Here is a 72,089-nt window from a genome sequence, read left to right on the forward strand (position 1 = left end):
TCACGTGAAGTAGCGATTTATTGTATTTCTTTCAATGTAACATACTGTATTCGCTGCTCACAAGGTGGTCTCCTCTACATTGAGCAGACCAAACGCTGATTGGGTGACAGCTTTGCAGAACGCCTCTGCTCAGTCTGAAAACATGACCCCAAGCTTTGTGTCGCTTGTCATTTAAACACTCCCCCTGCTCCCATTCCCACTTACCCATCCTGGGATTGCTGCAGTTTTCCAGTGAATATCAACGTAAGCTCGAGGAACAGCACCTCATTTGACAATTAGGCACTGTACAGCCTGGCGGACTGAGCATTGAGTTCAATAATTTCAGAGCATGACGGCCCTCCTGACCCCCCTCCCCCTTTTTTATAATTTGACCATTTTTTTCTGTTTGGCTTTGTATTTTTAGTTTTTTTATTTCAGTTTATTTCAATGTGTTTCATCATTACACTCTGTCTTATCATGTGCCTGCCCATTTTTTCGTGCAAAGTCTTTCATTATTCTATCATTTAACACCCTCTCTGCACTAACGCTTTGTATTTCACCATACCATTTAACACACTCTTTGTTTTTGCCTTTGCCCCATGACTTCCTTGACAGTTATTCTCTGTGACCCTCTGTCCTATCAACACCTCCCCATTTGTTCTCTTTTGTCCCATTCCCATTTTATTTGCTTAAAACCTATTACATTTCTAACCTTTACCAGTTCTCATGAAAGATCGCAGATCTGAAATGTTAACTTTGCTTCTGTCTCCACGGATACTGCTACACCTGCTGAGTATTTCCAGCACTTTTTGGTTTTATTTCAGATTTCCATTATCTGCAGTATTTTGCTTTTATTTTATATTAGCACTCCCTTTCTGTCGTTTCACTGTTATTTAATAAATCTGGAATTAAAAGCAAGTCTAATGATGACCATGAAATCATTGTTGATTGTTGTCCTTTAGTGAAGAAAATCTGCCATACTAACCCGGTCTGGTCCACATGAGACTCCAAACTACAGCAATGTGGTTGGCTCAAACAATATCCTCTGAAATGGCCTAGTAAGCCACTCAGTTTTATCAATCCTCTATTTAGTCTAAGGAAAGGAACGAATCCAGACGAATCACCCAACGTTGACCTATGCACTGGAAACCCAGCCCTATCGAACATGCAAAGTCATCCTTACTAACATCTGGGAGCTTGTACCAAATTGGAAGAGCTATCCCACAGACGACTCAAGCAACAGCCTGACATAATTATACTTCCGGAGTCATACATTACAGGCAATGTCCCAGAGACACCACCATCAGCATTCCTGCGTATGTCCTGTCCCACTGGAAGGACCGACTCAGCAGAGGTGGTGACATACTGGTATACAGTCAGCGCGTGGTTAGCTTGGGAACCCTCAGCATTGACTCTGGACCCCATTATGTCTCGTGGCTTTAGATAAAACATGCACAAGGAAACACCCTGCCAATTACCACCGACCGCCGCCCGCAACCCGCCTCCCCCGTCGCCCACCATTAGCTGATTTATCAGTGCTTCCCGATGCTGAACACGAAATGGAGGAAGCACTGAGGGTGATAAGGGCACAGAATGTTCTCTGGGTGGGGGACATCAATGTCCATCACCAAGAGTGGCTCCGTAGCACCACTATTGACCGAGCTGGCTGAGTCCTAAAGGACATAACTACTAGACTGGGTCTGTGGCAGGTGGTGAAGGAACCAACAAGAGGAAAAAGCCTACTTGACCTCGTACTCACCAATCTACCTGTTGCAGATGAATCTGTTTGACAACATTGGTAGGAGTGACCACCGCACAGTCCTTGTGGAGAAGACGTTCTGTCTTTGAATTGAAGTATACCCAGTATTGTGTTATGTGGACACCGTGCTAAATGGGACAGATTTCTAACAAAGCTATCAACTCAAAACTGGACATCCATGAGGAAATATGGGCCATCAACAGCAGCAGCATTATATTCAACCACAATGTGTAAATTCATGGCCTGGCATATCCCCCACTATACAATTACCATCAATCTGGGGGATCAACCCTGGATCAATGAGAGTGCAGTAGGGCATCCCAGCAGCAGTACCAAGCATACCTACAAATGAGGTGTCAGCCTGGTGAAGCTAGAGCACAGGACTACTTGCATGACCAAAAATGGTAGCAGCATGTGACAGACAGAGCTAAACAATTCCACAGCCAACAGATCAGCTCACAAGCCGATGCCTCCCCACCCATCCTGCCAGCCCTCTTAACTTCCAGGCCATCTCCAAAAGACTTGAAACATTCAGCCTGTTGAATCAGGAAAGGCGTCCAGCCACATGACATACCAGATAAACTAACTTGTAGAGAGAACAGGTAAGTCTTCTGGTCGATTAACTCCATGTTCTACCACAGTTCATATAAAACTCCTCCACCTCCTCCCACTAGCTTTCTGTACTCGCTAAAACCTACAAGCTAACAGTTCAAGGTCATTCTTCATACTCTCACCACTCAATTGCCTGGATGAGTGCAGCTGCAATCACACAGAAGAAACTGTACAGTCCTTCTGCATCCAATCATGAATGGTGGTTGACAAATGACTAACTATCAGGAGGAGGAGGCACCACAAATAGCAACATCTCAATCATGGGGGAGCCCAGCATCTCAGTGCAAAAGACAAGGCTGAAACATTCACATCCATCTTCAGCCAGAAGTGGCGAGTGGATGATCCATCTCGGCCTGCTCCTGAGGTCCTCAGCATCACAGATGTCAGTCTTTAGCCTATCTAATTCAGTCGTGATGGCAAGAAATAGCTGAAGGCAGTGGACACTGAAAAGGTTATGGGCTCTGACAATATTCCAGCAATAGTACTGAAGATCTGTGTACCAGAAGTGACCAGTCCCCGAGCCAAGCTGTACCAGTCCAGCGACAATGCTGACATCCACCTGACAACGTGGAAAATTGACCAGATATGGCCCGTACACAAAAGGCAGGACAAATCCAGCCCGGCCAATTACCACTCTATCAGTCTATTTTCGATCATCAGAAAAGTGATGACAGGGGTCAATGTCAGTGCTATCAAGTGGCGCTTGCTCAGTAATAATCTGCCCACTGAAGTTCAGTTTGGGTTCCGCCAGAGCCACTCAGCTCCTGACCTCATTGTAGCCTTGGTTTAAACATTACCAAAAGAGCTCAACTGAAGAGGTGAAGTGAGAGTGACTGCCCTGGATATCAAGGCAGCATTTGACCGCGTATAGCATCAAGGGGCCCTCGCAAAACTGGAGCCAATTGGAATCAGAGGAAAAACGCTCCACTGGTTGGAGTCATACCTAGCACAGATGAAGATGGTTTTGTTTGTTGGAGGTCTATAATCTCAGCCCCAGGACATCACTGTAGGAGTTCGTGAGGGGAGTGCTCGATCCAACCATCTTCAGCTGCTTCATCAATGACCGTCCCTCACTATAATTCAGAAGTGGGGATATTCGCTGAAGATTGCAGAATGTTCTGCACAATTTGTGAGACCTCATATACTGAAGCAGCATGTGTTCAAATGCAACAAGGCCTGGGCAACGTGCAGCCTTGGGGTAGTAAGTGGCAAGTAACATTCACGCCACACAAATGCCAGGCAATAACAATCACAAACAAGAGAGAATCTATACATCGCCACTTGATGTTCAATGGCATTAGAATTGTTGAATCCAGCACAATCAACATCCTGGGGTTACCATTGACCAGAAACTGAACTGGATCAGTCACATAAAGACTGCAGCTGCAGGAGCATGTCAGACGCTCGGGATTCTGCCGCAGGTAACTCATCTTCTGTCGCCCTAATGTGTGCCCACCATCTACAAGATAGAATTCAAGAGAGTGATGGAATACTCTTCATTTACCTGGATGAGTGTAGCTCCAACAACACTCAATAAGTTCAACACCATCCAGGACAAACCAACCCGTTAAACGGCACCCCATCCACCACTTTCAACATTCACTCACTTCACCACGGATGGCAACACAGTGGCAGCAGTGTGTACCATCTACAAGATGCACAGTAGCAACTTACCATGACTCCGTGCACTGCACCTACAAACACCCTGAGCACTATCACCTATAAGGACAAGGGCAGTAGATGCACGTGAACACCACCACCTGCAAGTTCCCCTCCAAGCCCCACACCACCCTGACTTGGAACGATGCTGTCACTCCTGACACTCCCTTCTTTACAGCATTGTGGGTGTATCTACACCCCAAAGACTGCAGCGGTTAAAGAAGCCAGCTCACTGCCACCTTCTCAAGGGCCATTAATGATTTGAAATAAAAGCTGGCCTCGCCAGTGACGGCCACATCCCATGAACGAATAGTAAAAAAAATCTCTCCTGCCCTCCATCCTATCACACAACTTAATTTTCTTTCTTCTTTCCCCCTCCTTTTCACTTGCTGAAAACCTTTTTCTGTTCTGTTTAGTTTAGTTTAGAGATACAGCACTGAAACAGGCCCTTCGGCCCACCGAGTCTGTGCCAACCATCAACCACCCATTTATACTAATCCTACACTAATTCCATAGTCCTACCACATCCCCACCTGTCCCTATATTTCCCACCCACGTACCTATACTAGGGGCAATTGCTAATGGCCAATTTACCTATCAACCTGCAAGTCTTTGGCATGTGGGAGGAAACCGGAGCACCCGGAGGAAACCCACGCAAACGCAGGGAGAACTTGCAAACTCCACACAGACAGTACCCAGAATTGAACCCGGGTCCCTGGAGCTGTGAGGCTGCGGTGCTAACCACTGCAGCACTGTGAAAGGTCAGAGACCTGATACGCTGACGATGCCTCCACAGATGCTGTCAGGACTGCTGAGTATTTCCAGCACTTTCTGTTTTAACGTCAGTATTTATTGGGTCACCTGAACGTCACATTATCAACAGGAATCCCAGGAAATGACAGTGTTGGCAGAGAGAACCTCAGATCTCTACTTTTATATTGCATTCTTTTCGGTATCTGAGAAATTCTGAGGATATCTTGCATGTGTAACATATTTTATATAGCTTCTTTGCTGAGTATCAGTGATTGCTGGAAGTTTCTTGCTTAGTGTTACCATTTTCACTATGTTCATGTGTAAGTGTCATTGTTTTTAGGATTGATTAGCTCCTCACAGAAACAAGAGATTGACTCAAAGAGCTGAATGCTCCACCATTCTGGGTGTGCATTTACAGTTTCTCTTACAACCAGTTACTGTCAACGCCCATGGCTCATATTGAAATTGTCACACTGTGATATCTGCAAAACACAGCTCAGGGGGACCAGTCTATCAGATTGGGAAAGGACCGGATACACCTGCAGAAACCAAAGAGTGTGTGGCAGAGTTATGGGGGGCTTTGCCTTGTTTCAAATGATTTTCGTCTAGATTGACAATACAGTTCGTGGAATTGTTTAATTAACTGTCCATTTCTGGAGGGTTTTTATTTCATTCTATGTGACATCTGGGGAGTGAATTATTTTAAGGTGTTCTACCTGTGATAACTTTATAGTGGCACCTCAGCTGTGTTCATTTATTGACCTGTTTTAGTTCTTCAGACTCTTTCCATTGTCCAGATCTACATTCAATCCCAGAGAAATTAGGCTGACATTCAATGTTATTTATTGAGTTACAGTGGACAGTTTATTGAAGCAACGGTTTACCTTCAGATCCCCTCTTTGAATTGAATCATAACTGACATTGACACAGCCTGCATTTCCGATGAACGGATCACAGCGAATTAACGATTTACATTTAAACAGTTTCAATCCTCCTGAATGTATTTCATTCTTAACAGTATTCCTGCAGCATTAACCAAACAGGAAATAGCCTTAATATCCCATGCGTTCTTCTATTTTACTGTCAAATCACAGGGAGAATTGATGCTCCTGGTGAATCTGACTTTGCTGATTGATTTGGCCTTTTATTCCGATCTGCTGATATTTTGCATTGTACATCAAGGAAAGTGTACACAGATTACCGTAATTTTCTACTGTTATTCAGTCTTTGTGGTACGTGATAAGTTTATGTCAAATCTTTCCAATAATTATTGATATTGCACAGCCATGCTTCCCCCGAAACTGGATTTTATGCAGCAAAGTTAAAATTCTGAGGTGAAATATCCTGTTGCAGTATCTTGATATTGCAGAGCAGCAGGCAAGAAAAACAGAAGCACAGAAATAACAACAACATGCCAGGTGCTTCCTGTCAGTTTTACCGAACGTCAAAACACGCAATGACTGTTCTGAGGCTCTGCAGACTGTGAGCTGCTTTCCCCATATTTTGGTAATGGAAAGCTGTTCTTGACTCCAAATGGTCAACCATCAAGAAGCAGACTACTTTTTTTTAGAGGGAAAACTTCACATTCCTCCCCATGTAGCTCAATTCTAAAAAAATCGCAATTTGTGATTACCAGTAAAGAGCTAGTTCTCAAATAGAGTTGCTAAAATTTTAGCAATGTTTCACCATGTTTTATCTGATTAACCTCAAGCATCTGACACACACTTACTTCCAATGGCTTATTAATTTCATTGTTTTAAGTGTGGGCCTTATTATGGTGTTCTCTCTTTCACAGTATGTCAGTCACACATTGCAATCCGAGTAAAGCTAACCTCTGGATGGGAGAGCGAGGGAAGGAGTCAAATTAAATCTGCATAAAAACACCTGATTGGTTATTTTGTGTGGTAACCTGCTGATGGAAGCCGCACAGGCAAGTTATCCTGAGAGTCCTGAAAGTAACCGCCACTGTGATTTTACCAGATTAACTGTAATGGTAGTGCAGGCTCTGATGGAACGGTAAATAGTAAATGACTCGGTTTCAGTAAAGTTCTGTTAGATTCTGACAACTTGTCCAACCAATGAATGAATTGATTTGAAAATGTCTGTCAACATAAGTAAAAATACAATAGTAAGATAGTATGTTGCTGTTAGCAGACCTAATTTAATTAGACTCATTTTCTAAAGACTTAAGATTGTTTCTATTTTTTTTAAATAGAAACTTATGAAACTTGGATATTTTTTAAAATAGAAGCTTATGAAACTTGGATATTTTTGTAATTTTCTTTTTAAAAAAAAAATAATCTATTTATTTTAAATGTAGTTTAATTCCTGTTAGGATGATCTAATTTCCTCTTGTAAAATGGAACTGATCTTCTCTGGGTTCTGTTTTTTAATCTAACTATTCAAACTTTGCAACATTTATTTTTTAAGTTGCCTTAAAAAATAAATCTGCCATTGAGGATTAAGTGAGGAGGGAAGCTGTGTGTTATATCACTTGAATTAGAGATCTTGGGAGCTTTTTAAATTTCATGCCACGATCCTTCATAGGAGGAAGATGATTCAACAGTTAAGTGACAAATGGCTGCCTTAATGTAGCAATCAAGCTGTTGATTGTAGAATCAACATTGAACTCTTGCATGTAAGAGCATAAGAAAAGTGAAGGATGAGAAAAGGCCGCACGGCCCATTGAAGTTCATCCCTCCAGTGCCCTAACTCTCCCCTTATGGCATCCAGCAGCATGTTGAATCCCTCATTTTGTTGCCTTATCTGGACCAGCAACTTATCCAAACATTTATCACTGAATAAAGAATTGCTACCTAATAATTGTTTTAAATTTGCTTTTCACTAATTTAAATTCATGTCCACTAGTTCTACCTAATTGGCTTAATTTGAAGAAATGTTCTGTGTTTGCCTTATCTGTGGCATTTAACATATCAACATCACATAGGTCTCCTCTCCTTCCTTCACTGCTACTTTTCTGGAGTCACTTTTAAGATCAGACTAGGTTTCCATTTGTTGTATACTAAAAACTGAAGAAATTGCAGCAGCACCTGTAAAGAAATAAAACAGGTTGATGTTTTTAGTGTATATCTTTCAATTCTGACTGAGTATACCTAAAATGTTAACAGTCTCTTACCGCTTCAGCTGCTGACCAACTTGTGCATTTCTGCCATTTTCTGTTTTTATTTCAGAGTTCAAGCATTTAGTTTTAAAAAAATCTTTCCGCTCTGCTCCTACCCACCCTGACTGACCATAAGCTTAAACAATACATTGTATGGCGCAAAGTAGTAGGCCAGTTTAAAAAGAAAGATTATGGTTGGTGATTTTTTTTTTAAAAGGTTAAACTGATCTGTGTAATAAGTTAGATCAGATGGTGAGAATTGGGATTTGTCTGCTAATTAAGTATATGCATTGCAAATTTGGACTGTTTCATTATGTTGATTTTATACATATTCAACAATTGCCATGGCTAACAAAAGTGTTTTCCATATAATTAGAATTATTTGGGCGGCGCAGTGGTTAGCACCGCAGCCTCACAGCTCCAGCGACCCAGGTTCAATTCTGGGTACTGCCTGTGTGAAGTTTGCATGTTCTCCCTGTGTCTGCGTGGGTTTCCTCCGGGTGCTCCGGTTTCCTCCCACATGCCAAAGACTTGCAGGTTGATAGGTTAATTGGCCATTATAAATTGTCCCTAGTATAGGTAGGTGGTAGGGACAGGTGGGGATGTGGTAGGAATATGGAGTTAGTGTAGGATTAGTATAAATGGGTGGTTGATGGTCAGCACAGACTCGGTGGGCCGAAGGGCCTGTTTCAGTGCTGTATCACTAAACTAAACTAAACAGTCAGTCTGTCTGTGTGTTCTGCGTCTCTCGACAGACTCAATGAGTGATCACATTTCCTCACATATTTGGCAGGTTTCCCAGTAAAGCTACACAGTGCTTACATGGAGTGTAAATGTGCAGCATTTTTGAGAGTTATGGCTCAGACACCCTGCCACTCTACAGAGTGCAAATACAGCAAAACCGGGCAAGAAAAACAGCCATTGCTGTATTACTGGTAACGGTGGGAATGGTAATCGAGCTAACTGCCCTGAGCATCAAGGCAGCATTTGACCAAGTGTGAGCCTAAGGAGATCACTTTCCTCATCCCATCATATTCCCTTTTGCCAGCCTCTTCCAGAGTTATTTATCTATGTTGTGTATGTCACTTACAACCTCACCTCATTTATCAAAGACATCATCTTCTTTAAAAGGCAAATATGGTGAATGCTGGACATCTGAAATTTGAACTGGAAATGCTGGAACTGCTTGGTAGGTGAGACAGTATTTTTAGAGTAAAATACTTAAAAATCCTGGCTGAAGAATATACTTCCGAACATGAAAATGATGTGCTGTGACTGTGCTTAAATAAGCACAGAGGCTGGGAAAAAGGGGAAAGGAGGAAGGAGTGAAAGAGAGAAACTGTGCTCGGGTGGAAGGGAGAGTGGTTAAATGAAAAGCAGGATCATTCCCAATGCTGCTATCAAAAACAAATGGGGGCAATAGTTAGCAGCTTTCTTTTTGTTTTGAAGTTGACGCTGAGTCGGGAAGATTGAAACAGTGAAGGAGAACGAGAACCAAGAGATCAGTTGTGAGTGGGAGAGGGAATTGTAATGGCAAGTGACCAGAAGCTAAGAGAATTAATGGAAGTGCTCAGCAAAGCAATTGAAGAATGTGTGTTTGGTCTCCGCAGTGTAGAGGGCAGAGCACTATTAAGAATGAATACAACGGATTATATAAAAGGCACAAGTAACTCACTGTTTGCGAGCCTGATGGTTAAAAGAGAGGAGGTGAAAGGGCAGGTAATGCATCTCCAAGACTTGCATGAGAAGGTGACATTGGAAGAGTAGTGGGTGTTTTGAGTGAAGGAAGAGTGGGTCAAGCTGTACCTTCAGAACTCTGAAAATAGATCGGCAGATGTCTGGTGGTAGAATTGCGGTGAAGTTGGCAGAAGTGGCGGAGGATAGTTCATTAAATGTAGAGGCCAGTGGAGTGAATGTGAGGGTAAGGGCAACTTTATTATAGTGAAGGGAAGAATGGAAAGAGTGAGAGTGTAACTGTGAGTAATGGAATGGAGAGGTTCAAAGGCCCTTTCAGCCATGGTGGAACATAACTCACAGTTGAGATAAAGGAAGGCACATCAGAAGCACTGTAGTGAATGTCCAGCATTGTAAGGATAGAGGTGACAGAGATGGAGAAGCTGGGAGAATGGAATAGAGTCCTTACAGGAAGCAGGATGTGAGCAATTGTAATCAATGTAACTGTGACAGTCAGTGAATTATAGCACATTCCGGTAGGCAGATTGCTCCATAAATGAAGACATACTTCCCTCCCTTCCTTCATTTCTGTGTCCCCATTCTCCCAGTGTTCTCTGTCCCTGTCGCACCTGTTGTGGCGAAGCCACTACCAAACACATCTTCCCCTCCCCTTTACTTTCCTTCTGAAAGAACATTTCTCTCCGTGACACCTTGGCCAATTTTCCAACAACCCTAATTCTCACAAGCCTTTCCATAGCATCATCCCAGGCAATTGCATAACTGCTCTTTTGGAGCATGGGCTGTATCACTGTCCTCATCTTTCCCACACAATCTAACAGGAAGAACTATCTAGAGCAAATGGCATGAGCTGAATCACTTTCCTGAAATCTCCCTCACAATCCTAAAGAGCTAAATACACTTCATTCTAAATCTCACTTCTAACTGGAGAAGTACAATCCCCTTTGCTTTACAATGTCCATTACATTTCGAGTAAGATGTCCTTCTGATACAGGCTTGGGCTGATAAGTGGTAAATAACATTCACAACACACACATTCCAGTTAATTGCTTTCTCCAACAGGAAAGAGTCTAACCAACGCGTCTTTACATAAAAGGACGTTAACATCGCCGAATACGACAACATTAACATCCTGGAGTTTACCCTTGACCAGACTGTTTACTGGACCAGGCATTCAAATACTGTGGCTACAGGTGTAGGTCAAATATTCTGTCTACTGCGGACAGCAACTCATCTATTGGCTCCGCATTCATTTCACCATCAACATAGCACAAGTCAAGATCTGGTAGAATACTTACCACTTGTCTGCAGAGTGAAGCTTAAACAATTTACAACAGCCAGATGCATGACACCCATCCCGCGGCTCTGTGTAACTCCATCCATCTTGATGAAGGTTGCTGTGCCATCTTATGGCTAAGGGAAACCACTTGTGTTTTGAGAGGACAAGCGCCAGCAGTGGCAACACTCTTAGTGGTCTGTTCTGGAACCGAGCCCAGTCTGCTGGTTGAACTGCAGTGGGGCACTGAAGAAACACAGAGGACCCTAAACCTTGGTTCTGTCAAACTGTACCTAGCCTGTCTGCAGTCAGGTCAATACAATTTGTCTGCTAGTGAGAGTTTTGGAAAGCACATCAATACTTGTACTTCTTTTCATCTGAATTACTGGAAACATTGATCACTCATTTGTCACTTCCCCATTCTGATTTTTGCCACTGTCTCTCAGATACTGTAGTACCCAGCTATAAGTGAGACTGTTGGTTTCTTTAACGGTCGGAGTTCCTGCAAAAAGCTGAGACATACGAGTTTATGTATTATTTTCACTCGATATGTTCCATTCCTTTGTATGGAGTATTCCTAAGAATCACACTAATTTGAACGAGTCACTGGGTTTGAAGGCTCTGATTCCACTGTTGTGTATGTTTGGGAGATTGAGTGGAACTGCATTTCACTCGCCTGTGACTGTAAATGCTATTGCTCTGTTGCGGGTAGTTTACAGGGAGGCAACTGGGATGGGCAATAAATGTTGGCCTAGGCAGAGATGTTCACATCCGTGAAAGAATTAAAAGAAATGTATACCTAGTACCCGTAAGAACGATGACACCACGAGAGAATGCAGACAGAAACAATTCTAAGGCACTGTGCGGGGCTCGCCTGTCCAGGAGGGCAGAAGAATGGATTGCTATTGGGGATTCGACAGGCGGGGTGTAGAAAGGTGCTTCTACAACTGCAGACATGAGACTAGAGTGGTCGATTGTCTCCCTGGTGCCAGGGGAAAGAATATCACCGAATGGGTGAAGGACATTATGTGAAGGATTGGGGAACAATCAGAAGTCCTTGTCCATATGGGAAGCAATGACACTGGTAGGGAAAGGATTGAGGTCTTACTGGCAGAAAAAGATGAAAGAGCAGTACGTCAAAGGTAATAATCTTGATTACTGGCAGTGCCACATGCTAGTGAATACAGAACCAGACGATAGTGCAGGTGAATGTGTGTCTGCAGAAATGGTGGAAGGAGGAATCCCGGGGAACTACGACCATATTTGGACCAGGTGGGACCTGGACAAGGCACAAAAGTTGCAACAGCCCAGGACTAGGACCAATGTACAGGTGGGAATCTTAACCAATTCTACGAGGGAGAGTTTAAACTAATATGACAGGTTTCGGACACCAGACTCAACAACAGAGAAGGAACAAGGTACATGGATAATTAAAAGGGAGACAAAAGCAAAAACACAAAGAATGGTGCAATAAGAGCGGGAAGTAAAAGGCCAAAACTCAAAACTAGCATGGTATGAAATGCATGAGTGTTAATGAAAGAAGTGGCAGAAATAAGATTGGCGAGGTTTCATCCGCAAGTTGCCACATAGTGTTATGATAAAGTGGGTATGACGGAGATCTGTCTTAAACATCAGCAGCAACAGGAACTAAACATTGTGTTCAGCAGGGATGGAGAAGGGGAAAAGAAATAAGTGGGAGACAGCATTGATCTGGGATAATATTACAATTCTGGAGAAGAACAAAATACTAGGGGTTTCAACGATTCCCTAATCCATTCAGAAAACGATGCGTTAAATAGCTCAGTGTTTATTTTACACACACCTTAACAGTGAGCACTAGATTATGGAGTTATTCTGTCGCCGAAGTTCAGAGAAATATAGAAATGGTTTAACCTTCAATTGCGCTAATGCAGTCTGTGACAAACCATAGTAAAAGGGGAAAGAGCAAAAACAAGAGCAACAACTTATTATTTATGTGATTCCACGAGTGATTCCAGCATTTCTTGTTTTTATTTCAGATTTCCAGCATCCACAGTATTTTGCTTTTATTAACTTGTTATTTATGTAGTGTCCTTAATGTAGTTAAAATATTCAAGTAGTATTATCAAACAAAATTTGATAGCGAGCAGCGTAACAAGATATTACGGCAGATGATCAAATGCTTTGTCAAGGTGGTAAGTTTTAGCAGCATCTTAAAGAAGGAAAAAGATGTAGCTTGGCAGAGGTTTATGGAGGGAATTCCAGAATTTCGGATCTTGACAAATTAAAACAAGACCATCAGCGATGGAGCGATTAAATTTGGGAATGCTGAAGATTTCACAATTGAAAGAGCACAAATATCTGATAGGGTTGAAGGAGATTCCAGAGGCAGGGAGGGAAGCGGTCATTCAGAGATTAGAAAATACGCGTGGGAATTTCAATATTGTTAAGGTGCTTAACCAGAAACTAATGCGAGTGCAGCGGGGATGGATGAACGGGACCTGGTGTGAGTTTTAAATAGGCAGCAGAGCTTTGGATGTCCTCGAGTGAACTGGGGATGCAAAGAGGGCGACTGGCTAAGACTGCATTGGAATAGTCAGTCTAGAGGTAAATAGGAAGCATTACATGACAAACTCTCTGGATGAAAAAAAAAGTGTCGTCAGTTAAAGTAAAGCAGAAAGAAGAGATTCATTACAAATGCCATATAAAGAATATAATCTAAAACCAAACAGAATGCAGAGTGTGAAGGGAGAAATAGAAAAAGAATACAAGAAGGGCAAAGAAAGGGTATAAAAAAGATGAGCAATTAACAGAAAAGGGGATCACAAATCTTATCAAATATGTAACAGTAAAAGTGATAGTTAAAGGAATTATGGGGCAGATTATGGACAAACAACACAAACAACTCCCCTGGTGCAGGTGGGATGCATCCTAGGTTGCTGAAGGAAGCTAGGTTGGAGATAACAAAATCTCTGACCACAATATCACAATCCTGCTTGCATATTGCACTGGTGTCAGAGAACAGGAATTCTGCAAATGCTAGACTCCTGTTCAAAAAACGAAAGAGGGGAGGGTAAGCCTTGTAACTACTGGATAATCGGTCTGACGACAGTGAAGATTGAGAAAACAGCTCGAGGCACTCATCAAGGGCAACCGTGATTCTCACTTGCAGAAACATGGGTTAAGATGGGAAAGTCATCTCGGATTAGTTAAAGACCAATTGTGTGAAAATAACCTGATTGAGTTATGTAATGAAGTAAGAGACTACAGTAGGCCTTGTGCATGTGGGCATCCAATTTTGACCAAGTATCTCACAACAGACGTAATCAGAAAGTAGGAATACATATTATTAAAGGGGCGATGTCAGCTCCAGTAGTCGATTGGCTAAGAGATAGGAGGCTGAGAGCAGTAGTGAATGGATGTTCTCCTGACAAAAGAGAGTGGGGATAACCCGGGGGTTGGGTTTAAGACTACAGATTTTTCTTGTTTCCTGCAAATGACATAGACTTGGGAAGAGAATGTGTAATTTTGACATTTGCGGATGGCACAAACTTGGCTCTGTAGTAAATCATGAACATCATAATAGCAGACTTCAGGGGGACATACACAGTCTGTTGAAATGGGCAGATCCATGGTGGATGCAATTTATTGTGGTCAAGTCAGAAGTGATGCTCATTGGGAAACATCATGTCAGTATAATATAAATGGTACCATTTTCAGGGGATGCAAGAACAGTGGGACCCGGGGAATGCATGTCAATAAACCTTTGAGCCTTGCAGTGCAAGACGTGAAGCTGATTGAGAAATTGTATAGGATATTTATTTTGAAAATCGGGGTATTGAATGTATAAAGGAAATCAAGGTAAACCTTTACAAATCAATTGTTATGACTCAGCTGGTGTCTTGTGTGCAGTTCCGGCAATGAATACCTTGGAAGAATGTCAAGGCCTTGGAGAGGGTACAGAGGAGGGTTAGCAGGAAGACACCATGCGTGAGGGATTTCATTTGGGTGGACAGAATGGAGGAGCTTGAATTATTCTCATCAGAGCAGTGAAGTTTAAGCAGATGTAGCAGAGTTCAAAATGATGACGGGTTATGATAGAGTAAGAATGGGGAAATTATTTCCTCTCACAAATAAGTCGGTCACCAGAGATCATGGCCGGGATTTAATGGCCCCCAGAGGCGTGAGCGAAAGCCATGACGGGAGAGGGTAGTGGGCATGGAGAAATATGGCGGGTGGCAGAGGATGTGCCTGGATGAAGATCCCATTGCCTAGTTATGGGATCCTTCCACCGCCGCAGGGATCTTACCAGTGGCGGGGTCCTCTACCACATGGAGAGGAGACCTTCTGAAACGAAGCATTCCCCCTGCTGCCTTGTCGGTGGGGTGGGGCGCTGCCTCCTTCTTGGGAAATTACTGGCACACAGAGAACCCCCACCTGGAGCCACATCATTCCCCGGGACCTCACTCCTCCTGGACCACAATAACACCGCCCAGGCCCTCTCACCAGGGCCTTACGGGCTGGCTCCTGTGACCCCGACTCAGCTCGCACTTCTCTGGGGTTCCAGCACTGGGCCTGGGTCCGAGGCCTTCTGTAGAACCGGCAGAATAACTGAAGGGATAATGAAGAGACATTTTTTCACACAGAGGCTTGTTAAGATCCAGAAAGCACGACCTCAAAGTGTGATGAAATCAGATTCCAGAGGAATTTTAGAAAGATAATTGAACAAGTGCTTGAAATGGACTAACTTGCAGAGGTATGAGAAAAATCTACGTATGTGACAATAAATCAGACAGCTCTTTCAAAGGGACGACTCTGACTAAAGTAGCAGAATGGCCTTCCTTGTGCATTTATGATTCTATGATCTGGACGCCATTTCCTTTTCACAGTATCGCACATCATTGACCTCGCAGGATAGGCTGTTAGTTGGAACCTGTGTTCATTGTATCCATAAATAGTCACATTTCTTCTCATTGGTGCATTGCACCAGACTGTAATTCACAGTTCACACAAGTTAACACCTATTGGTTATTTGGAAGGAAACATTGGCTTCTGTAGAAAATTCTATCAAAGGATTAACTACCACAACAGCCGGAGTGTCAGAAGCTGCTAGTGGGAGCTCTCAGTGTCTAATAGCAGCGTTCGGTTAATGTTCTGTACTCATCGTTGTACCCTGTGCCAGAACGATGCTGTGGTCCTTCCTAACCCTGTTCCTACTGCAGCTTTTGAACTGTGAGTTCCGGATTATTGAATGTATTCTGCTATTTTTGGAAATAACTGTTTATTTCACTGAAAAAATGATTATATACTGATTATTATTGAAAGATGTGCATCATTAATATGATTAGCGTCTTTATTACAGAACATAGTCAGGTGATGTAGAAAGTAATTAATGCTTTATACATTTTAATGTCCTTGTGCAGAGTTTAATGAAATATCAGAACTTGGTTTTTGCCTTCTACTTGTCGCTCGAACAGACAGAGCAGAATGGAGTTGAAAATCTAATGGATTATTTAAACTGAGTCTGTTAGAAAATAGCCACTTCGCTGTTAGAATAGAATCTTTCAGTGTCTGGGATAAACTTACAGAAAACGGTTCTATTTTATTTACAGTTGTGATTCATTGCGAAGGTGTGAAATAGATATTGAAATGGTTTATATAATTTGTAGAAGTTTCATGTGATACATATTTTGGATTGGTTGTTTCCATTTTAAGTTCTATCAATTACAAATAGCAATAAACCTCCATTTATATAAAAATGCCTTACGTTTATATAGCGCATTTCACGACGGTCAAGACGTCCCAAAGAGCCTCCCTGCCAATTAAGTACTGTTTTGTAGTGTTGTCCACCCTGTAATGTAGGAAACGCGGCAGCCAAATTACACACAGCAAGCTCCGACAAACAACAATGTGATAATGACCAGAATAATATACATATATTTGTGTGATGTTGGTTGAGGGATCAACATCTGCCAGAGCACTAGGGATAGCTCCCCTGCCCTTCTTCCAAATAGTGCTCCTGAGAGTGCAGACGGGACATGGGTTTAACTTCTCCTCCGAAATACAACCCATTTGAACAGTGCAGCACACCTTGAGTACTGTGCTGGAGTGGCAGCCCAGATTTTGAGCTCAAGTCTCTGGAATTAGACTTGAACCCACCAGCTCTTGACACAGAGGCGAGAGTGCTGCCAATTGAGCTGCTGCTGACAGTAATATTGTTTTGGTGACAGTAAACCAGTTTGGAATATTTTACATTTCATTAACGGGTATTTTAAATTCCCAGTTGAGATGTGTGTCGATCACAAAGACGGCGGCAGTTTGCTTTATTTTTTTCTCCTGCGACACAGCCAGCTGGAATTGTAATTCTAATCTGATTATTTAAAGCGAGCCTGAGAGAAGTATAGTGCGGTTTTTGTTTGAATAGAGTACATCAGAGTCTGGGTGTAAGTTTACTTACTGAGTGTAGAACACCAGTCAAAACTACATCGACTGCCGACTGAACCCCCACACACTTTTCTGTCACAGAAATTTCTCAATACAAGTGTTGCCAAACCTCCGAATGATACAGTTGATGGAACTAAATATTTTAAAATAGTTTGTTCAGTGTTGAAGTGTTATACAAAATCTATAATAACATCTCATCTGGAAATAGAAACAATATTTTTCAATTGGTTTTAATTATTAGTATAATTATGATCAACTGCAAGCTGCAAAAATGGTGTTACTGAAAGTTTTTAAATCCTTGGGGATTTTGCTCCGCACTATTGATTAGTTAGTGATGATCTTCCAAATTAGCAACTTTTATGTTAAGTTCATCACCCTATTTCCACCATTTATATGTACAGTGTCTAAACTTGGTTAAGTTTTACCAATCCCATATTTTTACGCAGTGTCATGTAGCGTACAATGAGTTAGAGATATTGATCCTCAATATCATTCCAACCGCTCGATATATTTATAGTTTTATTCTGTCGATGGCTCCATTCTGTCTCGCACTATTTCCAGTGCGCGTTTGGTTCCATTTATTAATCTCTGTCTATAAAAATAAACATTATTGTTTTATTGACAGGGCAACTTTGCCCCAGTGTTACCAGATACGTTATGTATTTAACGAATTATATTTCCGTGAATTTTACCTAATTGGATATTAAAATCCTGTTCTGTGAATGATTTAAAGAACATTTTATTCAAGCCATAGAAAAGAGAAAAATGAAGCACACATGATTCCCTGTATCTTTTTCTCAAATCGCAAGTTGATCAGAATCACTATTTTAAGCAGGCATGCTTTTTTCAATTATTAATTGCTATAGTATGAAGTGAATATTGAAATAGTTTATCTGATTTATAGAATTCACATTTAATACGGATCTTAGGTTGTTGGTTTGATTTTACATTCTATCAGTATTAAACAGGGAACTATTATCCATTCTGTTGCTTTTCGAAAACATTGTTTTTGGAAAATGTTGCATCTTATTAAATTCCCAGGTCGTACATGTGAGAAATTATAATTTTAATTCCAAAACTGAACACAAATACTGCCGCAATTTGTTGTATTTCGTCCTCTGCGGTGCTTGTACAAACACAAAGGACTGCAGTTGACATTCTAAGGAGATTATTTAAACACAGTAGAACGTGATCACAGTGAGAATAGAAGGTCTCAGAGTCTGTGGTCGATGGTAACACAGGGATTTTAGAACAGCAGTCAAAGCTAAATCTACTGCCGACTGAACCCACACGGGCATTTCTGTCCCAGGTATTTCACAGTAGAAGTGCTGTCTGACCCGATGTTGTGTACAGAATGAAATAAAATATTTTAAATGACGTTTTCAGTGTTACAGTGTTGCACATGATCTATAAATATTGTATAATATATTAACTAGAGGCAGCATCAATATTATTTAATTGAGCATTAATTATTAATGTCATTGAGAAGAGCCTCTGCAAAAGATGATGTTGCTGAATATTCTAAAATCTCCGGAGGATTTTCTGCTTATTGTTGTTTACTTAATGATGAACCTGAAAATGTAGAACTTTGTTTTGTAAATTTATTTATAAAGAAATAAACCTTATTTCTCATATGTACAGTATCGAGTAATAATTAATGTGACACAGTCTCCTTCCACATGCTCCTTTTATGTAAAGCATAGTGAAGTGTTTAATGAGATATCCTGAATAGTCTCCTTCCACCTTTTCGATATTTTTGTGGAGTTTTTCGGTCAATGGCTCCATTCAGTTTCCAGTGCTGGTTTGGTTAAATTTATTATTGTCTATCGACAACAAATGCTGGTTGACGACAATGAAACGTTCCCTTAATGTTATTAGATATTTCCGTGATGAATTTTCTTTTGTTTTTGTAAAAAGCGATTCGATTCTAAAATCCTGACTTTGACGGTAATTTAAGAATATTTTCTGCAAGCCATAGAACGGACAGAAAGTATGAAATGCATATGACTCCCTGAATCGTTTATTTTACCAATCGGCTGCCGATCAAAATCAATTTGTAGGAAATGTGCATATTTATAAAGTGAATATTGAAACAGTGTCTTTAATTTATAAATGCATCATTTAATACATTTTGTCCTGTTTGACTTTAACTTAATCAAACTCACGTCGGGAACTGTCGATGACAGTACAAAATATCTAATATCAATCATCTGATTAACATTTAATTGCATTTTTGGAGGAGATTTGAGTTAAATTTAGGTTTATTACCATAATTGAACAGAAATACGGCAACAGTTGGTTTTATTTTCTTTCCTATGGCTCGGGTAGAGACGCAGCAGACAGCAGTTAAAATTCTAATCAAGCGTTTAAAATGGAGCGTCTTGGAAGTAGAAAGTGGTCAGTGTTACAGTTGAGTGTATGGGAGTCAGAAATGCAGAATACAGGTATCTGCATGTAGCCGACTCATCCCACATTAAGATTTCTGTCCCGGAATTTCTCAGTGAAGTGCTGTGTGATACAGAGAATTAGATTCAATAGTTTGTACAGCATTTAGAATGTTCAGAAAGGACTATAAATATTGTATAATATATTAACTGGAGGTGGAAGCAATGTTGCTTCATTTGTTCTGATTATTAATAGAATTATCAATTACACTCTCCAAAAATGATGCTCCTGATCTCAGAGCGATTCGCTGTATGAGCAGTTTTATTTAGTCGGTGATAATCTTCAAAACAAAGGTTTTTTACATTAAGTCATGCTTTCTATTTCATATATTTATATTCACGGTGTCGTGTAATAATTAGTGTTTCTCAGTCTCTTTCTACATGATTCATACATTTGATGCAGTATTTAATATCCAGAATTGTTTATGAATTTCTTTCCACATTCCCCATACTTTTGTATCGTGCGATACAATGTTTAAGGGGAGATCCGGAGTTGTTTCCCAATCTCTGGGAAAAGGCCGGGAAAGTGGATTTGGGGCAGTAGATCAGTCATGATCTTATTGAACGGCGGAGTAGTATGAGTAGGCAGCATGAACTACTCCTACTCCTATTAAGTCCATTTATGTTATTCCACATGTCCCATACTCTGGACATCTTGTGGAACAAATTATGAATTCGTTTGCAAATTGAAATTCAACAGACAGTGCCCAGAACAATTTGTTTCGGTTCTGTAAATGTTCGGTGTGTGTTTGGTTATTTCTAACGCTGGTAATGCTTCTTCAGGCACTAGCTGATGTGTTATGGAGATAGATTGTTAATATTTACTGATAATGCTATTGACGTACATAAACTGATTGTTTGATGTGAGTTCCTTCTGTCCGGTGCTTTGCCTGTGGTTTGAAGCTTAGCCTTTGGCCTCCTTGTCTCGAGAGACAATGGGTAAGCGCCTAGAGGTGGTCAGTGGTTTGTGGAGCAGCGCCTGGAGTCGCTACAAAGGCCAATTCTAGAGTGATAGACTCTTCCACAGGCGCTGCAGATAAAATTGGTTGTCGGGGCTGTTCCACAGTTGGCTCTCGCCTTGCACTTCTGTCTTTTCTGGCAATCACTGGCAACTGACTCCCACGACTTGTGGTCAATGTCACAGGATCTCATGTCGCGTTTGCAGACTTTATAGCAGAGACATGGACAGCTGGTGGGTCTGATACCAGGGACGAGTTCACTGCATAATGTGTCCTTGAGGATCCTGCCATCTTCCATGTGGCTCACATGGCCAAGTCATCTCAAACGCTGCTGGCTCAGTAGGGTGTATATGCTGGGGATGTTGGCCGCCTCGAGGACTTCTGCGTTGGAGTATGGTCCTGCCACCTGATGCCAAGGATTCTTCAGATGCAGCGAAGATGGAATGAATTGAGACGTCGTTCATGGCTGACGTAAGTTGTCCAGGCATCGCTGCCATCGGGCAAGGTACTGAGGACACAGGCTTGAAACATTCGGACTTTTGTGTTCTGTGTCATTGCGACATTTTCCCACACTCTCTTGGCCAGTCTGGACATAGCAGTGGAAGCCTTTCCCATGCGCTTGTTGATTTCTGCATCTAGAGACAGGTTACTGGTGATAGTTGAGCCGAGGTAGGTGAACTCCTGAAGCACTTCCAGAGCGTGTTCGCCAATATTGATGGATGGAGCATTTCTGACGTCCTGTCCCATGATGTTCGTTTTCTTGAGGCTGATGGTTCGGCCTAAATTCGTTGCAGGCAGCCACAAACCTGTCGATGAGTCTCTGCAGACACTCTACAGTGTGAGATGATAATGCAGCATCGTCAGCAAAGAGGAGTTCCCTGATGAGGACTTTACGTACTTTGCTCTTCGATCTAAGACGGGCAAAGTTGAACAACCTGCCACCTGAACTTATGTGGAGGAAAATTCCATCTTCTGAAGACTTGAACGCACGTGAGTGCCGCAATGAGAAGAAGATCCCAAACAGTGTAGGTGCGAGTACACAGCCCTGTTTCATGCCACTCAGGATAGGAAAGGGGTCTGATGAAGCACCACAATGCTGAATTGTGCCTTTCATATTGTTATGGAATGAGGTGATGATACTTAGTAGCTTTGGTGGACATCTGATCTTTGCTAGTAGCCTGAAGAGACCACGTCTGCATTCGAGGTCAAAAGTTTTGGTGAGATCAATGAAAGCAACGTCCAGGGGCATCTGTTGTTCACGTCATTTCTCCTGTAGCTGGCGAATGGTGGATCTCTCTACTCGAAAGCGGCACTGTACCTCAGGGTCCACATGCTCCGCCAGCTTCTGGAGTCTGTTTAAAACGACTCGAGCGAAGGCTTTCCCCACTATGCTGAGCAGGGAGATTCCATGGTAGTTGTTGCAGTCACCGCTGTCATCCTTGTTCTTATAGAGGGTAATGATAATGGCATCGTGCATGTCCTGTGATACTGCTCCCTCATCCCAGCACAGGCAAAGCAGTTCATAGAGTGCTGAGTGTATAGCAGGCTTGGCACTCTTGATTTATTTCAGGGTCAATGCCGTCACTTCGGGGGCTTTACCACTGCCTATACAATCAATGGCAGCACAGAGTTCTGATTTTGTTGGCTGTTCGTCCAGTTCATCCATGACTGACGGAGACTGGGCTGCATTGAGGGCGGTGTCAGTGACAAAATTTTCCCTGGAGTATAGTTCCAGGTAATGCGACAATAAATGTGATTCTATCAATTAATATGCTTCTGAATCCACAAGATCTCGCTTAATTGTGAAATTAATTCAAATTAGACCTAAAATAATTTTAGATAATATTATTAAATTAAGTAATATAATTAAATGCAATAATCTGCCATGAGAAGCATGTACTTATAAACTCTCCGGATTGACTACATTTTATAATCCCTAAACTACGCCTGTCATGGTTTTGTAAATCATTCAAGAGGCTAAATTCTGGGCTTTGAATGTTCCACATTTGTCCCGTTTCAGTTCACCTCCTTGGAGTGTATTGTGATTTATAATTAATATTTCCATATTACTGTTTGTGGTACTGCGGTACAATAGTAAGTTAAGTGGAGTATAAAATGAGAAATTAACTTGATAAATGTATTTATCTAAACATCAGGAAAGTAACTTTGTGATGGTACACTAAGAAATGCATTCAAAATGTTTCGTGAACAGCAATGAGAGCAGTTAGAATCTGTGAGGAAGGATACGAGGGAAAATCGAGGGATCAGCAGATATGAGGAGTCGGGTAGATAAATGGGAAAATAGTAATGATTGAGAAAGGGGAACGACTGAACATTTATCTGAAACAGTAAGAGATAAATTCGATGAACAGGCAAGTATTGGAGTCTCGGTTACAGATTGTTTCGATTCATTTTCGGGATATGAGCTCACTGGCCAGGCAGAATTTACTGAACAACCCTACTTAGCCAGAGAGAATGGCGGGATGTTTTCATGAACCACTGTCGTCATTTGGCGATATTGTTCTGCACCCATTTATTGTCCATCCCTAGTTTTCCTAAGAAGGTATTGGTGGGCTTTCTCCTTGAACCATTGGATTATATGGGGGCCGGGGGTGTGTGTGGGGAGGTGGTGGTGGAGGGGCGGGAAGGAAAGAGGCGTGACCTGGGTGGTTACAGGCTAAAATGATAAATGTATGAAGATTACAGGAAATGACTGAGTGGATTGATGAAGATTCACGGACTCTACTGAAGCACTGAGGTTGGAACCGTTTTTCAGTAAATACAGAAAGATTATTCCAACTCGTCTGTCATTTGGTCACTGGAAAAGGGGAATTTGCGGGAGTTGACTATTATCCAGGGATGTTGGTAGGAATTCTGAGGCTACAGGACTGGGCAGAAGTCACACACTATTTACATTGCGGAACTATCTGCATAAAGAGACCTGTGAGATTATAGTTGGGAAACTGTAAGCACAGCTGAGGACAGGAATCGATTTCCCGTTGTCTATAGTATATCAGCAGAGTATTCAAAGAGACAACGATGCATGGGACACATATTAACACCAGGGGGATTGGGAACAGGTCAACCTACTGACTGCATTCTTAAAAATGAAGAAACGCTTAACCAGTAAACCGGAGAACGATAGTTTGAACATCATTAGTGGGTAAAAGAATAGGGCAAGTCGGCGAGTATAGGTTACCAGATAATGACAACAGCAGGAACTTAGTAATACTCAGTCAGCACGGAGTTAGGACGCTGACAGACCGTTCATCTTGTTTTGTTTGCTGAAGTTATAAATTAACTAAATGGTGGAAAAACCAAAATACACCTTTACATAAATTTGAAAGTTCCACTGGGAAGAATTTTCAGTTAACTAAAAGGCATCGAGATCGATTTAATTTAATTTATGTTCCCATCCCGGCATGAACATTGGACCAGAAAGCTGAATTCACTGAGACTGCCATCACAAGCGGGTTTAAAAGCGGATCCATCGCTAGCCTCTTCTCAGGGCACCTACACACGGGTCATCAATGGTCAGAGCATCATCAGCACAAATTTACAGGGCGATGGGGAAAGGGAGTGGGACTAATTAGACAGGTCTTACAAAGAGACAGCATAGACAACATGGGCCAAATGGCGTCTTTCTATGCTGCTTCATTGGAAGATTCTATGAGGGAGAGGACCATCACCACCGCCTTCTCAGACTAGTAATACTTTCACACTGGTAATACATGGGGCCCACCCACCGTCAGACAAGGAGTGAGAGAGGGTGTGTGTTTATGTGAAAACAAATCTCGATTTTTTTTGGCCCATTACCAATATTAATTTGTTGCAGAAATTGTATTTTCGGTTTTCAGAAATTAAAACAGATCCCGGTATAACTTCTTCCGTAAAGTGACCCTGTCATTAGTTGCATTTGAGTGTTTTTTTCTGACAGTTTCATTCATTTTGTGCCCCAGTGAACATTAATTCTCAACTTCTCATTTCAGGCAGACCTGGGAACAGTCAGCCTGACCCGTCAGGTAATCGGTCTTTATTTTCACACTCTCTGCTATCTCTCTGCTTAAATAAAACCCATTAAATATTTAGCCTGGGTGACAATCTCAGCGTCTTTTTGATCACGGATTAACCCGCTGCCCGGTTGCCAGTCAGATAGGGAGTGTGTCCCTCACAGTGTTAATAAAGACCTTTCATTCCAGCTGATAGATTGCTGCTGCCTTCATGTGGAGGTACAATAACAGAGGGTCTCTGAAGAGCAGGGTGTGAAGGATCAGCTCCACTCACACTGTTACCTAGCTGAGAGCCGGCTGCTGCCTTCATGTGGAGGTACAATAACTGAGGGTCTCTGAAGAGCAGAGTGTGAAGGATCAGCTCCACTCACACTGTTACCTAGCTGAGTGCCGGCTGCTGCCTTCATGTGTCAGTACAACAACAGAGGGTCTCTGAAGAGCAGAGTGTGAATGATCAGCTCTACTCACACTGTTACCCAGCTGAGAGCCGGCTGCTGCCTTCATGTGGAGGTACAATAACAGATGGCCTCTGAAGAGCAGTGTGTGAATGATCAGCTCCACTCACACTGTTACCTAGCTGAGAGCCGGCTGCTGCCTTCATGTGGAGGTTCAATAACAGAGGGTCTCTGAAGAGCAGAGTGTGAATGATCAGCTCCACTGGCACACTTAATGCTCCCAAAGGCCCAGCTCACCAACCAGCAGTGACATCGACATCACATGACCATCCAGCCGGGTTTTATTGGCTGTGGTGGGTGAGTTTGCAATTTCTTCTTAACTCTCCTGGTGCTGGGATATCACAGTGTGCGGCCAATCAGTAAAGAGCACGGTAAACATGTGGCCATTACAGCACCGCCGATATGCCTGCTTCTGCAGGTTAAATATATTCTGAACCGATTGCCAACCGGATCGCATTGGAGCCGCTGGGTTGGTGGGAATTTCCGGCTGTCTCCCGGTTCCCTGCTCGTTTACACAGTTTCTTAGAATTTCCCTCCTCTTTTTGCAATTTTTAATAGTTGCTCCCTGTTTTATTCAGGTTCTGGACACAGTCTTACACTGATTCCCCTCTGGCCTGGTGGATGGGGAGGGTCGATGTGCTAGTAACCGGTGGGTTTAATAGACTGTAACCGCATGATGATATTTCTGATGTTTTACAGAGACAGTGAAGCTGAGACTGGTGAATGGGGGCAATCGGTGCGCTGGGAGAGTGGAGATTCACTACAGGGGACTGTGGGGGACTGTGTATCATGATCTGTGGGACCTGCCGGATGCCGCTGTGGTGTGTCGGGAGCTGGGCTGCGGGACCGCGGAAGTGGCACTGGGCTGGGCTGACTTTGGGGAAGGCTCTGGTCCCGTTGTGACGAGTGATGTAGAGTGCGGCGGAACCGAGGCCGCTCTGCGAGATTGCAAGTCATATCAATGGGATCACTATTCTGTATCACACTCCAATGATGCCGGCGTCATCTGCTCAGGTAAAAATCTTTCTCAATCTCTCAACTCCTGCCGCAGCTGATAGAATCCATGTAAAAGCGGAAGTAAATTAATCTGGGACTGTCAGTACCCAGAAATTCAGATGATAATTCCAGTAATCTCCGGTTAAAAATTATGTTATTTAAAATATTAAGATCACTGTTTGTTAAAAATATATCTTTGGTATTATATTTAATACACATTCTCCACCAGGGGCAGAATATACCTGATACTCAGCATATTTACAATACAGACAGAGAAGTTGCCAATGAGATTTTCCCTAAAGCCGCACTGAATGAGCGGAACTGCTGGAAATGTCACAATCTCAATTCAACGCTCCATTCATCAACCCTGCAGCCGCTACCAAGCGTGCGCTGTCAGCTCGGCTGTATGCCTGCACTGCTCGCTTGGCCTCAGATCTCATATTCTCATATCTTAAACATGTTGTGAAGCTGAGACTCGGAAGCAGGGTAGGGAACGTTCTCAGCATGGAGGGAGCTGGAGTTATGTGTCAGCGGTTACTGTGTAGCAAGGGAGAAACTTGCACAGCAAAATCCCACTGCTACGGAATGTCAATATGGAAACAACTCTGACAGAATCTCAGGCTACAAGAACTGGGAATAGTTCTAATCAGTTAAGAAAATCCTTTGGAACTTGTCGATAAGGAACAAATCTGACCCATAGTTCTCGCCTGGTCACTATCAAAGCACATTAATTGGCTTTTACACAATTTGCTTGTTGTGTGATATTGTTCCAGGCAAAATGGCTATCCGTGAAAAATGCCCGTATTTAGTAATGTGAATTGACATTAATATCCCTGGTGACTATTTTAGAACAATTCTCCTTCCAAGTAAGTACCCGGATGTCCAGGACCGGCAAAAATCAGGGGACCTGCTGGGGATCACTGATTGTCTCTATCCTAATTTCTTCAGGTCTTTATCCATATTGCCATTGAATTTTCAGAATCTGATTACTTCGTAACTCACGATTCAGTTTAAGTCTTATCATTGTTTGATATGCTAGAGATTAGTCTGTGTGCCTGAGCTAAACACCTAACGTGCACACAATAAATAGACGTGTCCTCTCGCTTGTGTCACTTCGATTTAAATTCATCAACATTTGACATTCTGCTTGCTGATTATGTTGTAGTACCTGAAATCAGTTTTCAAATGAAAACCAGAAAATGCGCGAGAGTATCTTTAAAAATAATTGACAATTTACATTGCCACGCGATAGAAATTGATAACATATGTACTTTCCCTTACGTGTGACATGTGGGTACAATATGATCACAATGTTTAGGGCTCTATCAGCTGACTATAAATAAACAGAGAAATTGGATTATAGATCAGATTGCGCAAACTCCAACCAACTTTTAATATCAAGCATCTTAAAATGCTCACTGCGAACATATAGTTCCCAGGAAATGTCAAGCTCAGACTGGTGATTGATGCAGCCCCTCATAGAGTCATCGATTCATATAGCACAGAAACAGGCCCTTCGGCCCATCGTAACTGTGCCGGCCATCCAGCACCTACAATTCTAGTCTCATTTTCAAGCACTTGGCCTTGTATGCTTTGGCGTTTCAAGTGCTCATTTAAATACTTCTTAAATGTTGTGTGGGTTCCTGCCTCTACCACCACTTCAGGCAGTGTATTCCAGATTCCAACCACCCTCTGGGTGAAACTTATTTTCCTCAAATCCCCTCTAAACCTCCTGCCCATTACCTCAAATTTATGCCCCCGGTTATTGACCCCTCCGCTAAGGGGAAAAGTCTTTTCCTATCTAACCTACCAATGCCCCTCATAATTTTGTACACCTCAATCATATCCTCCCTCAGTCTTCTCTGTTCTAATGTAAACAAGCCTAGCCTTCTCAGTCTATGTTCATAGCTGAAATGCTCCAGCCCAGGCAACATCCTTGTGAATCTACTCTGCACCCTCTCCAGTGCAATCGCATCCTTCCTATAGTGTGGTGCCCAGAACTGTACACAGTACTCCAGCTGTGGCCCAACTATCGTTTTATACAGCTCCATCGTAATGTCCCTGGTGCTGCTTTCTGTGATCTATGGAAAGGTACACCAAGGTCCCTCTGACCTTCTGAACTTCCTAGCGTCCTAACATCCATTATATATACCCTTGCCTTGTTAGTCCCCCTAAAATGCATCACCTCACACTTCTCAGGATTAAATTCCATTTGCCACAGCTATGCATCTTACCAGCCCATCTGTATCGTCCTGTAATCTGAGGCTTTCCTCCTCACTATTTACGACCACCAATATTCATGTCATCTGCAAACTTACTGATCATACCTCCTATAATCATTTCTAATTCATTAATGTACACTACAAACAGCAAGGATCCCAGCACCGATCAATGTGGTACACCACTAGTCACAGGCTTCCACTCGCAAAAACAACCCTCGACCATCACTCTCTGCCTCCTGCCACGAAGCCAATTTTGGATCCAATTTGCGAAATTGCCCTTGATCCCATGGGCTCTTACGTTCCTAACCAATCTCCTATGCCGGACCTTATCAAAAGCCTAACTGAAGTCCATGTACACTACATCAACTGATTTACCGTCATCTACGCATCTCGTCACCTCCTCAAAAAATTCAATCAAGTTGGTTAGACAGGAACTCCCCTGACAAAGCCATTCTGACTATCCCTGATTATTCCCTGCCTCTCCAAGTGGAGATTAATCCAGTCCCTCAGAATTATTTCCAATAGTTTCCCAAGCACTGATGTTGGACTCACCAGCCTGTACTTACCTGGGCCATCCCTGCTGACCTTCTTGAATAATGGTACCTCATTCGCTGTCCTCCAGTCCTGTGCGGGCAGACTGGAGATTTACTGGGATGGAACCTGGGGCACAGTTGCTGGTTGCAACTGAATGTGGAAGTTGTCTGTAAAGAGCTCGGTTGTGGCTCTGGAGCAGCAGCGCTGCTTTATGCTCACTTTGGCGAAGGGTCAGGGCCTGTGTTCGGTCCGCCTGGCTGCGGACTCCAGAGTGACGTTGCAGTAATATGTTCAGGTACAAAATCCGATAGTAATGGGAACAAAGTGGTTACCTACAAATATTGTGCTGCCGCCTCTGATAGACAGTGACAGGTTAGGAACATTCCCATCTTGAGAAAGGGGAGGCTTTTAAACAGCGTTTCATGTTACATTTCTTCACTTTCGTGGTGAACAGGTTGAATGTTCGGCACAAAACTAACAAGTGCGCGAGTACTAGGTGGTATTTATTCAAAGGTGATAAAGAGGATATTGGGACTGCTGAATGTCTTTGTCTTGTATTTGGTTCACTAACCCCCTGGGAATTGCCAGAGATCTCTGAGGCAAAGTGACCTGCCTCAGATAGATTGGAATCGGAAATTGACAGGTCAAACATTACAGGTATTGTATTACAGGTATTATTACAATTGGCAGGTAAGACAATAAATGCGATTTCAAATGGGAAATAATTTGGATACAGACTAGACACATTCCCACTCGGGGGAAAAGGAAGGCCATCCAAAGCCAGATATTCCCAGATTACTAAAGAAATAGAGTTTAAAATAAAGCTTATCATAAAGGTCACGTTCGGAATTCAGTGAAATTCAATCTGAATACAAAAACTATGGGGAGAAATGAATTGGGACGTAAAAGGGTCCCACAGAGTTTGGAAGAATAGATTAGTGTTTAGCATAAAAGAGACCCCAATTGTCTTTTTATAAGCATGTAAATAGGAGAAAAGGTAGTCAAAAGAAGCTAACGATGAGGGGTACACCCTGCAATTACAGAGCAGTGAGTCTAACGACACTGATGGAGAACAGTTTAGACAGAATAAACTGGCTGAAAACTAATTGTCATTTGGAAGACGATGTGTTATTAAATTAAAGTCTGCATTGATCAGTTAAAGGTAAATTGATTTAATAAGCTTGATTGAGTTCTTTGAAGTACCGAAGAGCTCTGTTGAGAGTTTTGCAGTTGCTATTATGTACATGGACTTTCAAAAGGCGTTGGATAAAATATCAGGCAAAGAGAAAAGATAATTTAGTTGTGAACGACGTTTTTTGAGACTGGAGGGAAGTGTGTCGTGGTGTCACACTGTGTCGAAATTGGGATGACTGCTCCTTTTAATATATATTAATAACCTGATATTTCGAATTAGAACATTACAGCGCAGTACAGGCCCTTCTGCCCTCGATGTTGCGCCGACCTGTGAAATCATCTGACCTACACTATTCCATTTTCATCCATATGTCTATCCAATGACCACTTAAATGCCCTTAAGGTTGGCGAGTCCACTACTGTTGCAGGCAGGGCGTTCCACGCCCCTACTACTCTCTGAGTAAAGAAACTACCTCTAACATCTGTCCTATATCTATCACCCCTCAACTTAAAGCTATGTCCCCTCGTGTTTGCCATCACCATCCGAGGAAAAGACTCTCACTATCTACCCTATCTAACCCACTGATTATCTTATATGTCTCTATTAAGTCACCTCTCCTCCTCCTTCTCTCCAACGAAAACAACCTCAAGTCCCTCAGCCTTTCCTCGTAAGACCTTCCCTCCATACCAGGCAACATCCTAGTAAATCTCCTCTGCACCCTTTCCAAAGCTTCCACATCCTTCCTATAATGCGGTGACCAGAACTGCATGCAATACGCCAGGTGCGGTCTCACCAGAGTTTTGTACAGCTGCAGCATGACCTCGTGGCTCCGAAATTCGATCCCCCACACACCATATGCCTTCTTAACAGCCCTATTAACCTGGGTAGCAACCTTCAGGGATTTATGCACCTGGGCACCAAGATCTCTCTGTTCATCTACACTACCAAGAATCTTCCCATTAGCCCAGTACTCTGCATTCCTGTTACTCCTTCCAAAGTGAATCACCTCACACTTTTCCGCATTAAACTCCATTTGACATCTTTCAGCCCAGCTCTGCAGCCTATCTATGTCCCTCTGTACCCCACAACATCCTTCGGCATTATCCACAACTCCACCGACCTTCGTGTCATCCGCAAATTTACTAACCCACCCTTCTCCACACTCTTCCAGGTCATTTATAGAAATGACAAACAGCAGTGGCCCAAAAAGAGATCCTTGCGGTACACCACTAGTAACTAAACTCCAGGATGAACATTTGCCATCAACCACCACCCTCTGTCTTCTTTCAGCTAGCCAATCTCTGATCCAAAGCTCTAAATCACCTTCAACCCCATACTTCCGTATTTTCTGCAATAGCCTACCGTGGGGAACCTTATCAAACGCCTTACTGAAATCCATATACACCACATCCACTGCTTTACCCTCATCCATTTGTTTGGTCACCTTCTCGAAAAACTCAATAAGTTATGTGAGGCACGACCTACCCGTCACAAAACCTTGCTGACTATCTCTAATGAACTTATTCTTTTCAAGATGATTATAAATCCTGTCACTTATAACCTTTTCCAACATTTTACCCACAACCGAAGTAAGGCTCACAGCTCTATAATTACCAGGGCTGTCTCTACTCCCCTTCTTGACCAAGGGGAAAACATTTGCTATCCTCCAGTCTTACGGCACTATTCCTGTCGACAATGACGACATAAAGATCAAGGACAAAGGCTCTGCAATCTCCTCCCTTGCTTCCAAGAGAATCCTAGGATAAATCCCATCTGGCCCAGGGGACTTATCTATTTTCACACTTTCCAAAATTGATAACACCTCCTCCTTGTGAACCTCAATACAATCTAGCCTAGTAGCCTGCATCTCAGTATTCTCCTCAACAACATTTTCTTTCTCTACTGTAAATACTGACGCAAAATATTAATTTAACACTTCCCCTATCTCCTCTCATTCCACACACAACTTCCCACTACTATCCTTGATTGGCCCTAATCTAACTCTAGTCATTCTTTTATTCCTGATATACCTATAGAAAGCCTTGGGGTTTTCCCTGATCCTATCCGCCAATGACTTCTCGTGTCCTCTCCTTGCTCTTCTTAGCTCTCCCTTTAGATCCTTCCTGGCTAGCTTGTCGCTCTCAAGCGCCCTAACTGAGCCTTCACGTCTCATCCTAACATAAGCCTTCTTCTTCCTCTTGACAAGCACTTCAACTTCTTTAGTAAACCACGGCTCCCTCGCTCGAAAACTTCCTCCCTGCCTCACTGGTACATACTTATCAAGGACACACAGTAGCTGCTCCTTGAATAAGCTCCACATTTCGATTGTTCCCATCCCCTGCAGTTTCCTTCCCCATCCTACGCATCCTAAATCTTTCCTAATCGCATCATAATTTCCTTTACCCCAGCTATAATTTTTGCCCTGCGGTATATACCTGTCCCTGCCCATCGCTAAGGTAAACCTAACTGAATTGTGATCACTATCACCAAAGTGCTCACCTACTTCTAAATCTAACACCTGGCCGGGTTCATTACCCAGTACCAAATCCAATGTGGCATCGCCCCTGGTTGTCCTGTCTACATACTGTGTCAGAAAACCCTCCTGCACAGACTGGACACAAACTGACCCATCTAAAGCACTCGAACTATAGTATTTCAAGTCGATATTTGGAAAGTTAAAGTCCCCCATAACAACTACCCTGTTACTCTCGCCCCTGTCGAGAATCATCTTCGCTTTCCTTTCCTCTACATGTCTGGAACTATTTGGAGGTCTATAAAAGACTCCCAACAGGATAACCTCACCTCTCCTGTTTCTAACCTCGGCCCATACTACCTCAGTAGACGAGTCCTCAAATGTCCTTTCTGTCGCTGTAATACTCTCCTTGATTTACAATGCCACACCACCCCCCACCCCTTTTTTACCATCTTCTCTGTTCTTACTGAAACATCTAAATCCCGGAACCTGCAACATCCATTCCTGCCCCTGCTCTACCCATGTCTCCGAAATGGCCACTACATCGAGATCCCAGGTACCAACCCATGTTGCAAGCTCACCCACCTTATTCCGGATGCTCCTGGCGTTGAAGTCGGCACACTTTAAACCAGGTTCTTGCTTGCCAGTGCCCTCTTGCGTCCTTGTAACCATTTTCCTGACCTCACTACTCTCAACATCCTGTACACTGGCACTACAATTTAGGTTTCCATTCCCCTGCTGAATTAGTTTAAACCCCCCCCCCCACCCCGAAGAGCACTAGCAAATCTCCCCCCCAGGATATTGGTACCCCTCTGGTTCAGGTGAAGACCATACTGTTTGTTGAGGTCCCACCTACCCCAGAAAGAGCCCCAATTATCCAGGAAACCAAAACCCTCCCTCCTGCACCATCCCTGCAGCCACGTGTTCAACTCCTCTCTATCCCTCTTCCTCGCTTCGCCATCACGTGGCACGGGCAACAACCCAGAGATAACAACTCTGTTTGTTCTCTCTCTCAGCTTCCACCCAAGCTCCCTGAATTTCTGTCTTAAATCCCCATCTCTCTTCCTACCTATGTCGTTGGTGCCTATGTGGACCCCGCCTTCATGTGGAGGTACAATAAGGGGGAGGACAATCACCACCACCTTCTCAGGGCACTTACACACTGGTAATACATGGAGCCCACCTACCGTCACCACAAGACGAGAGTGTATCCGGGTGTCAGTGTGTGTTTATGTGGAAACAATTATGGATAAATTTTGGCCCATTGCCAATATTAATTCGCTGCAGAAATTGTATTGTTGGTTTAAAGATTGACGAGCAGATGAAATCACAGATCCCGGTATAATTTGTTCCGCTAATTGACGGGAATAATGACCCTGCAGTTAGTTGCATTTGTGTCTTTTCTTTCTGAGAGTTTCATTCAATTCGTGCCCCAGTGAATTCTAATTTTCAACTTCTCATTTCAGGCAGACCTGGGAACAGTCAGCTTGACCCGTCAGGTAATCGCCCTTTATTTTCACACTGTCTGCTATTTCTCTGCTGTTATCAATCTCATTACATATTAAGCTTGGGAGCCAACCTCAGTGTCTTTTTGGTTACCGATTAACCCGCTGCCTGGTTTTCAGTCAGAAAGGGAGTTTGTCCCTCACAGTGTTACTAAAGTTCTTTAATTCGAGCTGATAGTCGGCTGCTGCCTTCATGTGGAGGTACAATAACAGAGGGTCTCTGAAGAGCAGAGTGTGAAGGATCAGCTCCACTGTCACTCTTGCTGCTCCCAAAGGCCCACCTCAACAATCAGCGCTGACATCGACGTCACATGACCATCCAGCCCGTTGTTTATTGGCTGTGGTGGGTGAGTTTGCAATTGTTCTGATCTTTCGTGGTGCTGGGATCTCACTGCGTTCGGCCATTCAGTACAGAGCATGGTAAACATGTGATCATTACAACCACGCCCATCTGTCCACTTCGACATGTGAAATATATTCTCAGCCATCGCCAACCGGATCACATTGGAGCTGTTGTGTTGCTTGGAATTTCCGGCTGTCTCCCGGTTCTCTGCTCATTTTCACCATTTATTATAATTTCCCTATCCTTTTTGCCATGTGTAATATTTACTCCCTGTTTTATTCGGGTTCTGGACACAGTCTGACACTGATTCCCCTCTGGCCTGGTGAATGGGGAGGGTCAATGTGCTGGGAACCTGTGGGTTTAATAGACTGTAACCGGTTGATGATATTTTTGATATTTTACAGAGGCGGTGAAGCTGAGACTGGTGAATGGGGGCAATCGGTGTGCTGGCAGAGTGGAGATTCACTACAGAAGACAGTGGGGAACTGTGGATCATGATCTGTGGGACCTGCTGGACGCCGCTGTTGTGTGTCGGGAGCTGGGCTGCGGGACCGCGGTCTCTGCACCAGGCGGAGCTCATTTTGGGGAAGGCTCCGGACACGTTGTGACGACGGATGTAGAGTGCAACGGGACCGAGACCGCTCTGCGAGACTGTGAGTCATTTCACTGGGGTCACTATCCCCTGCTACACTCCTATGATGCCGGCGTCATCTGCTCAGGTAAAAATCTTTCTCAGTCTCTCATCTCCAGCCGCGGCTGATGGATTCTGGGAAAAAGCAGAAGTAAAATAATCCGGGACGGTCCGTTCCCGGAAAGTCAAAAGTTAATAATTCCAGTATTCTCCGGTTAGAATTAATATTATTTAAAATATTGGAATCACTATTTGTTAAAATTATATCATTAGTATTATGTTTAATCAAAATTCTCCAACGGGAGCAGTAAATACTTAGCACATTTACAATACAGACAGAGCAGTTTCCATTGAGATTTACCCAGTGAATGAGCGGAACCGCTGGAAATGTCACAATCTCAATCCAACTCTCCATTCATCAACCCAGCAGCCGCTACCGGGCATGCGCTGTCAGCCCGGCTGTGCGCCTGCGCTGCTCGCTTGGCTCCAGATTGGAATTCGTAAACATGTTGTGAAGCAGAGACAGTGGAGCAGCGGAGGTTTTTCAGCATCGGGGAGCAGCAGAGGTTTCTCAGCATCGGGGAGCAGGAGTAATGGATCAGCGGGTACTGTGTATCACGGGAGGAAACTGCACAGTAAGATCCCACCGCTACTGTATGTTCCATTCTTTTGATCACTGTTGAAACAACAGTGACAGAATCTCAGGCTCGAAGAACTGTAAATAGTTCTAACAAAATAAGGAGCATCCTATGGAACTGCTCGAGAAGGAGCAGAGAAATAATTCTCCCGCAATTCTGACCCATAGTTCTCGCCCAGTCACTATCAATGCCTATTAATTGGCTTTTTAAAAAGTTTGCTGGTTGTGGGATATTGCCCCAGGCAAAATGGCTATCCGTGAAAAATGCCCGTATTTAGCAATGTGAATTGACATTAATATCCCTGGTGACTATTTTAGAACAATTCTCCTTCCAAGTAAGTACCCAGATGTACAGGACCGGAAATGATCTGGGATCTGCTGCTCCTGGATAACTCATTGTATCCACCCTAATTTATTCAGGTCTTTATCCATATCGCCATTGAATTTTCAGAAACTGATTACTTCGTAATTGATGATTTAGTCTAAGACTTCTCATTATTTGGTATGCTGGAGATTGGTCTGTGTGCGTGAGCTAAACACATAACCTGTCCACAATAAATAGATGTGTCCTCTCGCTTGCGTCATTTCGATTTAAATTCATCAATCTTTGACATTCTTGGTGACGATTATGCTGTAGTACCTGAACTCAATTTTCAGATGAAAACCAGAAAATGGGCGAAATTATCTTTAAAAATACATTGCCACGCGATAGAAATTGATGACGTAAGTAATTTCCCTCACATGTGACATGTGGATACAATATGGTCACAATGTTCAGTGCTCTTTCAGCTGACTATAAATAAACAGAGAAATCGGATAATTGATAAGATGACGGAAACTCCAACCAACTTTTAATATCAAGCTCCTTAAAATACTCACTGCTAACATATAATTCCCAGGAAATGTCAAGCCGAGACTGACGAATGGAAACAGTCCCTGTGCGGGCAGACTGGAGATTTACTGGAACGGAACCTGGGGCACAGTTTGTGGTAATGGTTCCTGGTCGTTACCGAATACGGAAGTTGTCTGTAAGGAGCTCGGTTGTGGCTCTGGAGTAGCAGCACCGCTTGATGCTCACTTCGGCGCAGGGTCAGGGCCTGTTATCGGTCCACCTGGCTGCGGACACCAGAGTGACGTTGGCGTAATCTGTTCAGGTACAAACTCCGATAGTAATGGAAACAAAGTGGTTAACCGACAAATATTGTGCTGCCACCTCTGATAGACAGTGACATGTTAGAAACGTTCCCAGCTTGATAAATGGGAAGTTTTTAAAACAGCGTTTCTTATCACATTTCTTCAACTTCGTGGTGAACGTGCTTAATGTTCGACTCAAAACTAACAAGTGCGCGAGGACGAGATGGTATTTATTCAGAGGGGATAAAGAGGATATTGGGACTGCTGACTGTCCTTGTGATGTATTAGGTTCACTAAAACCCTGAGAATTGCCGGATATCTGTGAGGCAGTGAGTTGGCTGAGATAGATTGGAATCGGAAATTGACAGGTCAAACATTACATTAGTAATTGGCAGGTAAGACAGTAAATGTGAATTCAAATAGGAAATAGTTTGGATACAGACTAGGCACATTCCCAGTCGGGGCAAAGGTAGGCAGTCCGAAACCAGAGATTCCCGGATGACTAATGAGATGGAGTTGAAAATTAAGCAGAAACAGGAAGCTTATCATAAAGGTCACGTTCTGAGTTCAGTGGCAATTCAATCGGAATACAAAAACTACAGGGAGAACTGAATAGGGAAGTAAAAGGTTCATACAGAGTTTGGAAGAATAGATTAGTGTACAAAATAAAAATGAACCCACATGTATTTATATAAACATGTAAACAGTAGAAAAGGAAGCCAACGGAAGTAAGAGATGAGGGGTGTACCCTGCAACTACAGGTCACTGAGTTTAACGACACTGAAGGAGAAAATTGGAGAGACTAATCCGGCTGAAAAATCATTGTCATTTGGACGAATATGTGTTATTAAGTTAAAGTCTGTATTGATCAGTTAAAGGTAAATTGCTTTTAATTCATTTGATTTTCGTGGGCAGAATGAGGAGAGTTAATGTAAATGAAATGATAAAAATGTACAGGTATTGCAGAAACATCGAGAGCAGAGGGTGTACGTGCATTTCTCATTGACTGTGGAAAAAAACGGGAATGTTGTTAAAAGGCATAGGAGTTCCTGGACATTATTAATAGAGTTAAAAAAGGGAAGTTATGGTGATCACTTATAAAAGAATGATAAGCCCAGCTGGAGCATCGTCTCAAATTTTCGAGAGAACATTTTAGGAACTACATCAAGTCCGAGGAGCGTGCAGAGGCGATTTTCCAGAGTATTATGTTTAGGCGGGGATTGCTGTTCTGTGGGGAGACAAGAGAATCTGGACCTCTTCCCCTTAGAGCAGAAAATGTTAAGGGAAGATTTGGTATCGTTGTTCAGCATCATAAAGAGTTTGTTAGAGTAACGAACATTGCATTGTTCCAGTGAACAAAGGATCAGTAATGAGCAGACACAGATTTAAGGTGATTCACTACAGATTCTGAAGGGACATCGGGGAATAAAATCTTCAGCGAGCTGTTCTGATCTGGATTACACTGCTGGAAATGGTTGTGGAAACAAATTCAAAAATAACTATCACATTCAAAAGGAAATTGAACAAATAGTTGAAGTGGAATCATTGCAACGCTGTGAAGAGCAAGGGAGTGGGACTATTGGCATTGCGCTTTCAAAGAGCCAGCACAGACGTAATAGGCCGAATGGCCTCCTCCTGTGCTGTATCATTCTCTGATTCTATTAAAGCTTAAAATGTGCCGTTGAATTTTTGAGGAAGTTCCTAACAAGGAGGATAAGTCAGTGTCTTCTGATGCTATCCATATGGACTTCCAAGAGGCAATTGATAAGGTTCCACCTAAAGGATCATTGGCAGAAATATATAGAGTGCACGGGATTAAAGGTGACCTTGTGATGTGGGTTGGTAATTTGTTAAAAGGTAAGACACAGGGATGACGGATAAAGTGAATAACTGATTCGAAGGGTGAGACAAGTAATGTTCTTCAGAGATCTGTATGCGGTCTTAGCTTTTCATCATATTAACTGATGATTGAAGGGATACAGAGTCATACGACCAGGTTCACCCAAATAAATAAGTTAGGAAGCACAATATGTTGTGTAGATGCAATTATAAAGTTACAATGGGGCACAGACCGATCAAATGAGTGGTCGGGTCTGCGGTAGGCGGAGGTCATTGCGGGAAGTATGAAGGCATACATTATGGATCAAAAAAAAATAAATGAAATATTTTCCTAATGCTGTGAGTCCAGTAACTATAAACGAGCAAATGGATTTGGGTGTTCAGGGATAAAAGGGTTGAATTGTGAGGGCAAGTTTGAAACATTTAGATTGTTTACCCCTGAATTTCGAAAGTTGATGGTTATGCAATTGGAAAGATAAAGCGATAACATAATTCGATGAGTAGATACCAAGAAACTATTTCCTGTTGTTTCGGAATCCAGAACATGGAGCACAATCTTCAATCGGAGCCAGGCCATTCAGAAGTGAAATTAGGAAGCACATTTACATTAAAAAAAGAAATTGCGGAAGTCATGCATTTCCTTCCCCAAAAGGCAGCTGTAAATTTTGAGGCTGAGATCGTTTGGTTCTTATTTGGAAAAGGTATCAACAGATATAGAGTAAAGGCAGGAAAATGGAGCTGAGGACCGTTCAGTCATGACCTAATTGAGTGGAGGGACAGCTTCAAGGCAGAATTGTTGATTTCTGTAACTTTGTTCCAGGTAGTAGTGATAGGAGTAATGGTAACTGTAATAGTAACAGTAATAGTAACAGCAATAGTTGCAGTAATAGCAGTACCAGTAATTCTGGAGCGAACAGGAGTAGAAGCAGCAATAGTATTAACAGCAGTAATAGAAGGCGTGTCATCGCAATAGTAGCACTAGTAAAATAATAAAACATATTAGCAGTGATGCAGGTAATAGTAGAAGTTGTGATTTAGCGAGTAGTAGCTGCAGAAGTAGTAATAATCACAGTACTGGTATTAATAGTTATTGCTCCAATTCAGCTGTAACCAGATAAAATGTGAATCCACCTAAAATTATTTTCAGTGTAACTAGGCTAATTGCGGCATTATTGTTATTTGTTAATACAATTATTGTTATTATTATAATTATTATTAATTAGATCACAAAGCACTCAGACTGGTATCTGAAGGTACCCGATGCTCCGGCCGGGTGGAAGTGCAATACAGAGAGCACTGGGGGACGCTGTGTGATAATTATTTTGGTTTAGAAGACGCCAACGTGGTCTGTCAGCACCTTCAGTGCGGCACAGCAACCGCAACCCCCGGAAGAGCTCAATTTGGGAAAGGAGCCGGTCCAGTGTGGAAGGAGAACTACAGGTGCCGGGGGAACGAGACCCACTTCTGGGATTGTCCTGTTTCATCCTGGGATCAGTTTAGCTGCTCACATGAAAATGACGCCAGTGTTATCTGTTCAGGTGAGTCATCTCAGACTATTGAACTGAAACGAAACTGGACTGAGTTGTTTTTGTCAGCCGATTTATTTTCAAGTTAGTTTGCACTAAACTAAGATGTATCAATGCACCACATGTTTAACAAATGAATGTCTCTTGTATCTCTATTCTCTGAATACAGAGCCTTATTCAGAGTTCGCTATACGAGCAGTTGGCAGAAACGTTCAAACAGTAAAATGGGGACCATGATATACAATGGGAATGCTGCACCTCTATTTCTTTTTTTATTTGTTCATTCACGGGATATGGGTGATGTTGGCAGGGCTAACGATATTCCCTATCCATAATTACCCTTGAAAAGGTGCTGGTCAGCTGTCTTCTTGAACGGCTGCTGTCTGTATAGTGCTCCTCCAGGGCTGCACAGAAGGGAGTTCTGGTACTTTCACCCTGCCACAATGAACATGAGAACATAGGAAATAGCAGCAGCAGTAGGCCATTCGGCCGCTTGAACCTGTTCTGTCATTCAAAAAGATGCCCATCAACTGCTTGGCATACAGCAGTGTCTACAAATCAAAAGTACTTCATTACTGTGAACTGCACTGGGAAGTCATGGGAAATGTTCTGTCAATTCAAACCTGTTTGTTTCTCCCCGGATTGGATAAGATGATCTGTGAACAATGAGAATCCATTTGAAAGCCCTGCTCCTGTCTTCCATCACGGCACATTCACAGCAGTCTGGGCCATTCGCCCGCAGTTCACTTTAAGTTGTTTCCCCAGAATAGCCTGCGGAAGTTGCTCAGTATCTCTCTAAAATCGATTCACTTAGAAAAGGTAATGGTGAAGAGCAACTGTCTACATAACAGAAACTTTAATTATTAAAATTACTAATAACTAACCGAGTGTGAGGCAGTATATGATGGGATAGTTTGGCTTCAGTTTAACCCGTCCTCAATGTATTTCATGTTGCAGATGAACATTGGTCACTAAGACTGACTAACGGGGGAAGCCGCTGTGATGGGCGAGTGGAGATTTACTACAAGGGCAGCTGGGGGAGACTGCAGGACAGACTCTGGAACCTGAATGATGCTAACGTGGTCTGTACACAGCTGGGCTGTGGTGAAGCGACAGCTGTTCATAACTATTCAAAGTACGGAAAGAGTGAAGGGCCCGTTTGGGTGAATGATGTCGGATGTGAAGGAAACGAATCGCAGCTCCAGAACTGCAGCTTATTCACATTGAATTCGTCTCTGACTGATAGTATGGATGTAGGGGTCCTGTGCTCAGGTGAACTAATAGCTCACTACTTTTACCGAGCCAATCAAGTGGAATTTCTATTCTGCTGACAAAGTGCTAATATAGTTCACTCTCCAAGGCATCTCTTAAACCAATCATTATACTGAGAGGATGAGTGCAGAGAAAGATGACACAGCCAGAACTGAACAACAATGAGGATTTTCATTTTTATAGCGCCTATAACAAACATCAAAATGTAAAGGCTCTTTACAGGAATACAATAGATGCAAAATTTACATAGAACCAAACAAGAAGACAGTAAAACGAGTGACTGAAACTGGGTCACAGGCGTAGATTTCAGGAGGGCAACTTCTAAGTGGAAAAGCAGAGATGTTTAGGGATGGATTTCCGATCTTAGGTCCAAAACAACTAAAGGAACGGATGCCAATTGTGGGTGGGGATAGTAAATGATGTACAAACAGCCAGAATGGAGTAAAGTAGAGGCCATGGAATGTTTAGAGCGGGAGGCGGTTATGGTGATAGGATGAGGGGTGAGAGATCCTAGAGGTATTTAAACATGATGATGATATTGGCGGAGGGGAAACCAAGTAGATCAGGAATATAGGATCAGGAATATGCTATTTAGCCCTTTGAGCCTCCTCCACCATTCTATATCATGGCTGATCGTCTACCTCAAAACCATATTCCCACACTATCCCCATATCTTTTGATGTCATTAGCAACTAGAAATCTATTGATCTCTGGTTTGAGCTTATTCAGTGACTGAGCTTCCAACTCCCTCTCAATAGCGAATTCCAAAGATTCAATACCCTCTGAGTGAAGAAGTTCCTCCTCATCTCAGTACTAAATGACCTGCTCTTTATTCTGAGATTGTGCCCCCTGGTTCTGGACCCCACATCCTTTCTGCATCAACCGTGTCTATCCCTTTAAGAATTTTGTAAGTTTCCGTGAGATCGCCTCTCATTCTTCTAAAATCCAGCGAGTAAAGGCCCAGTCTCCTCAATTTGTCCTCATTGGACTGTCCCACCATCCCAGGAATCAGTCTGGTGAGCCTTCGCTACACTCCCTCTTTGGCAAGTATATCCTTCCTCAGACAAGGGGACCAGAACTGCACACAATATCCTAGGTGGTGCCCCACTAATGCTCTACATAATTGAAGCAAGACTTCTTTGCTCCTGTATTCAAATTCTCTTGCGATAAAGTCTAACAGTCTGTTTGCCTTGCTGGATGCTTTTTGTACCTGCATGTTAGCTCTCAGTGAATTATGAACAAGGACACCCAAGTCCCTTGGTACATCAACACTTTCCAATCTCTTACCATTTAAGAAATAGTCTGCCCCTCCGTTCCTCCTTTCAAAGTGGATAACCTCACACTTATCCACATTATATTCCATCTGCCATGTCCTTGCCCATTCGCAAAGCCTGTCCAAATCCCCTTGAAGCCTCTTTGCATCCTCCTCAAAACTCACATTCGCACCAAGTTTTGTGTCATCTGCAAACTTCGAAATATTACAATTGGTCCCCAAGTCCAAATCATTGATATAAACTGTGAACAGCTGGGGCTCAAGCACTGATCCTTGTAGTAAGCCACTGGTTACCTACTGCCGATCTGAGAATGACCCATTTATTCGTGCTCTCTGTTTACTGCCTGTTACTCAATTCTCAATCCATGCTCGTACATTACACCCAATCCCACGTGCTTTTCTTTTGCTTGGTAACGTCCTATGCGGGACTTTACCAAAAGCCTTCTGACAGTTCAAATTCATTGGTTCTCCCTCATCCACTCTGCCAGTAGCATCCTCAAAACACTCTAACAAGTTTATCATACATGATTTCCCCGTCACAAATCCTTGTTGACTCTGCCCAATCAGAACATTATTTTCGAAGTGCCCAGTAATCACATCCTTTGCAATAGATTCTTGTATTTTCCCTTGCCGGCGTCAGGCTAACAGGTCTGTAGTTCCCCGTTTTCTCTCTCCTTTCATAAACAACGACCACCGATTTGCTCTTGAGTGTGACCTTCTGCTGTTCTGGCAAAGAGATTTAGGTGAATTGAAGTTTTTGGAGGGTGTAGGATGTGAGGCCAGCCAGCAGAGCATTGGAACAATCCATTCTGGAGGGAACAATGGCACAGATGAGCCTTTCAAAAGTAAATGGGCTGAACTAATGGCGAAATCGAACAATGATACGGAGGTGGAAGTCTTTCTGACGGATGCCATATGGTATTGCAACTTCAGGGAGAAGGAACTGGATAGAGAGTATGATGTCCCGAGGGAAATCGCTCTCTTGACGAGCTAGTGCAGACACGATGGGTCAAATGGCCGTGCTGTAACTATTATTTGATTCTGTGATATACTGATGTAAGAACGCTCATACTCTGCACATTGGAACTTACATCAGCACTACCGCCAAAAGTCTGCCAGCACTTGCATGCTGCATACTGGAAGACAGATGTTGTGGGTTTGTAAGTGTGTACTTTGCATTGTGCAGTCTGCACAGGAAGTGATAAGTAGGCTTGTGGATAAGTCTGCGAATTAGTAAAATGTGGAGGGGTCTGGTGAAATTAACGTAAGCCTGAAGATAAATTAAATGGGAGATGAAAGTAAATATCAAACAAAAGTAAAGAATATGGGTAAGTCAAACGACAAGGAACAAATCCCCTTCTGGAAATGATTCTAAAATGCCTGTATAGCGTGAGTGGAACGTTTAATAAGAACTAATTCATTTGGCGGTATAACAACGTGCACAGCATTCAGCACAAAATGGTGGGTGTGGAGGACATAGTTCGTCGGAGTCAGAAATATCTGAAACATTTCAAAGTTGTACATTCTTTGCAATAGGTACGTGTAGAACAGATTGGATACTTTCTTATACCTAGCAGATTAAAAAAATATGATTTTAATTTAGCTGGAGAATAAACAATGAGTTGGATAGTGATGTGATGAATGTGTATTGAAAATATAATCCTCCTGTATTGTCGTCCATCAGCCCACATACAGTTAAGGTTGTCTGACGGTGGAAGCCCGTGTGATGGCCGAGTGGAAATTTATTACAATGGGACATGGGGCTCTGTTTGTGATGATTCCTGGGATCTGGCGGACGCTGACGTAGTTTGTAAGCAGCTGGGTTGTGGGAATGCAGTGGACCTGGCACTTCCTGCTTCTTGTGGACCAGGTTCAGGGCCAGTTTGGTTGGATGAGCTGAATTGTTCCGGTAACGAATCATTTCTCTGGGAATGTCACTCAGCATCGTGGGGTAATCACGACTGTTCTCATAAAGAGGATGTGAAGATCATGTGTTCAGGTAAGGATACGCACAATGTACTCATTTTCTGCAGTGTTGTACATCTGACTTCGCACTGAAGATATTACATAGAATTGCATACAATTTACAGCAATAATTTGGCCATTCGGCTCAAAGCTCTATGTGGGGTTGATGCTGCACACGAGTATCACCCCACATTACTGCATCTACCACGATCTGTGCATGCTCCTATTTCTTCTTCCCTCATGTACTGATCGAGCTTCACCTTAAAGGCAGCTGTGATATTCGTCTCAACTATTGATTCTGGTCCAAAGACTGCCTAGGTAAAAACAGAAGATTTTTCTGAATTTCCTATTGGATTTATGAATGACTATCGTACATTTATGTTCCTTAGCTTTGGTCTCTGACACTTTATATGTGATTAGTGTCTCTATAGCCAATAATCTCTTTGCTCCGATACATCATTTGCGCTCTTAATTGCCTTTTTATTCTTCCTAGCAACTTCCACTACATTCAACTTCTCTGTATTAAAGTTAATTTTCCAATTGCACGCCCATTCTGTTTTCTTGTATTCTGCCACACTCTTCATTAGTATTAACTATGCTCCGCATCACCTGTACATTTTGAAATCGCACTTTCAATTCCTAAATCCAAATCATTGATGTAAATGTTGATCAGCAGTGACACCAGAACCAATCCCTGTGGAACAGCAGTTCCGACCTTTGCCATTCTGGATAACTGCCTTTAACCCTGACGATATGTTTTGTAGCCTGTTTTCAATCCATTCTTCTACTGATCCTGTGACCTCCGTCATGATTCCACTCTGTAGTACCTTTTCGAAGGCCTTTTAAAAATCCACGCACTTTTAAAAAATTGCATCATTCCTGTCTATTCTTTTTGTAACTTCTTCAAAGAATTCAATATGGTTGATCAAGCGTGACCTTTCCTTTTGTAATTCATGTCGAATATTTTTAATTACAAATTTGAATTGCAGATGTTTTCTATTAGCTTTCTGAAACAATTACCGGCAATCAGTAAAGACAACTGGTGCAGCATGTGTTGAGCTGTGCAGTATGAAGATACAACGAATTATCAGTCTAACTATCTGGATATTTCTTGTGTCATTGACAGAGCACAAAGAGCTGCGGCTGGTGAATGGGAAGCATCGCTGTGAGGGGAGAGTGGAAGTGTTCTACAATAGCACCTGGGGAACAGTGTGCTTGGATAAACTTGATCCACTTGATGCAGAAGTGATCTGTAAACAGTTACAGTGTGGTCTCTTAAAATCTATCGATTATGAGACAAAGTCATTTGGAGAAGGTTCCGGACCCATTTGGCTCAATGAAATTGAGTGTATGTCACACGAGTCGACCCTTTGGCAGTGCCAATCAGACCCGTGGGGTGAAAACAAATGTGAACACAGGGATGATGCTGGTGTTGTTTGTACAGGTAACACAACAAACCTCTCAATGTGAGAGTGTAATTTCAAACATTGATATCTTATACAGTCAGTATGTTTCTCTTCTCAACAGAAGCACAAATAACTAAGGAGCAGCCCCAAAGATCAAAGGACTGCATGCGAGAACCAGGTGTGTGCTCCTCTTCATTATGCAAACTATCTAACTTGTCTTACACTACATCAATAATAGTCATTGATTCTCTTTGACAGATTCGGCACAATGGTTGCGACTGTTTGGAGGTAACAACAACTGCTCCGGGAGAGTGGAGATATTGTGCAATAACATATGGGACACGGTGTGTGATGACTCCTGGGATTTAACCGATGCCAATGTTGTCTGCAGACAGCTGGGTTGTGGCTCCGCTTTATTGGCCCCAGGAGGGGCTACCTTTTCCCAGGGTGACGGTGTTATCTGGCTGGATAAGGTGAAGTGCACTGGAAGCGAGTCTTCCCTGTCTGACTGTCCTTCCTCATCGCCTGCTCAATCTGACTGTGACCACAAGGAAGATGCCAGTGTGATTTGTTCTGGTGAGGGTGCCAGGGTTCAGCGAGTGGGTTTAGGGTTCCTTATTCTGTTAAATTGACTCGTCGGTTCAGGAAATTAAGAACAGTATTTATCGTTTTAATGTAAAGTGCAGAAATTTCATCTTCCTGAACTTTTTGTACAATATATTCCACAGGAGTCGATGTGTTGCCAATTGCTTTCCCGGACATATCTGCAGGTACTTACTATTATTAGTATTCGAGCTAGCGTCAGTGTTTGCATTAGTGGAATGGTATTGTTGCCATTTTCTGAAGGTAATATGAGCGCTTTCGCACTGACTGGAACATGTTTTATTTTCTTTACCTTATATTTCAAAGCGTTTGTTTGAAATTCCTTTAATTCAAGTTTCTGGTTGTACCTGAACTGTCCTGTACTCATCAGAAACATGGGGGCACTGTCTCTGCAATTTAGACTGACTCACACTTTCCTCTGGAGCAATGTGCACCACACAGACTGGGAAATGTTCGGCTGAGTCATTACTCGGAAGCAGTGGATATAATTATTAATTACTTATTGTAACTATTTTCTCATGCAAGACGGACTGTGTTGAACCTTTCTGTATTGTTGTCATTAAGAACAGGGATATAAAACTACTTCCATCCTAGTCGCAGTCTGCTTCGGAGTCCTGCTAATCTGTGTGTTGATTGCACTGATGGCAGTTATACAGAAAAAGTCAACCAGAAGAGGTGAGGCTCATATCTTACCACAGAACCAACACTAGATCCCTGATATTGTATCATATCCCTTGCAAGACTCTAGTTCATTGTTAGAAATACATTGTCATATTTTTTGCTGATTTTCTACATTCAATGCACTCCGGAATTTGTAAACTGTGACATTTAAAATGGAGAGTTGTTTGACGTGTTCACATTCACGGTGAGAGTTCATCACTTAGTATATGAAGAATATTGAAAGAATTTACTTGTTGTAACAATGGATCAGGAAGTTTAATTGAACATTTTGATTCCTGCATTCAGCTATTTATCTGACTGTTAATCTTCCTTCATCCATTGTTCATCAATTCCAGCCTTTTATATTGTGGCTCTGGCCATCCAATCTCGATCTGTATAACCGTGTTCTGTCCGTTATCTTGAGAGCTGTTACTTGTCTAGGACCAGAGGTGATTCTACATTACAAAACAATGCTTCCACTCATATTTCACCCATCCAACTCACTCCAGGTTTTTTGTAAGAAATGGGACTTTTAATAAATGAAATTTCTCATAATAATATTGTGTTCTTATAGAAATAGCTCTCTCTCTCTCTTATTAAGAAAGTTTCTACAGCTAGGATACCACAGGCCTGTTATCTCTGCCAAGGCACGACCAGCACAGAAAAAAGATTCCTAAAGATAATAAGATGGAGGCTTTTACCCTCTCTAGACAAGTGCCTGGTAGAAATCTGCAAACTATACCAAGCACGAGATAAGGTGAAAGGTGCCTTTGGGGATCAGAGTGTTGGAAAATGGGGAGGTGACCACCCGACATCCCAGGTACATCTCCTGTATTCATTGGTTAGAAGCTTTGGAATAAGTGATTGACATAGGGTGATCTACCAGACCCCCAAGGTAAAATATATCGATGGATGCTCAGAAGAGCAGATACAGCATCCCCCTTCTGGCAGACGATAGACAGTTTCGTGGCAGCTCGGCTAAATGGAAGTGCTGAAAACAGAGAGAAAGAGAGAGAGAGAGAGACTGACTACCCTTGCAGCTGCAGAGAGTGGCAACAAAATTATCTGCCATGGATAGTATACTTCTTCTGTCTATTTAGCTTATGTATCGTATCTAAACTGTAGCTTCTTCATAAGCTTGATATTTCAAAATTACTTTTTGTTTCTGGACCACGTTTGTTGGGTAAACTGTGAATCCCGAACCTAAATCTTACACTATGTACATAAGTCTTTTCTCACAGTGACGGAACATACCACAGGGCGGCACAGTGGTGCAGTGGTTAGCACCGCTCCAGGGACCCGGGTTCGATTCTGGGTACTGCCTGTGTGGAGTTTGCAAGTTCTCCCTGTGTCTGCGTGGGTTTTCTCCAGGTGCTCCGGTTTCCTCCCACAAGCCAAAAGATTGGCCATTATAAATTGTCACTAGTATAGGTAGGTGGTAGGGAAATATAGGGACAGGTGGGGATGTTTGGTAGGAATATGGGATTAGTGTAGGATTAGTATAAATGGGTGGTTGATGGTCGGCACAGACTCGGTGGGCCGAAGGGCCTGATTCAGTGCTGTATCTCTAATCTAATCTAATCTAATCTAATCTAATAACAAAGAACAATAGGTTCCTTGCTCATACTTACAACTGATACTGTCACAGAATGAGACAACTTAATCCAGCTTCTCTTCAGCTGAATTCCACTTGCGGGCCCAGAACCCAGTAATCAGTTGGAATTTGTTTTGCCTGATACCTGGCGTTTTCCTCTTTCCCTCATTTATCCCCAGTCTGTGGCAGGTGAATATATGAGTATGCAGAAAAACAGACACATAGACATACATGAACAAAACTATTCCTTATTCACCATACCTGGCTTTGTCTCCTACTGTCTCCATCTCTGTGATGTGGATGTGTTTGCAGATAATTTACTGTTAAACGCTCCTAGGTTGGACCAAAACGGTAATCTACCCACCCTCCTTCTGATAGGTTCTGTCAGGAGCGGCAAGGGTTCACGGGATGGTTTGTACCAAGCAATTTATGAAGAGATTGTGAATATTCCACCAGGCAAGGATTCCTCTCAGATCCGGCGTTCAGGTCTGTGTTTTATATTTTATGCCGAATTTTCACTGGACAAATGTCACTTCCCTTTAAATACCCCATTTTAAGAGTCACTTTACTGACTGACCGCTGTCAGAAATTCGCTCACTATCTATCTCCATGTGAAGGAGTCCTATCACAGTGCGAGAGTCTTTATATCTGTGTGTATAGCAAGACGAGCTATGGGTTTGGGAAGATTCCCAACGGTTGGTATTGCTTTAAGAACATGTAACTAGCAACGAAAATCGTTGTTTCATTTTCCCTTCCGGCTGCACACGGACTGCCTCAGATACCTGAACCCCTGAATAATAAACACATCGGTTCTTCATATTATTTTTTATGTCATAGTATCTCAAAGAGCAACGGAATGTCATAAATCGACTGAAACTCTCTTCAATCTTTCATTTATCGTCACATCCTTGATAGCATTTTCTGTGTCTGCTGCCGTTGCAGTCTCTGTCACTATCATTTCATTATATTCTCTTTAAACTAGACCATAAATAATCACTGCTCCCATGAGGAGAGAGTCACATTCTCTCAGATTTTATTTCTCTAGGGGACTGGATTTCTGGATCAGAACACGTTCCCATCAGGAACACTTTACCTGAAATCTGTGGCTTCTACAAAAACTTATTCTAACAGTTTCTATTCTGAGTTGAACATTAATCTACAAATTCTGCTTCACCATACTGGAGCAACAACACTACCGAATCGATAAAAGTTTTGTCTTGCGCTAAATTTGGGGAGCGATTTAACCATTGAGATAAATTTCTCGGTTTAAAGCAAAACGCATCCAGAAGAATAAATCCGATATTCGTCTCCTTGCTCTCCTTTTAGAGTCACCGGCGGCCGTTTGAGACTCTGAAAGGAAGACAGACAGGGACAGGGTGGACAGATACTGGATTACGAAACTATGCTAACCGCCTATGTTTTGCAATATTATCTCTGCTCTGATGTCTGAAGTCTGACTCACCAGCTGTATTGAGTATTGTTCGGACTGCTCGCTGGCTGATCCAACATTTATGGTCCATCCCCAGTTGCTCTTGAACCACTGCAGTCCCTGTGATGAATGAAGTTCCACATTCGTGTCTGATACAAAGTCCCAGGACAATGTCACCAGATGATGACAATATTATGTTATCTACTCGAACGTCCCAATTAATTTCTCCAGTAACCATCCATGTTTGTGTTTAACAGTTACTGATTCCATTGAGTCCCTCAATCAGATTGAATATTACACCAGCCACAGTTTGGGTGACACGGATCCTGGATCAGAAAATCCTGACCGGACATCCTCCAGTATTCAGGGTGGGTACAGTTTTACTTGTTACCATCACGCTGTCTGCTTTCCAAAATCAACAGCTAACTACATCAGAACTTACATGCCATAAAATGATGATGCCGAAGACTCGTAGATTTGCCTACTAATCTCAATGAAAAAAATTGAGAAATAATTTGGACTTTTACAACATAATACCTATTGCCCCCAGCAGTATAATGGAATGAAACATTCAATTCATTATGTTTTCTGACACTGTTGTCTGGGTGGTCAAATGTAGAAATTGTGCACATGTTGGATGGGTGATTCAAAGGGATATATGTGACTTTAAAACGGAGGGCAGAATTTTGTCACAGCAATGGCGAAAGACTTGGAGGCAAACTTCCGGTTGATAATGGTGCAAAGGAAGCCCGACGTCTTTACAACACTAGTTGATATTCCCGGAGTCGGCCAAGCTGGTGGGTGCAGGCCGCACTCTAAGGCGGCGGGCAGGTAACTGAGCATTGAAAAGAGGAAAATCATGGCAAATTTCAAAGCTATTCACAGCTTTGTGAAAGATGCTTGAGAACAATGGGGTTTCAGAGACTCGCCACCAATAAGGAGGCGGAACAGACGACCATTAGACATACGAATTAAAAACAGGAGTAGGCCACTCGGTCCTTCGAATTTTCTCAGCCATTTAATAAGTTCATGGCGAAACTGATTATTCCACATCTACCTACCTGCCTAACATTTCACCCCCTTGCTTATCAAGAAACTATTTTCCTCTGCCTTAAAAATATTCAAAGACTCTACTTGCAGCACGTTTTGAGGAAGATAATTCCAAATACTCACGACCCTCTGAGAGAAAGATATTCTCCTCATCACTGTCTTAAATCGGCAGCCCCTTATTTTTAAACAGTGACCCCTAGTTCTAGATTCTCCCACAAGGGTAAACATCCTTTCCATATCCACCCTGTCAAGACCCTTCAGGATCGTGTATGTTTCAATTAAGTTGGCTCTTACTCTTCTAAATTCCAGTGGATACAAGCCTAGCCTGTCCAGTCTTTCCTCCTAATATAGTCCACCCTTTACAGGTATCAGTCTAATAAATATTAACCGTACTGCCTCCAAACGCATTGACAACCTTCAATGAATAAGGAGATCATTTCTATACACAGTACTCCAGATGTGGTCTCACCAATGCTATGTGTAACTGAAGCACAACCTCCCTACTTTTGTATTCAATTCCCCTAGTGATAAGCAATAACATTCTATTATCTTTCCTAATTACGTGTTAAACCTGCATACTAACCTTTTGTGATTCAAGCATTAGGACACCCAGATCTCTCTGCATCTTAGAGCTCTGCAATCTCTCACCATTTAGACAATATGCTTCTTTTTTATTATTGCCGCCAAAGTGGACAATTGCTCACTTTCCCACATTATACTCCATTTGCCAGGTCTTTTCCCACTCACTTAACCTATCGATATATATTTATACCCCCATTGTGTCCCATTCGTAAGTTACTTTCCTACCTATCATCAGAAAATGTAATCAGAAAATTTAGCAACCATACCTTCTGTCCCTTCATCTAATTCATTTATATAAATTGCAAAAGTTGAGCCCCCAGTACTGATCCCTTTGGCACACCTTTCGTTACATCTTGCCAATCAGATAATTAGCCATTTATACCTACTCTGTTTCTTGTTAGCTAGCCCATCTTCTATCCATGCTACTATTTTACCCCCTATACCACGAGCTTTTATTTTCAGCTATAACCTTTTATGTGGCACCTTATCAAATGCCTTCCGGAAAGCTAAGTACAGTACATCCACCAGTTTCCCTTTATCCACAGTAACTACCTCAAAGAATGCCAATAAATTGGTTAAACACGATTCCCTTTTTACAAAACCATCTTAACTCTGCCTGATTACCTTGATTTTTTCTAATTGCCCTGCTATAATGGCTTTAATAAAGGCTGCAAATATTATCTCTATGATATATATTAATCTAACTGGCCTGTAGTTTCCCGTTTTCTGTCTCCCTCCCTTTTTGAACAAAGGAGTTACATTCACTTGTACTTCTTTCAATGTAGTATACTGTATTCGCTGCTCACAGTGTGGTCTCCTCTACACTGGGGAGACCAAGCACAGACTGGGTGACCGCTTTGCGGAACATCTCCGCTCAGTCCGCAAGCAGGACCCTGAGCTTCCGGTTGCTTGCCATTTCAACACTCCCCCCTGCTCTCATGCTCACAGCTCTGTCCTGGGATTGCTGCAATGTTCCAGTGAACATCAACGCAAGCTCGAGGAACAGCATCTCATCTACCAAATAGGCACACTACAGCCTGCCGGACTGAACATTGAGTTCAATAATTTCAGAGCATGACAGCCCCCCATTTTACTTTCATTTTTAGTTATTTTTTCTTCCTTTTTATTTACATTCTTTTTTACATTTTTTACAATCTTTTTTTACATTTATTTCATTTCATCTTCGTTTGTTCATTATGCTTACCCACTGTTTTTTTCAGGTTTTTTTTTTCAGGTTTGCACTTGCTGCTGTTCAATATTCAGAGTATTTACACCTAATCTGTACTAATGCTTTGTCTTTCAACACACCAGTAACATAGTGTTTGCCTTTGCTCCGTGACCTTTTGGTCAGCTATGTGGCCTGGTCCAATCTGCACCTTCTCCTTTGTTATCTCTCGCCCCACCCCCACCTCACTTGCTTATAATCTGTGACTTTTCTAATATTTGTCAGTTCCGAAGAAGGGTCACTGACCCGAAACGTTAACTCTGCTTCTCTTTCCACAGACGCTGCCGGACCTGCTGAGTGATTCCAACATTTCTTGTTTTAGTTACATTCACTATTTTACAATCTAATGGAACCTTCCCTGAAACTAGGCAATTTTGGAAAATTAAAACTAACGCATCAACTATCTCAGTAGCCACTTCTTTCAACATCCCTGGATGAAGTCCACCAGGACCCGAGGACTTGTCATCCCGCAGCTCCAACAATTTGCTGAGTACCACTTCCCTGGTGATTGTAATTTTCTTTAGTTCCTTTTTCCCCTCCATTTCCTGACTTGCAGCTAATACTGGGATGTTACTTGCTTCCTTAATAGTGAAAACGATGCAAAATATCTGTCCAATTTATTTGCCATCTCCTTCGTATCCATTATTAATTCCCCAGGCTCACTTTCGATTGGACCAACGCTCTCTTTGTTTTCTCTTTTCTTGTTTAAATATCTATACAAACTCTTACTAACTGACTTTATATTTCTGGACAGCTTTCTCTCGTACTCTAACATTCTCTTCATTATTAATACTTAAGTCATTCTTTGCTGTTTTTATCTTCTGTCTAATCCTCAGCCCTGCTTCCCATCTTTGCACAATTATAAGCTTGATCTTTATGTTTGATACTCTCTTTAACTGTTTTAGTTAACCACAGAATTTTTATTTCTCGTTGAAATGTATCTATTCTGTGTATTCTGAAATATCCTCTTAAATATCTGCCAGTGCATCTCTATTGACCTATGCCTTAACCTATTTTGCGAGTTCCGCTTTAGTTGGCTCTGCTTCCATGCTCTCATTTAAGTTTAAAATACTAGTCTTGGGCTCACATGTCTGTCCCTCAAATTGAATGTAAAATTCAGTCGTATTATGATCGCTGCTACCTCTCTCAGTAAAAGGTCAGTTCTGGCTGCAATCAGCATCGTGGCAGTGCAGTGATGGTATAGAGACATACTGAACCAAAGTATGGACCATCTGGACACTGACCGAACAAGGCAAACACAACAGAGGTATTCAGGTTGAGTGTCCACTCTGACTTGCAACTTATGTATACAGAGTAAAAAGGATGGAGTCCTTAAGAAATGAGTGCATCAATTTACAATAGGTCTCATCCACTCCGGTTTTGAGGCCTCCCATTGTGGAGGAGCATCATAGTTGGAGAGATCTGCAATCTCTGGCAGTTGGGCTGCAGCACCCAGAGAGGGACAAGGATCATGAGGCTGGAAGAGCGTGTGGATGACCAGGAAACACAGTAGCACCAGAGAGGGACAAGGACCATGAGGCTGGAAGAGAATGTGGATGAGCAGGGCGTTCAGAGACACCCAGAGAGCGACACGGATCATGAGGCTGGAAGAGAGTGTGGATGACCAGGGCGCACAGTAGCACCAGAGAGGGACAAGGATCATGAGACTGGAAGAGACTGTGGATGAACAAGGCGCACAGCAGCATGCAACATGCTTCTTTAGTGCAGAAGATGTTAGTCAGTAGAGAGAAGTTACCATCAGAGGCTCTACTTCATGCAAATGTCGGAGCAGCAGTGTCACTGAAGACTGTGCTTCTCAAGGGCGGAGGTCACTGAGCTGTGCATTATGATGGAGGAGGATCTGAATCCAATGAATGGTGGCACCTCTTCTCCAATTTTATTTTCATCCTTTGTGACATTTGATGCTGCGCGTTTAATGTTAGGCCCTGCACTCACCTTGCGGTATTACATCAGGGAATTGACCCGGGTCCTACACTGCACTCACCTTGCCATACTACATCAAGGCATTGACCCGGGTCCTATACTGCACTCACCTTGCCATATTACATCAGGACATTGATGCGGGTCCGACACAGCACTCACCTTGCCATACTACATCAGGACATTGATGCGGGTCCGACACAGCACTCACCTTGCCATACTACATCAGGGCATTGATCCTGTTCTTGCACCGTACTCACCTTGCGATACTACATCAGGGCATTGATCCTATTCTTGCACTGCACTCACCTTGCCATGCTATTTCAGGCCATTGAAATCCTGTTCCTGCACTGCAGCCTCTTACATGGGACCACCTCACGGCTGTTCATCTCCTCCTGAATCTCCTGCCATGCCCTCTTTGCCTACTTAGCCAGCCTCCTACACCCAACACGAGGGAAATGCACTTCTCTTCTTGCCCTTGCTGCCTGGAGGGGGACTTCCAGGTATGCATGAGAAAATCTGGGCGCCACCCTTGCTCTGGCTGCTGCCATCTGCTAAACACACCAGTTGTCAGTCCTACCACCCAATGTCTTTTAGTGATCCTGTCTTTCAATCCATTGCAGGCAGTCTTTTTAAGTATGGTGCGGACCTAGGAAGTCTCATCTTCCGCGCCAACACATGGTCCTACTATTCCCCAGTCTCTAATCTCACAACACCTGAAGATCACTGTGTACCTTGGCCGGTTCGGGTAGATTGATTTCTAATAATATAATTCTAAGTATTCAGTGTTACCTTCTGATTCGAGTGAAAATCATTATTTCCACTCAGGTCTTGTTCCGGGTGATTATGATGATGTTGAGACTGGAGCCATTGACGCTCAGAATGATCACTTGTTGCTAGACAGTGGGCCTGATGATCTCCTCACACTGACAAGTTCCAGCGGTGATCTCTCCAATCTTGGTGAGTTCAACTCACAGTCACCAGCTCTCTGCCATTACTTTGAATTTCTTTCCAATCGGAGATGGCGTGGTTGACTTAAATTCATGTTGTGATTGAAGGAAATTAGTTTAAACGAAGTTTGATTTATTTGAGAAAAGGCGTCCTGCTGTTATCCAGTGCGTGGTATCTCTCTTGTTAACACTCCCACTGAAAATCATTCAAGTGTTCAATCTGAACACCCTGATTCAGGGAGAGCCACTTCATCTGCTCTCATCCAGCAGCAAAACACAGCATGCAGAATGGAGCTGTAAAGCATTCAGCGGTCAAGAAATTCCTGTCCCCTTTTACATTATTGAGATTTACATAGATGACTGCACTGAAATCCCTTCCAGTATAATCATTAATCCATAATCTTTCTTTCCACAGTAGATAGTTCTTAGACCCTCACTGAACCCGCCAAAAGCATAATCATTAATTTACAATCATTCTTTCCACAGGGTACAGCTCTCAGACCCGCACTGAATCCGCTTTCAGTCCAATCATTAATCCAGAATCTTTCAATGCACAGTCTACAGCTCTCAGACACTTATTGATGCCGCTTTCATTCCAACCATTAATTCATAGTTTGGAAACTTTTGGAGAAAATTCTGAAGGAGAGAACCTATCTCCATTGGAGAGGCAACATTTGATTAGGAATAGACAGCATGGCTTTGTCAGAGGGAGGCCCTGCCTAACAAATTTAATTGAATTTTTTGAGCATGTGACCAGGTCTGCAGATGAGGGTACGGCAGTTGATGTAGTTTACATGGATTTCTGCAAAGCCTTTGACAACATCCCACATGAGAGACGTAGCAAGTACGGAAATGCACATGGGATACAGGGTAACTTGATAAGGTGGATTCAAAATCGGCTTAGCTGTAGGAGACAGAGCGTGATGACAGATGACTGTTTTAGTGACTGGAAACCAGTGTCCAGTGGCATACCACAGGGTTCTGTGCTGTGTCCCCTATTGTTTGTCATTTATATTAACGACATAGGTGACTATGTGGGGGGTGGGATCGCTAAGTTCGTGGATGACACAAAGATTGGCCAAGTGGTTAACAGTCAGGTTGAGTGTCTTGGGTTACAGGAAGATATAGCTGGGATGGTCAAATGGGAAGAAAGGCGGCAGATGGAATTTAACGCTGAAAATTGTGAGGTGATACACTTTGGAAGGAGTAATGTGACACGGAAGTATTCAATGAATTGCCCGACACTGGGAAGTTCCGATGAACAAAGGGACCTGGGCGTGTTTGTCTATAGATCTCAGAAGGCAGAAGGGCAGGTCAATAGCGTGGTGAAAAAGGCATTTGGGACACTTGCCTTTATCAATCAAGACATAGATTACAAATGTAGGCAGGTCATATTGGAGTTGTCTAGAACTTTGGCAAGGCTACAGCTGGAGTACTGTGTGTAATTCTGGTCGCCACATTATAGGAAGGATGTGATTGCATTGGAGGGGGTGCAGAGGCGATTCAACAGGATGTTGCCTGGGATGGAACATTTAAGCTATGAAGAGAGGTTGATCGTCTTGGGTTGTTTTCGCTGGAGCAGAGAAGACTGAGGGGTGACCTGATCGAGGTGTGCAGGATTATGAGGGGCATGGACAGGGTGGATAGGGAGCAGCTGTTCCCCTTCGTTGAAGAGTCAGTAACGAGGGAACACAAATTTGAGGTGAGGGGCATTCTTTCCACAGGGTACAGCTCTCAGAACTGCACTGAACCCGCTTTCAGTCCAACCATTAATCCATAATCTTTCTTTCCACAGTATACATGACTCAGACCCGCACTGACCCCGGTTTGCCGGGTCCCTCCATTCCTGAAAAGAATGAGGATGTTCACTGTGACACGTTCACAATGCCAGACATTCCGCCGCCGATGGGCAGTGACTGTATGGTTCAACATGTCACGTCTACTTCAACCCGGTAAGACCAATGCTTTATTATTTGTTCCATTAATTTATGCTGGCAATGTGCAGTCCCGGCTGGCTCTGATAGTAATATGATAATGAGTGGTGTTTTCAACTATCAGTGACTACAAAGTATCAGAGAGAACATTCTGTGTATTTACTATTGAAATAGAAGGCTTATTGAAACGGGAATATTCTGATAGAAAACATATACTGTATTTGATTTGTTTGTTTTGGTGGTGCGCATTGTTTCAACACTCTCAAGGTAGTTTTGTTTTCCTTTCAGGTAAAAATCAGCCTCAAATCCAGTGTATGATGTCTGTAGTCGGATCAGAGACTGGTGGAAAATATTCTGAGTTAGATCTGAGACTTTTCCAACAGTGTGAACATGCTGAATGTGCTTTGCTTCACCATATAAAGATTACTTTATTTTAATCAATCATCATATTACTGTGTGTTGAAATAGCTGGATTTGACTTTTCTCCATATTTTGTCTGAAAGTGTGTGTTTTCTGTTTAATTAAGTACAAAACAGAATTGATTTCGGATCATTTCTCTGTCTATGCTAAAACTGAGATACATTGATCTGCATGGAATAACCAAGTCTTCTAGTGATTAAAAGCATTGTTTATTAATAAAGAGTTTATATAAAGTTGGCTGTGTAATATGCATCACTTTTCCATATCCTGCTAAAGAATATGTCAGGCAACAAATATACGGTCTGTCTCTTTTATCTGCATTTATTGTAACAGCTTCCTCCACTGCTATATGCTCGATGTGGAAAAATTACTGCAGTTTGTAATGTAAGTGTTAATGTACAATGGAAATAACGTTAAAATAATAATAAAGAATTTATTCAATGTTTTAGTTGGAATTTGTGCCTTTGTCAATATTAATGCCTATATTATGGTTCAAGTACTAAACATACACTAATTCCTAGATACAATACAATGTTGTTTCACTGCGCTACATTATCCCTGAGGATTCCGGTGTATGGCGGGAGAGCAAGAGAATCTGATCAGAAATCAATGTGTTTTTTGCAATTTAATTCGAAATATTTCAGTTAGTCTTCAGCAGAGCGCAATTGTCACTCAGTCGGGGGAACGACTACACCGTGCATTATTCACCAGAAAATTGTGATTTTTCTTCCATTCCAACGCGAACTGAAACACCAATATCCACCAGCGGAGGGCGACCATTATTAGAATTGAAAACAGATAACGCTCGAAACACTTATCAGTTCAGGTATCATCTGTGGAGAGAGAAACCGAACTAGCTTTGCACGTTAATACGATTTGTTCAGAAATATATAATGTTAGAGATTAACTACTTTTAGCAAATACAGAGCCAGGAAAAAGGAGGCATGGAGAGAATAAAATAGTTAAGGTTTGTGTTAAGATGGAAGCACGTGGGATTAAATGAACCCCGCCCCCGATTACTCTCTCTGATCTATGTCCCTGTGATCTGCAGCACATCATTCTCTCAACCCTGACATTGTCATTAAATCTGATGACAATGCAGTCGCTGTCATTGTTTGCTGAAAGGAACCATGAGAAGCCTAAACCCTAACTCTCTGACATATCTTCCCACCTCCCCGACGCCATGATCCCACCACCGAACATCAAGTCATCCTTTCTTATACTATCATTGAAGTAATCTCTTCTTGAGTTCTTCACTCCACAGTCTGTAATCGCACAGTCTACCAACCTCACATAACCCCTTCTAAATCCTTCCAAACATCCACAAACAAGGATACCTCGAAAGACTTCGCATTTCAACGTGTTCCTTTCTGATGGATCTTAATTCTTCCTCTTGCAGCACTACTTTCTCCAGTTGTCTTCTTCTCTCACCATCCACGACTTTAGCTGTTCCGGGTTCCCAGCCTGAACAGTCTCCTTTTCGTCATGGCCATCCAGTGTACCACGGCAAACAGGACACTTAGACTGCTACACCTCCATCCCTCAACAGGGCGTCCGATTACTCTACATTTTCATCTCTCACCAAGATGTCCATTCCCTCTGAACCTCTCTGTCTCTCCAGAGAGTGTAATTCAGTCAAAACTCTATCTCTCACCAGGATGACTAATCCCTGTAAAACTCAATCCATTCAAGAAATTCGTTTGCCTCCAACTCAATCCCTCATCAGGACTGCCATTCCCTCGACATTTCCATCTTTACCAGGCGTCCAGACTATCCAGAAATTACCTCGTTTAAAAACATTCAGGTCGCTACTTCTCCATCCATTACCGGGATGTCCAGTCGCTTTACACTATATCTGTCAACAGGATGTATCTTCCATCTACATCTTCATCTCTTACCAGGACGGGCAGCCTCTATGCATCCCTATCCCTCGCCTATACAACCAGTCCCTTGACACCTTTATCCCCAGCCAGACATGGCTTCTTTTTCTGGTCCATTGATAACTGTTTCAGTGCGGTTTCGTTATCTCATTCTCAACTGAAAAAAAAAACGTTGCTTCTAGCTGCCACCCCTATCTTACCTTTACACGACCCATCACCAATTCGATACCTTGAATTCCTATCTACATTTCTGGGGATAGGTAGTAGCTCGCAATGCCTATATGTCGCCAGCAACTCAGAAACCATCAAGCACTGAACTATTCTCGTCCCATTTCCAGCACTTGGCTCATTGTCTTGTATTGCAATGGCGTTTCAAGTGCGCATCTAAATACATAAATGTTGAGAGGGTTCCTGCCTCTACAATCTCTTCATGCAGTGCATTCCAGATTACACCCACCCACAGCGTGAAAACGTTTTTCCTCAAATCTCCTCTAAACCTCCTGCCCCTTACCTTAAATCTATGCCCCTTGTTACTGACCCCCTCTGCTAAGGAAAAAAAACAATCTTCCCATCTAACCTATCAATGCCCCCCATAATTTTGTATCCCTCAATCATGTCCCACCTCAGACTTCTCTGCTCGAAGGAAAACAACTCCAGCCTTGTCGGCCTCTCTTCATAGCTGAAATGCTCCAGCCCAGGCAACATCCTGGTGAATCTGCTCTTCACCCTCTCCAGTGCAATCACATCCTTCCTATAGTTTGGTGCTCGGAACTGTACACAGTTTTGTTTTTGGGCAGGTTGGGAGTGAGTCAATGAGAATAGCTGCTGCGGAGGGGCGGATGAGGATGATGATGATAGGAGGAGGAGAAAGATGCAGATTAAGAGAGAGAGAGAGAGAGAAGCATCGTCTGTGGACCAACAACACAGAAAGTGCAGAGTCGGGGCAGAGAGAGAGGCATAGACAGAGAGACAAACACAAACACAGAGCACAGAATTGTATGCCCCCCGAGGGAGTGGGCTAGCACAGGGGGTTGGGAGGGGGAAAAAATTGCGCATGAGGCTGGGGTGCCGTTTCCGTCACCTTCCCACCTCCGCTACAATTTTATGAGTGTCGGGAAGGTGACAAACGGCCTGCCAGCCACAAGGCAATGGATGTTCTTAAGTGGCCAATTAATTGCCACTTAAGGGGCTTCTTCCACCGCTGCTGGTATATTAACACCGGCGGGTGGGCACTTTGTCAGCTCGAAATTGCCCAGCGATACCAGGTAGCTACCTTGTAGGCCCGAGGGAGTGGCACTCCTGATCGAGCACCCTTATCCCCACGGAAAGCTGGTCCTGCTTTCTCTTCCCGTATACCTCCCACTACCCTCCTGATTGACCCCAACCTCCCCCCTCACAAAGGCCCAGCTGATTATCCCCGGTAAAGCTTAAAACCCCACTTACCATTTCAGCACCAGCGTCCATGATCCTCCTGAAGGTGGGTGCAATTCTAGCAGTGGCCACTGCTCCCTGTGGCGCTGCTGGGTCTGCAGATTGGCTGGCAGCTCCTGCAGGCGGGACTTCCTGCCTCAGAAAGGCAGAATCCATGCCTAAGGCAAATTGAGGGCCTGGACCACATAACATTTCTGCATGGTTCCCAGGCCCGGCAAAGGTGGGCTCGGCCCCGACTTTTAAGCCAGATACCAGGGCCTCTGCCCCAAAATAAAGTTTCGACCAGAGAGGCAGTCAGAGAAAAAGGATAGAGGGGGAAGAGAGCAATCAGTATCACTCCTGACAGATGGACATCTATCCAGAATATTGCATCGTTACATCTAGAGTTCAGCCAAATATTATCAACATGTGCAAGCAAAAAACAATGATAGTTATCTCTCTAAATCTGTGTTCACGATTGTGACGTGAAAGTAACTTAATAAATTAGTCTTCTGATTTCAAGATTCTTCACAAAATATTTTACCATTAATCAAAATGGCAAAAGAAAAAAATCTAATGCCTTCATCTTTCTGAAAATTTCTCACTTCCTACCCCCCGGCTCCGCCCCCATGTATGACAAAAAATGTAATGTGGCTCCTCACGCAAAAAGTTTAGACACTTCTGGCCTAAAGGGAGTAATCTAGCGAGTGTTTTATGGTGATTGAAACGCTTTACAAAAGCTGATAAAGGGTAATCATGGAATTAAAGACCAGTGAGTCGAACGTTTATTGTTGAGAAATTACTGGAGTCTATAATTAAGGATACAATAGCTGAACATCTTGTAATGTTTCAGTTAATCAGAGTCAGACAGCATGGCTTTGTACAGGATAAGTCAAGCCTGACAAACCTGATTGACTTTTTTGAAGCGGTGACTAAAATAATGGATGCTGGACAAACCTGAAGCATTAACTCTGTTTCTCTCTTCACAGATGCTGCCAGACCTGCTAAACATGAATGATATTTATATGGATTGCACAAGACATTAAGTGTGTGTAGTTGGGTGGCTCTTATGACTCCATGGCATGGGCACTATGGGCCAAACAGTCTCCTTCTGTGCCATAATTTTTCCCTGATTTCTGAGTCCCTCACAACTTGAAGATCATGGAATTGGAGGCAAATTGTTCACCTGGTTTTGAACGTGTCTGAGCAGCAGGAGCCAGAGGGTAGGGATAATGTACAACTGCGATAATTGGCAGAATATAACTAGTTTTCTCACACACTGGGAGTCAGTTATACACAGTATTCATTGACAACTTAGATGTTGGGACAGACAGTTACATATCCAAATTGATCAATGACACAGGATAGCATTGCAAGCAGTGTAGATGGAAGAATAAAACTATAAAATGATATTGATACATTACGTGAACTGGCAAAACTGTTGCAAAAGGATTTCAATTAATTATGATCCCCTACCTCCCCCGTCCTGCTTCCTGTCAGGTCTCTACTGCCTTCTCCAGGTATCTACGTCTCTGTCATAGCAGTTCCCACGATGCCACCTTCCATATATCGTTTCTGAATTGGCTTCTGTTTTTATTCGGCTGAAGTGTTCCCTTCTTTCGGCTCGTTACCTGCAATTCCGCCCTCATCCCTGCTCGTCGCCACCAGAGCCATGATCAAGTTCGCCTTGTCCACACTTTCCAGAGCAACACCTTCACATTCAACGATTTTCTGCAATTTCTGCCACCTACAGAGCCATGTGACCACCAAAGGCATCATTCCCTCCCCGCCCTTTCAACAATTCAAAGGGACCGTTCACTTTGTGATGCCCCAGTTGACTCCTCCATCAATCCCAGAATCACTCCTCTTCCCACAAAGAACATCTCATGCAATTGTCAAATGATGCAACACCTGTTCTTTCCCCTCCTCGCTTTTCATGAAGAGTGTCCCAAACATTGATTCAGGCTGAATCAGGCATATAATTGTACTTATTCCAACTTAGTATATGGTATTGGCTACTCCCAATGCAGTCTGCTCTGCAGAGAGCAAACAGAAATTGGATAATGCTTCGATGAACATGTCAACTTTCTATGGACTCTTTTCAGCCTTAAAAGCTCCCCTGTGTTTTTGAATAGTGGGTATTGGTAATGGACAAGCATGTTGAATTGAAGGAGGTGTGGGTTCCTGCTCCGTGAGGGGATCCCCTATCGAGACAGGAAAGTAACAGTTACCCTGAGATCAACCTTCCTCTTTCCTACCACATTGGCGGATGGCAAGAGCCTTCTCCTTTTTGACAGATTTTCCATATTTCCCTCCCACTGCACTATGTCAGAAGCCAGACCTGGAGCCCGGACTGATGCATAGCTCTGACGTGCCAGTCACTGCACTGTGTCACCAGCCAGAACGGGAGCCCACACTGAGAGATGTCTCTGATGTGCCAGTCACTGCCGTGTGACATTTGAGGCAGAATTGGAGAGCACACCGAAAGCTGACCGTGTGTGCCTGACATTGCATTGTGAAGCAGCTTGTAACAGGAGAAGTCGAAGAACAATTGATTAAACATTGGTTGTTTTGAAGTGCTGCCCACACCCCTCCCTCCTCCCACTGCACCCAGGGATCCACGAAATAAAGCCTCACTCGGGGATGAATTTAAAACCCGACCTGGGCCCGACCCAACAAAAGGCAACCCAAACCCGACCCGGATCCGAGTCCTTTAATTTATGTTCATGCCCAACCTGACCCTAAAATATCAAACATGTTATTGAAACAGACAAAAAATGTTGCTGAAAAAATAAAACAATACCACCAGCTGATGGGAACGGCAGGTATTAGTGCAATTGAGAAATTTCTATCAGTAATACTGCGTCAGAGTGTTCCCAAACTCTGCTGGGGTGCCTGAGGTAGACATAATAAGTCATCAAGTGTGAAGATGAGCCACCCACATTATTCTTGCATAAGCAGCCAGTTCAGGAACCGAGACACGGTGCTGTCAGAAAGCATAACCAACTTGTGTCTGCTTTACATCCTCTGCTACTTGATTCTTTGTCTGCAACATTGAGGAAGGAAGTACTTACGTCATTTGTTGCATTAAGGTCTCTGTGCAATCTGAGGAGACGTAGAGGGAAATTTCTAGCTTATGAACTTCTGAAAATGACGCAGGAAGACTAGCTGGCGCATCAAGACTGCCCCACATCAAGATAGCTGGGCCATCATGGCTAAACGATTCTACCCTTTCCCTAATTCGCATCTGAATCCACTAGGAGTGGCAAAAACATAAAAACCCTGGGACAATGTGGGGAAAATACTTAGTAACTTTCTTCTCCAATGACCTGCTACCCTGACACTCAAACACTTTTCCAGGAGATTACATCGATCACGTGCTACCTATAACCAAACGTACCTTCTGTATGACACAATCTTTCTGACAGTCAGGAACTGATGGAGCTCCCTCTTGAAGCCGCTGAGAAAGTCAGTACCCACGACACCAGCTGACAATGTATTCCAGAGGCTCTACATTCTCTGGGAAAAAAACCACCTAACAACCTGTTTATTCCTACATGTACATGGTTGGATATACATTTATTTTAGATAAGCTCACAGATGGTTTTCTCTCTGCAATATTACTTGTCTGTGACTGTGAAACAATCAGTTGTCAATAATGGGGCAAAGTCTTGCTTTTGAAAATCAATCAACATTACTTGTACAGCCATTATAACTTCTTCGAAATTATTTATATTTGATGGGAAAATATTGCATTAATAATGCTACACTGCTTAATGTCTTCAAAGTGGTTTTGACATGAACCAAAGTTTCTAGAGATAGCTAACTCTCTATTCACTCCCATGGAACAGAACACCAGCACTTTTGGATCAGAGGAATACTTCATTCAAGGAACACAAGCTGTTAAGTTGACTAATATAGACTGTAACAGCAGATTAATATGCAAGGGTATTTTAATTCATTACTGTGGAAAAATAAAATTTATAGTTGGATAGCCAGTGGGGATTATTCAACCCCCACCCTCCATATATGAAAATAAACAGGGGCAGAATGCCAATTAACGTCTCGAGTAGATCCAATAAATATTGATTCTAAGCATTTTTATTTTTAATATTTGCATTTGAAGCACTGGATTATCAAAACTAAGATAACTTGTGTATAAGTTAGTCTCTCACCAACTCAGTAATGAGAATTAAGTAAATTCGATCCTGTGTTTTGCCTTATCTCATAATTCCGAGTGGATTCTGTCCACAAGATCCATTGATGTGGTCAATGGCACTCACTTTCAACCATAATGTAGCAGCTTTCCAAATGTAAATCACACAACAGCTTCAACATCACTTTTTACATAAACAATCCCATCATGGAATTTCGTGGTAGAATAATTGTTTTTGCCCTCTTTCAATAATTGGCTAGATCAAATTCCTGATTTTAAAAAAAGTTAAGGCAAATCATCAATATGCTTACAACCGGAGTCGTCTGGGCAGGGCATGACAGCTATTTCTCCAAGTCTGCAATTGCAATGTTGTAACAAAATTTCATCCTGTGGGGTGCAGTGTGCTCAGAATAATACCCTGAATTGTCCCAAGGAGGGGAGAGTTTGTGATATCCCTGTGGACTTCAGTGTGTTCAGTATCAGACCATGTACTGTCCCAGGAAGGGGACATTTCTGGATGTCCCTCTCGGGTGCAGTGTGTTCAGTGTCTGACACGGAGCTATCCCAAGGAGGTGACGTTTTGTGATGTCCCTCTCCGGTGCAGTGTGTTCAGCGTCTGACCCTGAGCTGTGGGAGGGGACATGTGGCGATGTCCATGTGGTGCACAGTGTGTTCAGTATCTGACCCTGAGCAGTCCCAGGGAGGTGGGAGTTTGTATGTCCCTGTGGGGTACAGTCTGTTAAGTGTCTGACCCTGAGCTATCCCAATGAAGGGACATTTTGTGATTTCCCTGTGGGTAAAGTGTGTTCAGTATCTCACCTAGAGCTGACCCGGGGAAGGGACAAGTTATGATGTCCCTGTGCGGTGCAGTGTGTACACTGTCTGAACCTGAGCTATCCCAGGGAGGGGCCACTTTGTGATTTCCTTGTGGGTACAGTGTGTTCAGTGTCTGACCCTGAGCTATTCCATGGAGGGGACATTTTGTGATGTCCCTGTGATGTGCAGTGTGTACAGTGTCTGACCCTGAGCTGTCTATTTAAGGGGACAGTTTATGATGTGTCTGTGGGGTGCAGTGTGTTCAGCATCTGACCCTGAGCTATCCCAGGGAGCGGACAGTTTGCAATTTCCCTGTGGACTGCCATGTTTTCAGTACCAGAACATGAGCTTTCCCTGGGAGGGGACAGTTGGTGATATCCCTCTGCAGTGCAGTTTGTTCAGTATCGGAACCTGAGCTGCCCCAGGGAGGGCACAATTTGTGATCTACCTCTGGCCTGGAGTGAGAGGACAGTTTGATATCTCCCTGTAGGGTGAATCGTGTTCAGTGTCTGACTCTGAGCTGTCCCACGAAGGGACAGAATGCGATGTCCCTGTGGGTTGCACTGTGTTCAGTATCTGACCCTGACCAGCTCCATGGAGTGGACAGTATGTGATAGTCTTGTGGGGTGCAGCGTGTTCAGTGTCTGACTATGAGCGTTCTCAGGGAGGGTACAGGCAGAGATGTCCCTGTGGGGTTTAGTGGGTTCAGTATCTGTCCCTGAGATGTCCCAGGGAGGGGACATTATGATGTCCCTGTGGTGTGCAGTGTCATGACTATCTATATGGAGCCTGCATTGGATCTGCCCTGGGAGTGTTCGGTGCTTACAATGTATCTAAATTGGAGGTACATTTTCTGGCTAATCCAGAGGGTGCGCTGTATTGTAGCTGCCTGGGGATTGCTCAATGTTGACACTGGGTTCTAAATGCAGGTACAGTGTCAGAGTAATTTGGAAGGAGCTCACTGTTTTACCTGCCCTGGCAGTGATCTAAACTGCCGAAAATGTGGGGATATGCCATTAGGTTAGGTAGAGGGAACTTTATATTCTCTTTATCTTGCTACTGTTTGATGCTGTCATTATGTGCAAAGTGGAGTCACACTGTCAAGGTAATGTTGAGTGAGCTCGGTTTTCTACCTGCCCTGGGAGAGCTCGATACTAGCACTGGATATATCGTTGAGGTAGGAACATAGGAACGGGAGAGGGCCATTCAAATTATTGGTTATATTACACCATTCATTGTGATCATGGCTGATGTGTATCCTCACTCCATTCACCTGTCTTGACTGTATTGTCCCCACTACCTTTTTTAGTGTAAATCTATCAACTGCACGTTTAAATTATTCCTCGAGCCCATTTCTACAGTTTTTGTGGGAGACAGTTCCACACTTAAACCACAATTTGTTTTAAGAACAGTTTCCGAATTCCTCTCCTTCGTTGACTCGCTGTAATTTTCCGAATATGACCCCTTATCATTGACTCTCTGCCCGGCCGATACAAGTTTCTATCTCACTCAGTTGGCATCACACCTGCACCTTGGACATTCCAGAGAATACAAGCTACAAGCCTAGTTTCTGTAAACTGACCACACAATTTAACCCTTGATGCCCTCATAATATTCTGGGGAATTAGCATTGCACTCCTGAGATGGTCAATATATATGTTCTTAGGTGCCCAGATTTATACACAGTCCTCCAAGTGTGATCTAACCAGGGTTTGGAATTGCTGCAGGAAAATATCCTCACCTTTATATTTTCTTACAACATGGGCAGAGATCATATAATTTCAAACAACTAACAGGAGGACTTGGCTCTACAAATATCTCATCCTCAAAGATGGAGGAGACCAGCACATCAGTGCTAAAGATAAGGCTCAAGCATTTGCAACAATCTTCAACCTGATATGCCACGTGGCTGATCCATCTCGGCCTCCTCCTGAAATCTCCAGCATCACAGATGCCAGTCGTCAGCCAATTCTATTCATTCCATGTGACATCAGGAAACGACTGAAGGAATTGGATATTGCAAAGAATATGGGCCCTGACAACATTCCAGCAAATGTACTGAAGACCTGTGCTCCAGAACTTGCTCGTCGATAGCCAAGCTGTTCCAGTACAGCCACAGTATACTGGCATTGTTGGAAATTGCCCAAGTATTGTCCTGTACACAAAAAAAAAACCAGGACAAATCCATCCTGGTCAATTACCTCTCAGTCCACTCTCGATTATCAATAAAGTGATGGAAGGTCTTTATGTCGTCATTGTCGACAGGAATAGTGCCAGTAGACTGGAGGATAGCAAATGTTGTCCCCTTGTTCAAGAAGGGGAGTAGAGACAGCCCTGGTAATTATAGACCTGTGAGCCTTACTTCGGTTGTGGGTAAAATGATGGAAAAGGTTATAAGAGAGAGGATTTATAATAATTTTGAAAAGAATAAGTTCATTATCGATAGTCATCACGGTTTTGTGAAGGGTAGGTCGTGCCTCACAAATCTTATTGAGTTTTTTCAGAAGATGACCAAACAGGTGGATGAGGGTAAAGCCGTGGATGTGGTCCATATGGATTTCAGTAAGGCTTTTGATAAGGTTCCCCGCGGTAGGCTATTGCAGAAAATACGGAAGTGTGGGATTGAAGGTGATTTAGTGCTTTGGATCAGAAATTGGCGAGCTGAAAGAAGACAGAGGGTGGTGGTTAATGGCAAATGTTCATCCTGGAGTTTAGTTACTAGTGGTGTACCGCAAGGATCTGTTTTGGGGCCACTGCTGTTTGTCATTTTTATAAATGACCTGGATGAGGGTGTAGAAGAGTGGGTTGGTAAATTTGCAGATGACACGAAGGTCGGTGGAGTTGTGGATAGCGCCGAAGGATGTTGTTGGTTCCCGAGGGACATAGATAGGCTGCAGAACTGGGCTGAGACATGGCAAATGGAGTTTAATGCGGAAAAGTGTGAGGTGATTCACTTTGGAAGGAGTAACAGGAATGCAGAGTACTGGGAAAATGGGAAGATTCTTGGTAGTGTAGATGAGCAGAGAGATCTTGGTGTCCAGGTACATAAATCCCTGAAAGTTGCCATCCAGCTTAATAGGGCTGTTAAGAAGGCATAAGGTGTGTTAGCTTTTATTAGTCGGGGGATCGAGTTTTGGAGTCACGAGGTCATGCTGCAGCTGTACAAAACTCTGGTGAGACCGCACCTGGAGTATTGCGTGCAGTTCTGGTCACCGCATTATCGGAAGGATGTGGAAGCTTTGGAAAGGGTGCAGAGGAAATTTACTAGGATGTTGCCTGGTATGGAGGGAAGGTCTTACGAGGAAAGGCTGAGGGACTTGAGTTTGTTTTCGTTAGAGAGAAGGAGGAGGAGAGGTGACTTAATAGAGACATATAAGATAATCAGAGGGTTAGATAGTGAGAGTCTTTTTCCTCGGATTGTGATGGCAAACACGAGGGGACATAGCTTTAAGTTGAGGGGTGATAGATATTGGACAGATGTCAGAGGTAGTTTCTTTACTCAGAGAGTAGTAGGGGCGTGGAACGCCGTGCCTGCAACAGTGGTAGACTCGACAACTTTAAGGGCATTTAAGTGGTCATTGGATAGGCATATTGATGAAAATGGAATAGTTTAGGTCAGATGGTTTCACAGGTCGGCGCAACATCGAGGGACGAAGGGCCTGTACTGCGCTGTAATGTTCTATGTTCTATTAAGGTGTCATCGACAGTGCCATCAAGCGGCACTTGCTTAGCAATAACCTGCTCAGTGACGCTCCGTTTGGGTTCCACCAGAACCACTCAGCTCCTGATCTCATTACAGCCTTATTTCAAATATGGGCAAAAGAGCTGAATGCAAGAGGTGAGGTGAGAGTGACTGACCTTGACATCAAGGCTGCATTTGACCGAGTTGGCATCAAGGAGCCCTATCAAAACTGGAGTCAATGGGAAATAGGCAGAACACACTCTGCTGGTTGGAATCATATCTATCACAACGGAAGTTAGTTGTGGTTGTTGTAGGTCAATCATTTCAGTCACAGGAAATCACTGCAGGAGTTACTCAGGCACGTGTCTCAGGCACACAACGATCTTCAGCTGTTTCATCAATGAACATTCCTCCATTATAGGGTCAGAAGTGGGTATATTCCTTGATCATTGTGGTGTGTGAATCCTCAGTTACTGAAGCAGCTCATGTTCCGATGCAGCAAGAGCTGGGAAGCATCCAGGTTTTGGTTGATAAACAGCAAGTAACATTTGCGCCACACAAGTGCCAGGCAATGACTATTTCCAACAAGACAGAATGTAACCATCTGCTCTTGATGTTCAATGGTCGGATCAGCGCTGAATCCCCAACTATCAACATCCTGGGGGCCATCATTGTCCAGAAAGGGAACTGGAGCAGCCATATAAATACTGTGAGTGAATGAGCAGGCCAGAGTCTGGGAATTCTGCGGCGAGTAACGCACCTCCTGACTTCCCAAAGCCAGTCCACCATCTAAAAGGCACAAGTCAGGAGTGTGATTGAATACTCTCCTCTTGCCTGGATGGGTCCAGTTGCAACAGTACTCAAAAAGCTTGACACCATCCAGGACATATAATCCCGCTTGATTGGCACCCCATCCACCACCTTCAACATTCAGTCCCTTCCCCACTGATGCACCGTGGCAGCAGTGTGTACCATCTAGAAGACGCACCGCAGCAGCTCACCAAGGCTCCTTCGATAGCACTTTCCAAACCAGCGACCTCTACCACGTAGAAGGACAAGGGCAGCAGATGTCTAGGAACACCACCACCTGCAATTTATCTTCCAAGTCACACACCATCCTGAATTGGAACTATTTCGCCGTTCTTTCACTGTCACTCGGTCAAAATCCTGGAACTCCCTTCCCAACAATACTGTGGGCGGACTTGCACCCAACGGAGGGCAGCGGTTCCAGAAGCCAGCTCATCACAACCTTCTCAACGGCACTCAACCATCCTATCATCATCGACCATCTCCATTGCTTCATTAACAAAACTTAATCAAGTTTGTCTGGCATTATTTGACATTACTACATCCATGGTGCTTGTCATTTTCTCAGCCACACAATTTTTGCTACAAATTATAGAATCTGAATTTTACAGCACGTTTCACCGAGATTAGATTGACGGACAAGTGATTGCAGGGTTTACCCCATCTCTCCTTTTTATGTAACATGTATAGCCCTCCAGCTCTCTGATACCACTCCTTTATCCCAGCACTAATTAAAGATTCTGTCCAGTGCTTCTATTTCCACCTTTCCTTTCCTCAGCAACCCACATACATCCCATCTGGAGTAATTGGTGTACTTTATTGAAGTACATAATGTTTTGGATTGAAAGGAGTTAACTGAACCTGTTTGTTCAGTGACTGTGAATAACGTTAGTCTCCATGAACACTAATTGTGCCGT

General features: G+C 43.0%; 1 protein-coding gene across 5 annotated transcripts; it reads left to right on the forward strand.

The window, feature by feature from the left end:
• The first annotated feature begins 15,980 nt into the window (after positions 1–15,980).
• LOC137362314 (deleted in malignant brain tumors 1 protein-like) lies at positions 15,981–58,817 on the forward strand. Of its 5 annotated transcripts, none has more exons than XM_068026720.1 (19): positions 15,981–16,062; positions 24,667–24,699; positions 25,842–26,156; positions 33,969–34,001; positions 34,755–35,069; positions 36,518–36,772; positions 39,815–40,129; positions 41,075–41,389; positions 44,347–44,661; positions 45,754–46,071; positions 46,155–46,211; positions 46,292–46,609; positions 46,762–46,803; positions 47,201–47,311; positions 49,269–49,376; positions 50,577–50,687; positions 55,946–56,077; positions 57,863–58,019; positions 58,290–58,817. In XM_068026720.1, exons 1-19 carry the CDS (start codon positions 16,017–16,019, stop codon positions 58,291–58,293), a joined length of 3,300 nt encoding a protein of 1,099 aa, XP_067882821.1. In that variant the 5' UTR covers positions 15,981–16,016; the 3' UTR covers positions 58,294–58,817. The 5 variants fall into 5 exon arrangements, with proteins under 5 accessions (XP_067882821.1, XP_067882822.1, XP_067882823.1 ...); XM_068026721.1 differs by having other exon boundaries at positions 25,842–26,094; positions 33,973–34,001; XM_068026725.1 differs by lacking the exon at positions 25,842–26,156 and adding an exon at positions 25,721–25,791 and having other exon boundaries at positions 16,012–16,062.
• The last annotated feature ends 13,272 nt before the right edge of the window (positions 58,818–72,089 follow it).

The sequence above is a fragment of the Heterodontus francisci genome, unplaced genomic scaffold, assembly GCF_036365525.1.
Source record: "Heterodontus francisci isolate sHetFra1 unplaced genomic scaffold, sHetFra1.hap1 HAP1_SCAFFOLD_70_2, whole genome shotgun sequence".
Classification (NCBI taxonomy): Eukaryota; Metazoa; Chordata; class Chondrichthyes; order Heterodontiformes; family Heterodontidae; genus Heterodontus; species Heterodontus francisci.

Excerpts from the sequence above, each read along its gene's own strand:
- LOC137362314 (XM_068026720.1), top strand. The coding sequence starts at position 16,017 with ATGCTGTGGTCCTTCCTAACCCTGTTCCTACTGCAGCTTTTGAACT. Across the intron at positions 40,130-41,074 it reads CGCCAGTGTTATCTGTTCAG|ATGAACATTGGTCACTAAGA; the intron begins GTGAGTCATCTC and ends TTCATGTTGCAG. Across the intron at positions 49,377-50,576 it reads CTCTCAGATCCGGCGTTCAG|TTACTGATTCCATTGAGTCC; the intron begins GTCTGTGTTTTA and ends TGTGTTTAACAG.